Source organism: Lutjanus erythropterus, chromosome 3, assembly GCF_056507025.1.
Source record: "Lutjanus erythropterus isolate fLutEry1 chromosome 3, fLutEry1.hap2, whole genome shotgun sequence".
Taxonomy (NCBI): Eukaryota; Metazoa; Chordata; class Actinopteri; order Lutjaniformes; family Lutjanidae; genus Lutjanus; species Lutjanus erythropterus.
Genome location: NC_139319.1, coordinates 21,761,702 through 21,818,211, shown reverse-complemented (window position 1 = coordinate 21,818,211; position 56,510 = coordinate 21,761,702). Strand labels below are relative to the sequence as shown.

The window sequence follows — 56,510 nt, the reverse complement described above, 5'->3', positions numbered from 1 at the left end:
AGATAGCTTTCGTGTGAGTTGCAGAGTTTTAACGATTCCAGCAGTAGATATGTCTGCTATCTCCAGTATAATGGGACTAAATGGCACTGTACTTGTGGTGGTCAAAGCATGAAAAAAAAAATAATAATAAAATAAAATTCAAAATGAGTGTCTCATTGAAAACAATCATGACATGGAAATAAAGCCAACATTAAGTTAAGCTATGTTAGGCTTGGCTTTAAATCAATTAATGCATTTATTGCAAAGACATAAAGAAGACAATCAGGGGACTGATTCAGGGCCATAGAATGAGATAAATGCAAGCATTTTAATACTATAATTCAACTGGTAAGACAGCTACAACTATGTTTTGTTAAAAGGACAGTTCACCCCAAAATCAGAGCTGAGCTGCTGAGTTTTGAAGATATCAGCTGTAGAGATAGGCACTTGGCTTTTGTGGTGCTCAAAGCACCAAAACATACTTGAAACATAATTCATTTTCACTTGAAAAACTGAACAGCAATGTCTCTTTTCAGCAATCATGACCTGGTTGCTAAAAATAATCCACTGACCTTGTTGTGAGCCCTTTCATGTAGAAACTATTTTCTTTCTGTAGTAGAATATACCACAACTACTTTCTTTCTACTAGAAAAAAAAACAAACAATTTTGTCATTAATTTTCTCTTTATTTATTAATTTTTATCATGACTAATGTTTAAACTATAATAAGAACATATTATTATTATACAAGTTCATGTATATATTATGATAATTACATTGCCTAAACTAGGGAGTGGCGGTGGGTGGTGGGGTCGGGCTGGATTGCATGGGGGTGGGCAGCTGCTCCCTTTTTGGCCCTCTGCGGCACGTTAGGGCTCTTGCAAGGGCAGACGGGGCTGGAATTGACTTATATGTAGACATACCCACATATATACATACAAACAAAAAAAATTAAATTAAAATGCACTTTTAATAAAAGAAAAAAAAAAAGGTACTCCACGGCTGGCAGACTCCCTCCCCAGTGATCTGGGAGTTGTCCAAGACAGGAGCAGACGTGCAACGGGCCAGCGTCCTCTCCTGGGTCTGGGCGTGGCTCAATGCAACCACGATCAAAATTTACTGACCCACCCCTCCTGTCTCCTGTGGGAGCTTGTGTTCGCCTTACTGGGTCCTCAGGTAGGGGAGGTCTACCTCTCCCTCCTGTGGCACTTTCTGGCCCCACCCACATCAGTAATTAGTAATTAATGATTAAGCAATAATAATTTAAATGGTTACTATTATGGGTATTATCATATTATACTGACTTTTTTGTTTGTTTTTTTATTCTCATCATAATGTCTATTCCAGGAATATATTATAAAAAGTTGCAATATTAAGTGGTTAGTAAGTATACCTTACCACTAAAATGTTGACACTATTCCTTTTTACTTATTTATTAATTTTGTTGTATTGTTTATTTATCTTTCTTATTCTCCATAAACATACACTCACTCACACTGTCCTCTACACTACTACTCTTGAACTCTTAGCGCATCAATGTATGTAATGCTTTTGTGTGTAGTGTGTGTCGGCATGTTCTGTTCTGGTTTTCTGTCTTCGGTTTGTTTTCAGCTGCTCTGGACAGCAGTTTTCACTAAATAAACTGACACTACCTACCCAACAACCCAATGATTGACAGTTGTAGCCTGTTTACCACACTATTCTACCATTCGTGGAGCATTTAGCAGCTAAAGACTCAGATATTCTCCTCCGGTGGAGGCAGAAATAGAGCTTAAAAGTGAGTTTACATTCATCATTATATTCATCAGCTGCCCAGAAGCATGAGTCCAAATGAATTCTAACACTGACTCCTGTCTGCTAGATGTGTAAATAGACAACAGTTTACAAACATGTTCCCCACAGGAGCTTGATAAGGTGATAAAAAATTAGTGCTGTGTTTATAGACTCTTCTGCTGCCCCAAAATGGTCCAAAAAAAAAAAAAAATCAATTAATGCAGGTTTAAGTTGCAGCTCTCTCTGCCAGTGTATAAAATGACTTCCTGAACAAGATATTCTGGCACAGTGTCTGACCTCAAACCATCATATTATAAATATTTCACTTTGTTCAGAGAAATCCTCACATGTAGTAGAGAAAAAATCCCAATAAGATCATACAACCCAAACACTGGCGGGCTACAGAACTCTACTGTGTGTCATTAGATTAAAATTCTTTCTTCTTTCTTTCCAGATTTTCTTTAATGGATACCTCAGTTTCTCTGTTCTTGACATTTGACAGTGAATGTTTCAAGGCTTTTAGACCAGTGTAGCTCCTCAAATAATTTATCACAGTATCAAGGGACTCTCGGTACCAACATAGTAGCTTCTCTCTCTCTCTCTCTTTCCGTCTTCCCCCTGCTGCTTTTCTCTCTCTCTCTCATTTCTATGGGAGTGATTGGCTTGTGGCTGCAGGTCAGAGTAAATTATTAAGGCCTGCTCTGTATTTGTCCATAAATGCTCTCTCTCTCTCTCTCTCTCTCTCCCTCTCTCTCTCTCTCTCTCTCTCTCGTGCTTTCTACTTCCTCTCTCCCTCAACACTTAGCCCATTTAGGAGGAGACTGAACAGGATAAGAAGGCACTGCAGGATGAGGGGAAAAAGCAGAAGGGGAAAAATAACACAGAGACAAATCTGGTTTATGGAGATGGACGGAAATGGAGAAAAGATGTCAGTAGGGAAACTGGAAAGAAAAAGAGCTATGGAGCATTAAAGAGAGACAGAACAGGAGGAGTGACTGAGGTATAGTGCTGATGAATTGCACTGCAAGCACTTTGCTATCCTCCACCTGCCACCTGCTACCTGCCCTGCAAGGAGACCTGTGTGCATCATGGAAGAGCAAACACACACACCTGCTTTATACCTAGAGACACTTTATTTTACAATACACTGACATGAAGAAATCTGTACTTTGTCTCAAATTAACATAAACTAGAAATAATATGTTCTTAATTAGACAGCAGTTATACCCTAATTAGCAGGCTACCACATTCACAACATTTCTGCAGATTTTCCACAGATTTAAAATTAATAGAGTTGCTGCTTCTAGCACCTTACCAGTGATTGTTTTAATATATATATATATATGTATATATATATATATATATATATATATATATATATATATATATATATATATATATATATATATATATACATATATATATACATTTATATATATATATATATATATATATATATATATATATATATATATATATATATATATATATATATACATATATATATATATATATATATGTATATATATGTTTTATTTGTTTGTGTGTTGAAGAGGCAATTGTTGGGAGATTAATTATTTATTTTATTTATTTCGCAAAATAATTTTTTGCTCTCTGCTCCACACTGAACCTTGTATTTTAGTAGATATTTTAATGCTGATTTACTTCTAAAAACAATACTATTACAATGTACTAATGAGAAGAGAAGAGGAATATCTTTTAGCACTGCCTGAGGTAATTTGGGGTTATTTAATGTATTGTTTGCTTTTTTTTAAAAAAAACAAAAAAAAACTTTTTTTTATCATAAATTAATATTATCTATCACAGTAAAAGCAGTAAAATGTTCTGCAGAATCTTGCATATTTTAGTTCTGGATCATTGCTGAAAACTGTAATAAATAAATAAATAAATGAAAATCAGCAGCCTGCTAATTAGACGCTATACACCCAACAGTACACTAATAAGACATGGCAACATGGTGCTTTTCTACCATTAAATGAGATCAAGTCTAGACATATTATGTTCCTTTTTGGACAGTGATAGACCTTTTATTGAAGGGACACATTACAACAGAACTGTACTGTAAACTGTATTGTTTCCCACTGGTAAACTCTTATTAGATATATGAATTCACTTTAGTTTACGGTACAGTTCTGCTGTAATGTGTCCCTAATTACCTTCTAATATAGTCCAACAAAGAGTGTAATGCTGTCAAATAAAGAACATATTTTTTGTCTAACTTCACACAAACTACGGCTTGTTATGTGCAACCTTGACTATTTTCTGGTGTGTCTGTGTGTGCTTGTGCGAACACAGTACGTGTATGTGCTAACAAAGTAAACCTAAAAGGGACCATTTGAGTGTTGCTGTCATTAGAGAGCTGTTAAACTGCCAAATGGGTGAGGGCGGAGAGAAAGGAAGAGAGGAAGGAGGAGAGACAGTTACTGACGGAGAAAGAGAGTAAAAGGAAAAATAGAGTTGTTTTCATTTCCATCAATAATTCAGGATGTGTATTATCTCCTGGTGTGTGCAGCTGCAAACTTCATGCCTCAGCGATTTTAACACAGCAAACAACCCGACATGTGCACATGTGCACACATGCAAACTCACACACACACACACACACACACACACACACACACAAATGGGAGGATTAGTGATCGTTTGTGTCATTTTTCACACAGACGAGTAATTTATGTAAAGATGGGATTTGTGCTGTGAGGAATTCTGACTACAGAAAAGAAGTGGGTTGGTTATTAGTGTACTTTTTTATCTGTTTATCTGTTTCTTGAATCTATTAACCAGCGCCTACTTAGCATAACTCTATGCTGCACTTTTCCAAAATAACTGCACAATCTCTTAATCTTCTGACTTTCTCCTTTCCTGTATATGACTTTGGTTCTTAAATCTGCTCTAATTAATATTTTTGTATTAACAGTGGATCAGATGAATATGCAGAATGTGAAAGAGGTTGCTCGTAGTGATGAACCCATAGAGGATTGTCATTGTTTTGATTTAATGGCTCACAATTGTTTTGGTTCTCACCGCCTTCATTAACATCAGTTGCAGCAGCATCAGGCAGCTGTTTTCAGCAAAAAAGCTCTAATGAACCCACTGTACGCTACCTGCTGGGCACCAAATAAACAAGACTAAATTAGTGACTAGCTGGTGGGCAAAGCAGAGCATTTATCAGCTAAAGAGACGCATATTTCTTTCAGGAGTTGATGGAAACCAACCCAGAGCTAGAAAGAGAGTGATATTGGACGATTAATCAGGTGGACATGACTGCAAATAAAACAAAATGTTGCTCCGTGTCTGCTCTGGTTGTGTTAATAAGCTACTCTTAGCTAAAAGTTAGGCTGCATGCTGCCCCCAATTAAGCTGATCTGTTAATGCTGGTGTAGGGGTAGGTATACACAGAAAAACAAATCATGTCCCTTACTTATGGTGGCTTGCAAAACAAAACAAGAAAGGCCAGTGTCTATTTTGTCCATTTTGTCCATTTTCATTTTCATGTGATTATACACTTGTGAAACATACTTGTGAATATTACATTCCATTTTTGCCATATTCAGCCAATTAACCCCATAAATCTGACACACCGCACCATTAATGGCTCACAACTGGTTTCTCTCACTGCCCTCATCAGCATTTCTAGCAGCATCAGGCTGCTGCTTTTAGTAAAAACTCAGTAAACCGATAAACCCATTTAACGCTACCCACCAGACACCAAACAGCAGGCCAGCAGAGAAAATTAGCAACTAGCTGGTGATCATCAGGTAGCCAACAACATGACTCAAAATAATGAAAGTATTGCTCCGAGTAGCCAAAACAATCTGTTGATGCATTTTTAAGTGTGTGTGAGTTTGAAAATTATTGGAAACATTTAGTGTAAGTACACAATTCAACAAAATGTATAACATTAGCATTTAGCAGTCTTGTGAAGTGTGATAAGGTTTTAATGACTTTGCAAGCATTTGTAAAAAGAAAGGTCTTACCATGGGATTTTAGAATTGGCAAAGAGGGAAAGACCTGGCCGTTAAAGGTGAACTGTGTTACAGTCTGTGAACAAGATAAAGGCTTGATCACCTTTAAACTTTGTTTTATTGATCGTTCTAAAGGTGGAGCAGTTGATGAGATCAGAGATATCATTTTCTGATAATCAATGCAAACAAACAAATACAAGAATATTATAATCAAGAGAAGATTTATTGTGACAAGGATGTATATTCCTTTGCAGTATCAATTCATACTTGGTATTTCGGTGATGAATAGGATTAACTGTTTGAACATGGTGTTCCTATTGCATGGCTATTGTTGGATGGACTGCCACCGTTCTATATGCTGCTGCTGCTGCTGGAGGGCGCCATGTGATTTGTCAGGGGTCATATAATCTCATAACATCTGCTCATAAACTTCAGTTTGTCCTGCAGCAGCAGAATTTAATGTCAGAGTTGAGCAGGTACACGCACCAAGGCCAAATGTCAGGCCTCGACAGATCGATGGCAGATCAATTGCTGCCTCTGCTCCAAAAAGATGTACATGTGGGTGTTTGTTTGGGCAGGAGCTGATATAACAAGGAGTTTGATTAGACTGGATGTGAGCCAGGGGCCATTGCTTTTTAGCTGCGGCTCATCATCATCATCATCGTCCTCCTCCTCCTCCTCCTCCTCCTCATGCTCTGGGGGTTGTTAAACAGATGCACAGCTCAACAAATGTGGTTAAGTTTGGCAGTTCGCATTCTCCATTCTTCCTCCTCTCAGGCAATTAGAGGAACCAGAGCTAGCAAGCCAGACCTTAGCCATTATGTTGTGTTTGTGTGTGTGTGTGTGTGTCTAAGTGTGTATTTCAGTGTGGGTGTACCCAGGTGATGTGCTTTAAGGCAAACGGGGAGAAACTATTTCCTCTCCCCACACCAACAGGCATGGATCAAAGTAATTGGACAGTTTGGTTCTCACTCCAAAGCCTTGTGTGTGCATATGAGAGTGTGTGTGTTTGTTATGTGTGTATTCTAAGCCTCCCAGACCTGGTAGAAAAATGCTTCCACACAGCACATATCTTTTTAACTACACATACACACACACACTCAATAACATATTTTTCTCTCTACATTTGTGTTGAATAAAACATGGCAGTAAAAGTGTGTCAAAGTCTTTCTCAGTGCAGAGGGAGCAGGATAGAAGGTTTCTGCTCCAATATATGATCACATAGAAAGTGTGTATGTGCAGACTTGGGAGGGTTACTGTAAAATGTATTCTGATACAGTTACTTACTACTAAATTACCTGTTTAAAATGTTAAACAGTGGTCAGGTCTTTGCAGTTACTGTTAACAGATGGTCTGTGTAGCATAGATGCATCATAATGAACTGGGTAGTGTATGCAAATGCAGTATGCAGTCCAATGTGACTTTCTCACCTGGTGCATAAGCCAAAAAAGTTTTCTAGCTTCTGGGTTTACTTCCTGCTTATATGGCCAACTGAATATGTGCAGTAGTGTTTCCCCCCTTGCTCCCACTCACGAGTTCCCACTCGGCCCATAAACTTTACGATAATGATAATGTCACAATTCACACTTTTAAACTTTATTACAAACTCAAGGTCTACATAAAAAAAACAAGACATTACAGATTTTTAATGTTTTTTTCAGCTCAAGTAAAGTTTTACAAATATGAAAACCCCATGGATCACAAATCCATAATAGAAAGAGTCATAACTGACTTTGTTTGCAGTTTGAGGTGTCCTGTCAGCAGTTCTCCAGACATTTTGTTTATAACAGTGGCCTGTGGGGAAATTGTTTTTTGGGCTGGTGGGGAATTTTTTGCTGTAAGACCACGAGTGGCCACTGACAAAATCTGGCACCAAGGCTGAGTGGCAATGCCCTGTCTAGTTCATACTATACATTTATAATCCAAATGCATGTGAAGATTAATGGCACTAATTATGAGCATTTAAATGTACTTTTTAAGTGTGCTATTTACACTTTACACTCAAACCTTAAGTACACTGGCATGATCTTATACTGAGGCAACCAAATCACTACCACCACCTACAGTCCCAGAATATTTTCAGTAGTAGCTGTAGTAGTAGATTAATAAATCAGATAGCTGAATGGATTTCTGTGTAGCTAACATTACCAGTTGGTCTGTGTGGTTATCATTCGTTCTGTCTTGCTATCGTCAGCATTTTGTCCATATAGCTATCATTAGCAGTTAGTGTTATAATGTGTGACCACTGTGCATGGTAGTATATTGTTCTTTACTTTAAAATGTATTCTAAAATTGAAATCCCGCTAATAATTCCTATTTTTACTAAATGTATCTGTAATCTGATTAAGTCTTCTTGTTCTGTAAATGTAATGGAGTACAGCTACAGTTTTTTGAATACTAATAATATAATCCTATTACATTTCATCTGTACTCTCGAAGCCTGTGCTTGGACCCCCTCTGTCAGTGTAAGGCATGGATGTAATTGTGGGCAGTCTGTGTGTTTTGATCCTTGCCCGCTGTGTTGCTGCCTCTTGGATCACAAAAGCTTTCTGTCTGCTTCTCTCTGCCTCCTTCTGTGTCTGTCTCTTTTGGCTTTTCCTCCCTCTTCTGAATTCAAAACCATCTACTGGTCGCACACACACGACACGCCTAATTAACACTTCCTCATACAGTAGATCCATCTCTCAAAGGAGGGAGGATAGCAAAAGAAATGAGAGAACAAGGGTAATGGATGGGAGAGGAGTGGAGGAAGACATTACTAAATGGACAGGGGAGGTTGTTAAAGGAGGTGATCAAAAGAGGAAAAGAAAAGTAAAGGAGGCATTAAAGAAATGGACGAGCCGCTCCACTGCTCAGTGAGCTGAGGCACCGTGCGAGATTGAATCCCCCTCATGAACTTTACTGCGTGTTTTCTGTCTGATAACACACAAATGTGATTAAAAAAAAAATTGAAAAAGAGAGGGTGGGGGAGGAGTGGAGAAGTGGGGAATCTAAAATTTGCTGATGGACTGATGTGGAGTTTATTTTATTCTTTCATCTCTTCTATTAGTTACTTCTCAGGAAACTGGGACAACATAGTCCGTCTGGAGCTAAAACACACACTCCTGAATGCAGATAGAGCCCAGTGTGCGCACACAGACACTCACATGCACACACACACAGACCACAGAGAATGCCGCCACAGATGTGTGTGTGTGGTTCTCCTATTGACTGATGTCTTGATACAGGATAAGAGGGAAATTACCAGCTGAAGGTGGTCTGCGTTTTATCCAGATTAGACACACACACGTTTGTACTTCTATACTTGTGAGGATCCTCATTTACATAATGCATTCCCCAGCCCTTACCCCGAAGCTAACTCCATGGATTTTACACAGCGAAGTCAGGTCTTGAGGACGACGGCTATAAAGTTGTATAAAGAGTTTTGTGGCTCCAGAGGGAGCTGCACAAAATCTGATAAATTGCCTCCCTTGATGTCACTTAGTTCGGGCTGAAGACGACAAAAGTTTGAAAAACGAAGAAAATCTGATGGTGTGGAGTTAGAAAGATGTCACTTCTCTGCTTGAGTCTAACAGCTGGAAGGCTATATTATCCGCTAGTAGCCTAAGTCGCCAAATCTCCAAACTGTCTGTGGTTGAGTTGAATTATGGGCAATGTAAGTGGCAGGTTTTGATAAGGAGCGGGAATGTGTGAAACGCAAAAGATATATCTGGTTCTGCTGCATCAGTTTTGATCTTTTTTGTTCAACTGTCCATGGCCCCATGAGTCCAGCAGTATTATAGAAGTGTGTGCTGGAGTACTCGGCTAAATGCCTAATCCCATTCCTGACCCAAATCTAATTCTAACTCTAACCTTAAAAATGAATCTTAAAGGTCCAGTGTGTGAGATTAGGGGGATTCATTTGCAGAATATGGCAGAAATGGAATATAACAGTCAGGCATGTTTTCATTAGTCACCTGACAATAAGAGTTGTTGTGTTTATATTACCTTAGAAACAGCAGTTTATCTCTACATAGACCCTGGGTCTTCTTCCGTCATGTTGCACTGCCATGTCTCTACAGTAGCCTAGACAATACAAACACCGGCTCTAGACTCAACCCACCACGTTTTTCACAGTGGTCCTTAAAGTTCTAATACGTAGATTGCAGATTGTAAACACCTTGCCTCACTCTCCCCTTCCAAGTGTGTAGGAGAACCTATGATGGTCATGAAAGACCATATCTGGAGCCACTGCTTGGCTAGTCTTGCATAGCTGGACCTCTCTCCACAGCTCTCAGATCTGGAGCGATGTCTGGCTCCACACATTATCATTCTGCTATGCAGGGAGAAAATGCCCTGGCTTGACAATCACATTTTCTTGGGCGGTGCTAAGCCCAGGATGCAGCAATGGTCACCCGCAAAATAGTGTTGGTGGGAAAGTTGTTTTGGTAGAACATCTGCACGTCAAGCACAGGTATTAAAATGACTAATCACTTCAAAAGAAAAGCTAATAACTGCTAACTTGTTTACAGTCATACCATTAGTTATGGACTAGTTTGCCATTTTCAGCACATAGGTTGCTATCACAGAGGTTTTTCTTGTTTTCTGGGGACTTTGAAAACACAGCTGCAACAACCTACCTTGTCCACTACTGTAGAAACATAACATGGCGCAACATGGCGAACCCCATGGAGTAGAATCTGCCCCCTCTGTAACGAAAACACGATTCTTATTTTCAGGTGATTGTACATGAATGAAAACATACTTATGACTATTATATTCAATTTCTGCCATCTTCTACCAATAAATCCCCCTAACCTTTTATCAAACTGCTCTTTGAAGGTACAGCCCAAAGTGAGGACCGGCCAAAATGTCCTCATGCTGGAAAAAATGTCCTCGCTCCCAAAACTCAAAATGGTCCTCACAGAGATAGACATAAAAATAATCACACAAGCTCAAACTTTTGGTCTCCTCCTACCCTGTAAGCCTTCTTGTTGTGGTGTGAAATAAATTTTCTGCTCAATAACAATGAATGCTGTGCCTCCAGATCAATTTAATTGCACTCACTCACACACGAACACAGAAACACATGCACACTCTTTCTCGTTCATATGTTGGGAGGAGCCGGCGTGTCAGTGTGGAGAGGTAATTATTTGCTTGGCCAGTCTGAGCCTGCTCTGTGTCTCAAGGACGGACTCGCCTGCAGCTACAGTACCAACCAACACTCCGATTACACAACGGAAACAGCCAGTGAGAGTGCGTGCGTATGTGTGTGTGTGTGTGTGTGATGTACGGGGTGTGACTTGAATGAAAGTCTGTCCTTGTGTTTTCTATGTGTATGCATACAGAATATATAGTGGGTTTATGTTTTCTTTCTTTTCTTTCAGTGCTGTGTGTGTGTGCGTGCATGTGTGTACTGTATGTGTGTGGGCATATGCACGCAAGTCATGAAGTGTGTATGCCTGTGAGCCGATACAGAACAATGCTTCTTGCAGCGTCGTCCCTGCAGGTCTACACCTCAGGGAATCACAGCCACAGTCCCACCATTACATACACATACACAAATACACACCAACACAACCACACACATTCCCCTGGTGTCACACTGTAATAGCAGGGATGGGGAGCAGGAAATTGAGGTTGGGAAGGAGACTGGGGAGATGAGGGGATAGTGTGGGAGGGGAGGAACGGAGGGAGGAGGAGGTTTCAAAACTGAGTACAGTGTAGGGAAGAAAAAGACGACAAAAAAGAGGAAGAGAAAGGAAAAATAGAAAGAGAGGGCGGGGAGGTTGGAAGAAGGCCATTGGAGGATGAACATCAGTCATGAGAGATGAGCTGATCATCACAGCCGGGCCAGACAGATAATGTTTCACTTTCTGGCCCCATAAAATCTTTTACGACAGCTCTCCCCAGATGACTGCTACCTGTTTTTATTTGCCTCTGGATTTGTATCTCTGTGTGTGTGTAGTTGAATGCTTACACACTCTTAGAAATAAAGGCATTAACTAGAACCATAATGGGTTCTCTGGGTTGTCCTCCATGTGAGAACCCTGTTGGTCCCTGGTAGAACCTTTTCTAAAGGTTGCACTTAGAACACTTTCAGAAACTTCTACCTAGAACCCAACATGAAGGGTTATACCTAGAACCATCAGTGAAACGGCTGCAACTAGAACCCCCCTTGAGAGGTTCTTCTGTGGTGTAATGGCTGCACATAGAACCGTTCCACCTCCTAAGTTTGCTAAAAAGTACCCATCATGGAGGTTCTATGGAGAACCATTTATATATCAAGGGTTTTATCTGGAGCACACTCAGGTGATTCTGCTGGGAAACCTTTTATATTCCAAGATTTTCACCTAGAACACACTCAGGGGATTCCACTGGGAACATTTTTAGATTCCAAGGGTTTTATCTAGAACACAGCCAGCGGGTTCTGTTGGGGAACCTTTTTATATACCAAGGGTTTTATCTAGAACTTAGTCAGGGGGTTTTACCAAGAACCTTAATAGATTCCAATGGTTTTATCTAGAACACATTCAGGGGGTTCTATTGAGAACATTTTATATTACCAAGGGTTTTATTTAGAACCCATACAGGGGATTCTATCAAGAACCCTTTATGGTACAGATAACCCTTGATGAAAGAGCTCCTCAAGGATTTCAGCAATCCTTGAAGAGCTCTTTTTTCCCACAAAGGGTTCTCTGGATGAAAAGGGTTCTTAATGTAACCCTTAATTTTTCAAAGAACGCCTGATAAACACTTTCTTCAAAAAAGGGTTCTTCAGAAGCAAATGTTCTGAGTAGAACCTCAGCCCTTCAGGAAGAACCTTTTGGAACCATTATTTCTAAGAGTGTTGAATACTTGTGTGTAAATAGAATTGTGTACTGCTGCTTGTGCTTGTGGGCATGCATGCTTGCATGTGTGAATGCACATAAACAGGATGATTATCGGGTGTGAAGGGTGTGTGAATGGGATTTCATGGTGGCATTTTGTTGCGTGTGTGTTTGTGTGTGTGTGTGTCCAGAGTGCCGTGCAGCCGTAAAGCTGTGCCAGAGAGTTTTGAGTGATAGCCTTGGACTACCACAGCCAGGAGACCAATAACATAAGGCGGCTCAAGGAGGCTCCTGCCAAGTGACCAATGATTAGATCCAACTGAAGGAGACCAGAGCTGAATGGCCCGTCATTCCTCAGCTTCATTCGCCCTCAGAGCCCCATTCCCAGACTCCCCCAGTAACAGGACAGCATTTTTATCGTGAGAGTAGCAGAAATGCATTGGTTTACTCTCTCTATAGTTTTGTTGGAGTTGTGTGCAGGGCTCTGCAGGAGAGAGAGTCACTATGGTTAGAAATATAAAAGGCAGCATTATAAAGTTGTCCATATAGCCCTTTAATACTGAGTCTCATTTATGCCCCCTTTACATACGAATATATACTATAGATATGTCCATTTCAAACAATGTAACTGTCATTGCCCTCATACTTCCATGCATCATTTATGCTGGCATGGATGTTAGGAGGTCTGTGTGGCCATTAAATACTTTGCAACGTGTGGATGAAGAATTATTTTCATTAACTGATGACGAACATCATTTCCAGCACGTTTAGATTTTTAAACATTCTTTTTCGTGCCCTGTGGTTGTATCTTGCTATTAGCTACATTGCTACATTGGCCCCACAACGAGTGGTCATTTTGCTCCTTGCGTCCGTATCCGTAAATGTTTAGAAAACGATCAGAAATGTAGACAAAATGATTGCAGAGGCTGAACAGGCTTCATCCATATCTGCATGCATATCTAATGTTGAGTATAAATGAACCTTTAACAGTGCAAGTGGCAATCTGGGAAAGGGTTGATTGCTGACTATCATTCCCAAGTCATCAAATACTTACATTTTGGGAACGAGACTCAAAAATCAACTATCTTGCCGACCCGTGATTGGACAAAGTCTTCCGTCACGGGTAGATTTAGCCTGAAAACAGCCAAGAGGAGGAGCAGAAGTCTAGTTTTCTCACAGACCGTTATGCTGATGGGTTATTATAGAATTTTTGTCTAATGATGCCAAAAATAAACTAACTACCCCAGCTGAAAACTCAAACAGCATGAAATAACACCTGAAATCCATTCTGTTTCCCCAAATCACAGGCAGAATCAAATTACCATTCTTGTTGGGTAGAAACCAACCAGCGGCAGGGAGCGTGGCCAAGTTTGTCTCCTGATGCAGTTAAAGCTTAGGGAGGAATTAAGACAGTCAATCAATATGCAAGACAGGAACACAAATGAATATTTTAGCTGGAGTTGTGACAAAAAATAAGGATTGCTACACACTAGAGTGTGTACAGTCACAAGCTTTTGATCATAGAGCTTGTGCAGGCACTTAAGTAAAGGCTTTGAAGAGATAGGATGTGAATATCACAAGGTCTTTATACTGTGCATGAAAATATCCTTGGATGTGAGAAATAATGAGTTTTTATGGTGTTATATATGGGTAGTGTCCACCTTTTATGGGTGATAACAAAGTCTGGTGGATTCAGGCATTATGTTAACTCTTTGGTCAGCATTTTAATCAAAATATTCAAATCATCCTGAACAACTAGATGTATATCTAGTTTGGTTCACCGTCACAACTTGCTCCCCTTCTCTGACCTTTTGTTATTTCTCTACTTTAATGATACAGCTTCTGCTTGTTTTCATGCCTCCTTGCAGACTCGGCTTGTGTGTGTGTGTGTGTGTGTGTGTGTGTGTGTGTGTGTGTGTGTGTGTGTGTGTGTGTGTGTGTGTGTGTATTGACCTTGTTTGTAGTATTGATCAGATAGAGCAGCAGGGTGGGCCTACACTTAGCTGTCAGTACATCCTGAAACTGAAGAAAAGCCCTGTGCTTCTCAGAATCTGGCAAACAAATGTGGTAAAGTCAAATCAGCTGTATTCATCTGCTCTGTTCAGTCATTTATTTATGGAAAAAATGAGACTGTGCAGGCAGGGCTGCTAGGGTCTGTGGGGCCAATTTATGAGTAACACATCTCCCGTCTGTGTAATTCACAAACTGACCTCGGCTGTTTGACTTATTGATTTTTGCTAGAGTGGGGCTCCTAAAGCATCCCTACTGTCCTGTTGGTGGGACTCCATCCAGAACACACTGTGTTCCGGCTCTGTGGCTCCGGCTCATCCTGTGATCGTCCCAGGGGTTACAGCAGAAGGTGATGAAGGCTCTGGCTGGATGGTCGGCTGCTGGTCTGCTGGGTGCCCCAGGCGCCTTGGATGGGATGGCTCCCACAAGACCTGCTGATCATTATTGTCTATGAATAGCTGCTGCATTGCAGATGGAGGGAAGAGAGGGAGGTGACAGAGAGGTAGATGGGGATGAGTGTTGAAATGGGTGGAGAAGAGCAATGGCTTGTGGAGAAACAGGGGAAGGGGAATAGGGAGGTTTGTGCATGTGTGTGTGTGGGGAGGGACAAGTGAAATTTAATTTTCAAGGACAGTCAGGTCCCCCACTGTGGTGATTCGAAGTCATGCTGGCTTTTTTCTGTTTTCAATATCTACTCAAACAACAAATTGGCACGTCAGGTTATTGCAGCCAGGTCTACAAACAAAAGCGTGATTGTAAGGAGGCAATAAAACAGAGACAGAGTGAAGACAGCCAGACAGGGTGGAAATGAAGATGATAAAGAGGATGTGTCCACTACCTCATTACATTTCAGTCTTTGATTAACATATAATGATTGCTGTTGCCTGTTCACTCACTCTGGCAGATGTATGCACACAGCCTCAGAGATGTGTTTTTTAAAGCATTTATGTATGTTTATTCCATGGAGACTGTATCCTAACCTTAACTAAAACTGCTACATTCCCAATCCAAACCCTAATGCTAACCTTACCAGAAGTCATGACCCTAAAATCTAAAAGTTTACCTCATGATGTACTTTTTGAGGGGAATCTTCATGTGGCTATGTGAACACATATATATTCCTTCTATGTGAGTAATTCAGCAAGGTTAGTGGCAGACTCAGGCTGTCTGAGGAGCAGGGACACAAAAGTTATAAATAAAAAGGGCACTGTAGGTGTATGCAGTGGGCAACTGGCACATAGATAGTTTTAGATTTTTCTTTTTTTTTATTATGTGATTTAAAGTACAACAACTATCACACCTCGGTTATAAAAACACACAGGGACCTATTAACTATTTAACCATTTAGAGGCCTGTAGCAGCCAACAAATTTTCTAGCATGTAGGGAAGCCTATATTGGCACCACATAACATTTTCTGTACTGGAAACACACCCTAGAGTGCACCTCACCATGTTCTCTTCACAAGATGGACACCTTAAAGGGCATTTTATAAGGTTTTCTGTATTGGAAGGGCACTCTTGAGGGCACTTCACCATGTTTTCTCCACTGGGAGGGCACCATATGGACACTTTATCACATTTTCTGCCTTGGAAAGACAACTTAGAGGGAACTTGACCATGTTTGTCCACTGGAACGGCACTGTAGAAGGCACTTAACCACGTTTTATCCACTGCAAGGACATCATAGAGAGCATACACCACATTTTCTCCACCCTAGAGGGCATTTATCACGTTATCTTTGACGCTGGGCCACTGCAGAGGTCACTCTATCATCTACCATAGGGATAGATTGGCAATGAAATGGCATGAAAGAGAAAAAAGCAACAAAACATCACATTGGGGAAGCTGGAAGCAAAGACTTTGCTGTTTGCTTGAAAAATAAAGTAACAAATATTCAGTTCAAAAAATAGAATCATTTGTAATCACTTTTAATAATCAAATTGTTTGTCATTCTTCATGCAAAGATTCATTGGGCCATTCTGACTTGTGAAAATCTGCTCTATTTTATATGATAGTAAACAAAATGTTTTGGATTTTTGAGCTGTTGTCAGACAAAATAAGCAATTTGAAGACAGAAAATTAGAAAATTTGACAGGCATTTTACACTCCAACCAAACATTCCCTCACAAAAACAGATCTCTTCGCTCTTTATGGGCCATACATTGGTGCCATACAGATTCAGTCGTAGTTTATTATTGATTGATTGTCTGACCGGTTGAATAATGATGATGACAACAACGATAATGATCATTCCTCTCTGCTTCAACATGCCTGTGGTCTGCACTGCATTATTTGGCAGAAATGTGACATTAATTTGTCCTTGTGGCAAATGTTTGTGGTTTGGTTTTGAGGATGAAGAGGCTGTTTGGCACTGACGTTAAAACTCTGTGTGTAGACCTCCTCCTCCTCCTCTCTCTCGCTCTCTGTCTCTCTCTGTCTGTCCATACTCTGTTATATTCCGCTCACTGCCTCCACTCGCGGTTAACGGCCGTGCGGTTGCCAGGAGAGACGCGTTCAGTCCAGTGTGTACAGCAGTTTTAACGGTAGAGCGGCTCGGGCTCTCCTCGCCATTTCCTCGTGTCGAGCCCTGGCATGTCGAGCAGCGGCTCGGGCTCTTCCTCCCGGAAGGAGTTCGACGTGAAGCAGATCCTCAGGATCCGATGGAGGTGGTTCGGTCACCCCGCGGTCCCTCCGCCTCACTCCCCGCCGCTCGGAGACTACTTCGCTGGGAGGAGAACGGGCGGCAGCTCCGGGGACGGACCTTCAGTTAGCGGCTGTAGCAACCCGAATTCAGGCGGCGTTAACCCCAGCGCCGTGGGGAGTCACGGCGGTCTGGTGGCCAGCGGCAGCGCCGGGTCTAACCTTTGTAACGGCAGCAACAGAAAGTTTGCTGATCCGGCAGGGAGTCGAGGCGTTCCAGGGGGAGCGACAGCTGGAGCGACGGGGAACTCCTGTCCCCGCTCCTTCAGCCAGCCTGAGTGCAGGAGCTCCGCCGCGGCGCTGGCGTGGGTCTCCCCGCCACCTCATCGTCGCTCCCGGCCGGTGACAAACATGGAGCCCGCCGGCGATCCTCCTGTGCCCCAGCTGGTACCCGCCGAGCTCTCCGCTCAGGTCGGGGTAGAGGAGGAGGCAGCGGTGGCACCACCGGCAGCGTCGGGCACGGAGGACAACAACCACCCGGAGACAGACTCCAGCTCCTGCAGGTGAGGAGGAGGTCCGAGTTTAAATGCCTGTGCTGGGAACGTGTAGCTGAAACTAAACTTGCAGGGCATAAAACACACACACTCCTGAAAAGTTAGAGAAAGTGAAGAGTTTATTCACTGGTTGAGTTAGCGTACAGTTACAATAAATTTTATAATTTGATGAATCAATCTGCTTTATCACATTTAACCACTGTGTTCAAATAAACGATCATTGTGTCACTTTACTGTTATCATACTCATCATTACCGGTACACACTGGGCTAGTGATGAGTATTATTAGAACTTTATTGATACCAATATCGATGCTGCTTAAGGATTTTAGAGCCAGACCAATATTAAATTTTTGATACCGATACAGATACTGATTTTAGTGGGGAAACTACATAGATTACTGACAGCGCAAATATATGGACTTTTTAGACCTTTTCGATGTGGATTATGCACCTATATGACTACATAAAGGTACTAAGAAGGCTGCTTTCTTAAATAAATAACTGCCTTTGAGAATATTTAAGTTAAATATTATGAAGAATATTGAAGAATATTTAAGTCAAATATTCTTCAGCATTTTAAATAAGTCAACATACACATTGTAAACCAATTCTAGAAATGACCACTGAGAAAATAAAGACTAAAAAAATAAATAAAATACTGACCTAAATGAACATCAGCATCACTTAATTGCTGCCTATTTTAATGCCGCCATTTAATTAGGTGCAGGTTGTAAAAGAAGAACCATATACCTTCAATTTCTGTATTGTGTGTTCTGTAAAAACAAAGTTCTCATGTCATTGCATATCATCAAGCATATATGTCAATACTGATATATCTCTCACAGGCCCATACTGACCAATAATAATGGTCAACCAATATTCTGATCAAGATTGAATCGATAGCAATACTTATTGATACTCTAATCAATACTAGTCAGAATTTGGTGCAAAAAATTAATTAATTAATTATTTCATTCATTGTCCGTAACTGCTTATCCTTGAAGGGTGGCAGAGAGGCTGGAGCCTATCCCAGCTGACACTGGGCAAGAGGCAGGGTTCACCCTGGACAAGTCACCAGTTGATCGCAGGGCTGACGCATAGAGACAGACAACCATTCACACTCACTTTGACACCTATGGACAATTTAGAGTCACCAATTAACCTATTTAATGCATGTCTTTGGACTGTGAGAGGAAGCCAGAGTACCCGGAGAGAAGCCATGCAAACATGAGGAGGACATACAAGCTCCACCCAGGAAGGCCCTGGGCAGAGTCAAATATAAAGACATAAAAACATTCAAAAGTTAGTTTTACTTTTTTGCAGAGTTAGCAAATTAAATTGTCTCCTGAGTTATTATACTGTATAACCTTTTGCCTTTTGCCTTGTCAGCTGTTTATGTGATGTTAAGAGTTGCAAAATGTTGTGCATTTTCTTTAACCACTAATTGACAATGACATGAATGACAATTTATGAAGTGCAAACAATTTAAATGAACAGAATAACAGAACAACAATATCCCTCTCTCTTAAACAACAGCCCTGGTCCTCCTGTCCTTATTCAGCAAATGGTACAGCCAAACAAAACAATGTCAAATGGGGCACAAACTGTAAGAGAACCTGTGAGCTCTGGAGAAAGGGTAACCACAAAAACATAAAACATACATTACCACTTGGTAAAATTTTGGCAGTTAATTAATCATTAACATTACATTCCTAGTATCATTACATAAATACAGATTGCAGTAACGGTTGTCAAGAGTGTATCAGGATGTCAGTTCTGACCAGTCAGGAAGCAGTACTGGTATAACTGTTGTCTTTACCCATCCCTACACAGGGCAGGTTGAAACTGTCAATGTGCTCCTACTGAATCTATAGACAAAGTAAATGGGGGGATTCACTGAGTAAGAGGCGGCTCAGACAGTATGCAGCAGTGAAGGGCCACTCATTACATACAGATAGACAGAAAGAGGGAGAGGGAAAATGATGTCTGAGTACCTTTGGGACAGCATGTGGTCCACTGATTGCTCTCCTCAACCTCCTAATGAGGCTTCACCAACCAGACTCTGTTAGAAGACTTATAGACACACACACACATGCATGCACATACATGCACACTCTTGTGAATATGGGATTTTCAGAGTCAAATTAACAATATGACTCCAGGGCAGAGCTCCGCATGCAACTACATACTGCACTTGACATTTATATTGTTTTGTTTTCACTGACTGATTCTCTGTTATTCACAATCCTCAGTGTGTTCGGCATGTTTGTCTGCACATGCATGATGGAGTGTATTGCATCAATGTAAAAAGGCATTTAATTAATAGTTACCATGGAGACAGCAAAACAAAGCAATTAGGGCATCATAACTGCTCTTTAAGCGCATCCGCACAGAATCCAGATTTATGTTTTTATTATGATGCCGCAGTAAATGTGATGAAGTAAAGGGAGAGATACAGACAGCGAGAGAGAGTGTGTGTGTGTGTATGTGACTGTGTATGTGTGTGTTTACTATGCTGGCATAATGATGCATCTGAAAGCCTCCTATCATACTCTGCACTCCCAAGACACACATCAGAAAAGATAAATGATTCATAGGACACACACAGGCATACACATACACACTCACACTTTTAAAACAGCTTTAAAAGTGGGGGCAAATGCAGCCATAATTTTAAAAAATCGATTTATGTCTTATGCTCTTTCATTCTACACCTTGTTTGTTTTCACCGCAAAATTATGTGTGTTTATGTGTTTTGAGTTAAAGAAAGAAAGAAAACGAGAAGTGGTCTTAGAAATATCTATTGTTATGCAAGGTTTGATGTCATTTTTTTCAGTGATGATGGGAGTCTGGCAATGCTTACATAGAAAATTACTTCTGCTTAATAGTAAAGCACAAACGCGCCAGCATCATTATCATAGACACAGCCAAAATGATGATTTGACTCTGAACAGATCTTGAGCCAGATAGGAAATAGATAGATCCATGTCCATGCACATGTTATGGTTGCCATACCAACACAGATTAAGTACATGTGCAGCTCTGTCTTTGTATGTATGTTTTACGATTTATAAATATGTGCGTGTTTTTCTATATGCTCTTTATCTCCTCCCTCTGAGATCTCCTGGGTACAGTATGATACTCCAAGAACACAAGTGGCAGAATCCCAAATGGGATCATGGGAAGGGACGCGTACAGAATCCCAGAGTGGCTGAAGGCTCGCCTCAACTCCACTGATCTCCTCCTCCTCTCCCGTTTTTTTACTTTTTCACCCCACCCTGCTTCCCCCCTTTAATCCTGCTGTGCCTCCCTTTTACTCACTCTCTCTTACCCTCTGTCCCGTGTTCATCTCTGCCCACCCTTGTCCATTCATTTGCCCTCTCTGTTTTTTTCCCCCCTTGCTAATGTGTTGAGGAAACAAAAGCATTTGTATGTGTGTCACGGACGGTGTAACATGTGACCAAGCAGGCAAGCAGGCAGGCAGCGTGGCTGTATGATCACGCCGTATATCAGCTTACAGAAACTAAGTTTCATTTGCATTAGCTGTTAGCCCACAGGCTAATCAGGCTGGATAGTTAATCACATGGGAGTGTGTGTGTGTGTGTGTGTGTGTGTGAAAATGTGTGTGTAAGAGAGAAAGAGAGGCACGCAGGGAGAGAGACACTGGCAGTTGTGTGAGTGTCCTTGCCTGGTGCAGGGGTTTAAAAAATCTGGCTGCATGGTGTTGATTCGCAGACACACTCTCTCTGTTTCTCTCTCTGTCCATGTTGAGTGCCTGCCAGGCTCAATTAAGGGGACTGGAAGGCAGCGTTCCCCCACTTCAAAGCCATCTCCTCTGGCAGTATTTAGCCACACCATTCGTCTACATACACACACAAACACACACATGCACGCACACTCACACAAGAGGACGGGAAAGCTAGCCAAAAAAGACTCCTTGGAGGGTTAGAGTGGGATAGGGAAGAGAAGATACAGAGGCAAAGATGGATGTTGGGATGAAGGGATGAGGTGGAATGAGGTGAGTGATGGATTAGTTGAAGATATAAAAATGAGGATGGAAAGGCAGATACAGAGGTGTAGAGGACAGAAGCAGAGGGAAGATGACACATCAGCAGCAGCACGCATAAATCTGAAAGCGTGCATGAATACACATGATGTGAACACCACTTACATCATTCTTATAACTTTTTTAAACAGCGTCTGAGATGATTTTTAAATTCGGCAAGCGCCAAATTTGACCTCCAATAGCTGATTTTTGTGGCCGCGGAAAGAGGTTGTAAATGCTACACTGGCATTCTATTACCTTTTAAGTTGATGTAGTGAATTCATTAGCAAACAGCAGACAAGGATTGCATTCACATTCTTTTGGAGTTGTGCTTCTGCATGGATACCAAGCGAGCGTTAGTCCAATATTCACTCTCTTTCAGCTCTGTTTTTGGTCATCACCATCTGCTGAGAAAAATATCAGGCTCCTCCTCCTACGTAAACCATATTCGTTTGACTTTGTTTTACTCTGTGTTTCTCTCCTGGTCGTCCACACACACCCCTGCAGTGGCTCTGCGTGCCTCCAGGGCCCGCCTCCCAGTCTGGGAACCACTGCTCTAATGGTTCATGAAGTCATGTGATCCATCATTTATTTAATATTAAATATATGAAACAATTAAAGCCTCTGGAAATTTGTCATGAAATAATAAAAATGCATATCAAATGATCAAATGATATCAAAGTTTAGTGGAATCTTGGTGAAAATTACTACTGTGGACACGGGCAGCAGCAAAACAGCAACCTACCTGTAAAAAAGCCCAACAAAAAAATCAATATCAGTTTAAGTATGCACTATATTTAGAACATTTTTACGTCTTTACTGTCAGAGAGCTTTGTCTTACGGGGAACTGAAGCCACCATCTATGCTGTTTTCAAAGGCACCAGACTTCTTTGACAAAAAATAAACATTAATTTTACCTCACAGAATACGGGAGTTGATGGTCAACTGCTGCTTTAATAGGTTAGTTTGTTTGTGTTATTGTGTGACTTTGGTATTTTAACACTAGTTTGGAACCAAACAAACGTTTGTATTACTGAACAGATCCGAACTAATGGAGCACGGTAAAATTACGTGTCTGAAGCAATATAACAGCTCCAGTTCCCTGTTGGCTCAGACTCAAAAGCTGATTATGCAGGAGCAGAGAGGTTGTATTGCACCTGTTTGATAGGTCCAATATGAGGAAATTTTACAATATTTTAAATCTGGATTAAAACTCATGTCTAATACCTGTTCGATGCTTGCTATTGTTTACATAAGACCCATAGCTAGGAGGCTATTGAGGATTTGGGTCTCCAGTGGCTTTAAGATTGGTTAATCGGATAAGGAAAAACTCCACAGAAACCCTTCAACTAGAAAACACAAAGGTAACAGGGAAGGGATCCTAGAGAAACAGAATGACAATATTAGGTATAAAGTGCAAACATGTATAAAAACTTTGGATCAGAGAAGACAGCAAGCAACTTCCAGGTACTGTTAAGCTCTAATGGGACCTGGACAAGAGAGAGGACACACTACAGATACACAAGAAAATGATTCCAGATTTATAATCCTGTTTTAGATAATTTAGTCCTCACATTTTAAAATCATGTTGTGTAAACAAGCCACATTTTCCAGTGCCTTCCCTGAATTTCTGTCTTGCTTTCTCTCTGTTTATTCCTGAGAGAATATGCGTGTGAAAAATTGCGATTTAGGACAGTTTGCACCAAACCCACACATGCACACACACACACTTCTATATCCCTAAAAGAGTGTAATTTCTCAACACCATAGAGCCGAAATGATTCATCCTTGGAGTATCAGTTCATTTCTTATCTCTTTGTGCTTTAGGGCTAGTCCTGCCACTTCTGCTGTTAAATTAAAAATGGAAGTAGAGCTCTGGCTCTCATAAATTAAATGCTGGTTTGGGAGTCATGATGGCTGATGATTCACAGGGTAGCCATACTTTGGTGCTTATCTTTGATGAACACATGCACACAGCAACTCACACACCTCATCAGCTCAGACTGGAAGAATAAGACATAACAGCCCTTGGCTTCAGCACTTCCACCAGTGGATAGGGATTGTTGAAGCCATCCTGGCCAAAAACCCTGCTTCATGTCCCATTGTTGGTATAGATACCAGGAAACTGGTTTCCATTAGGGAGCAGAGTAAATTACTGCATATCCTATGGGCTCAGCTCCCACAGCTATTTAATTGGCAGCTTCTTTTAAGTGGGCTAAATTTATCTGGCCATTTACTCCTAGTAATTGGACCATTAAAGAGCTTTTGTCTGCTTCTGGCGACATACAGTAACCCTGTTGAAAAGTGAAAGAGAGAGCGAATATGTGTGAGGGAATGGTACAAAGACAAAGATGGCACATGGAAAGACACGGAGCAGCTGGCGTAGCTCCCTGCACACATCTGTCTCTTTGTCTTGAACAAAAGAGAATCAGCATCAACACATGCACTCAAAGCCGCTGTCTCCTTCTCTTTGTGTCTGTTTGTCCGTGTGTGTGTGTGTGTGGATGCCTGTCTCTGTCTGCGTGTCACTGTGTGGTCACAGGACATCCAACAGCAGCGCCACACTGTCCTCATGCGTGTCCATGGAGCCATGCGCATGTCCAGAGGAGTGTATGTTCACCGCTCTGTCCCACGCCGACATCACCTTCCGCAAGATGGAGGGCTACCTGAGGTCCCGACAGCTGTGTGACGTCATACTGGTGGCCGGAGACAGGCGGATACCTGCACACAGGTAGGAGCAAAGAAAACATGCAATGCAAAGGAGATGTTGAAGAGATCTAAGTCACTAGGGCTGTAGCAAATGGTTATCCTCATTATCAATTAATCTCTTGGTTATTTTTTGGATTAATTGGTCAATTGTGACAATCCTCAAATTCTATTTCCCACAGCAAAGGGAGGTTTAAAGCAGAGTTTAAATTGCATATTTTATCTGTCTAACAGTCCAAAACCCAAAGATAAAGACAAACATATATAGTATATGTACTATTTAGTATAATCTTTTCATTTGAAATGGTGCAGCCAGTCAGTCATCACCACTTTTGGTTGCCGAATGACTTAACACCTTTGGTCCGATTTGTCAAGACTGCAAAGACTTAATTTTTCTAATTATGCAACTGCTCATTTTAGCTCTATACCAGTGTTAAAAAAAAATGTTTTGTGCCACCAGAGTTATAGTTACAGAATGAAAGATTACATGATGACTGTAATGATCAAAAATGTTTTTTGCATTATTTTTGGAAATGAAGACAGAGATATAATTAGGAGTTTCAGTTTTTTATATTGTGTTTCTTTAGAACAGATGTTAATTTTGGACACTTGACTGAAACTTGCTGAGCACATTCTGAAGCATTCACACAACACATGTACACTCACCAGAACTGTAGTCAAGGCCACTTAAGCCGAGGGAAGTCATGACCAAGGCCGAGATTTTGAGGGGTTGAGACCAAATCAAAACCGAGACTAAGGCAGGTTGAGGCCAAGTCGAGACCAAGTGCTCTCACATCTCTACCTCTCTCACCCAGGAGAGTCAAGTTACTGGTTTCATTTCAAACATAAAGTTTTTCATCCAATCACAGTAATGATGTTAACACAATAAATTAGACAATGCACAAGTAATTAAGTGATACATGATTAAGTGACCGCAGTTATGGTCTCCACCATTCTTGAAATTAATTTCCTTCAAAAATTGGTCTTGCAACCACAGAGATGGAGACTAATATTTTTAAGCACTGGTCCCACAGACCACCAAGCCCCCATAAATGTAAATTTATGTATAAAAAACACATAAAAGGCAATTGTACACAACTTAACAGAGCCTTCCTTAACTGTAACACTTGTGTTGTCCACTTTTTCCATGAATTAAATTTGAATTTTCCATGTGACCACATGGAATATTTGGTGGTTACAGAGAAACGTTCATGGTCCTGGTTAATATAAAACTCTCCACCAGTCTCAAGACCAAGACCGATTTCAAGTACTACAACAGTAATACTCACTTTGTCTAAGATATCAAAAAAATGCAAACACACACCATGAAACATATCCATCTAGAGCTGAAAGAATTTGTCGATTAGTTGATCAACAGAAAATCAATTCAGCTCAATCAATTTGAAACATTTTTTAAAATCAAATTTCAGTCACTTTTCAAGCCAAAATGCAAAATTTATGCAGGTTACAGCTTCTTCAATATGAGGATTTCCTTTGCTACCTTTCTCTGATTAATGTTGTTGTTGTTTTGAACATCATCTTGGGATACGAGAAATTGTGATAGCCATTTCTCATGATATTTTATCATTATATGTCCTGGACAAAACAATCAATTGATCAATTAGAAAAGTAATTGTCAGATTACTCGATATTGATAATTGTTTGCTGCATCCCCAAATCCAACATGCACATCAAACTTTTAACTATGCACACACATGCAGAAGTATAATGAATAACTCTTGCATGCAGTGATAATAAAGTCATCACAACATCTGAGCACATGCATGCACACATTAGCACCCACTCACATGATACACACACTTGATGACACATACTGCACGCACAGGATACTGTTTGGAAAGAATCTTTTCACATACACAGCAGAGCCTCGGTCATGCTCATAAAAGTCCCTTTTTATTTTTGTAGTCTCTGTGTGCCACACATAGTCAACTGAGCCTCTGAATCATGCATCAGGCACACACAAACACACGTGCCTGTCACCCACCTCCTCGCCCCTGCTACTACACTGCTCTGTTGCTGTTGCTCTTTGGGCATGTGGCCACTGGTGCAGCAGCAGCAGGGTCCATCTGCAAGAGGATGAGACAGAAGAGCGGTCCTCCACCAGCAGAAAGACTCCTTTTCTCTCTCTGCCTTCCTCTTCTGCCTCATTTCATTTGGTCCTCCAGGCACAGATGGTGACAAACAAAAGACCCTGCTGTAGGAGAATCCTAATGGTGTATGCAAAAGAGTGTGTCGGCATCTGAAGTCGTGTTTGTGTGTGTGTGTGTGCCAGTAAGGGGGTGTGAGTAAGACATCTTTGTTTGAAAGTGGTTGTTTTGTTTGCAATTGATTTATTGTATGTGTAGGATAAAAAGCGCTTTTCTGGGAAAAAAACATACACCCTCTCTCTCCTTGTCTCTCTGTCTTACATGCACACACAAACAAATGCTCCACACATGCTGAATAGGCCACTTGCACTGTATATAGCTGCACATTTCTGGTGGAGTTTGTTGCAAGCAGCGCAGTTTGAGCAAAACCTCAAGCTCTATATGCGCTTTAAAAAAGTAGAGCACAATTATACATTTTTTCTCTGGGGCTGTACCCCACACAAAAATACATTACCTTGCAAATCTATTTTTATGCCCCCATATGGACCCCTTTGTAATGCAACTTTAACTGATTTTAGTAAGTATCCCGTTAGTTCAGAAACTTTCATGTGCTGTTATTGTAGATCAATAGGTATGCACCTGGGGCTCATTATATGCATAATATGGTTCTGTTTTTAGTACAAGACTGAAAGTCTACAGGCATGCTAAAATCTCTGCTCAATTCTGTATGCTTTGTATTATGTTTACCATATTCACAATCTATAATAAGCATGTTTGCAGTACTCACAGTGCATCATAAATGCTGTCATCACGAGAGTGTGATGTTGAGATATTTCAGTCTGGACAAAAGTGGTGACAGACAGGCAAGCGGACATATTGCCATTCCTAAAGCCACACCATTAGTGACTGCATGGCTCTAAATGTACTTCTGCTATACCTTTATGGGTGAGTATGTGCAGAGAAAAGTCGTAATAGTTAAGTAAGTTTCTCCTACATCCCTCCTGTTGTTTGCCCCCCTGTTTTTCCATTACTGTATCTCTGCTGCATTGAGCAGCACATCCACACTCAAACACACACAGTGTTCAGTTTCCAGCTCTTGCCCTCCTTTCCTGAATCCAACTCGTCTGTTTCCTGCTCTCTTCACTCTGGCATTTTGTCTACTCGGTGCTCTTTCCATTACTGCCTGCCATGTCTCTGTCTTCAGCAAGCTACATCAGTGTGTAAATAACCCACTGCTGTATATAGCCTGTGTCGCTCACTGCAAGTCAGACAGAGACCCACATGAAAAATTAAGGAGTCAGAATGCTATATGTGTGTGTATATGTGTGTGTGTGTGAGTGTGTGTCAGAGAGAAAGAGATAAGAATAAGGTATCCCACTAAAATACTGGCAGAACCACTTCCTGCTGACTATAGTGTATTTTGACATGTTTGTCATATACACACATACGCACACTGCTCTTCTGCTTCAGGCTATCTGTCAGGGTCCCAGTGTCACACTCTGTAATGAGATTATATGCATGTGCATAACACATACACATGTGCCTCTGCTGACCGTGAAGTTAAAAAAAAATGCACAAGGATACATGAACATGTAACAGTGGAGGCAGAAAATCAGCAGAAAATTGTTGACTCACACAAAGACATTTTAACCTGTGGAGATCTGCTCATATCAGTCAAACAGAGCGCCAATGTTATCTTTACCATGATCTATGAGCCATATTTGAATCAGGACATTAAAAAATACAGAATCCTGCAGCAATCTGGAGACCGCTGTATTTTGAATCCATTGGAAGGTCACCACCTCATTTACAAAGACATCTCCAAGAGCAAAGAAAAAAACTACTGCTCATGAAATATTAATTAACAAGAACTTTTTGATACTTTTTAATATCTTAATACATTTGTGTGTGTAACTTCACAGTGACATGAAAGGGTAATGCATTGTTGCAGTGGGAATTAATTAACCACATTAATTTACCAGTGACCTTAAGATAATTCCTCTCTGTCCTTCATCTGCCTTGCTCTTCACTATGCCATATATCTTCTCCCTCAGACTCTCTCGCTTCTAAATTTTACATTGACCTTATCAAGCATATTCTTCTCTCTTTCGCTCCCTCTCATCTATGAGCTCAGCTGCTGTGATTGACACATGCAAATTGAATAATCTCCTCTCTGACTGCACGGATTGGCATGTCTTTTGTAGAACATGCCAGGACCTGATATGGCTGGGGTTGTGTCTTCTTTTATATTGGTTTGCGTGGACTCATCTGTGTTTTTTGAAATAATAAGCTGTGTGTGAATAAACAATTGAAAAATGTCGAGAATAGAAAAAACGCTTGTTTACATGGGTCAGGAAAAAATGAAACATCTGTGGAGAATTACAGCGTGATATAAGGAAGCAAACACTACAGTGTAAATAGAATTACAGTACAATGCTGACCTCCGAGCAGCAGGGTGATGTCTACTGAATTGCTATGTGACCATGTCCATGGTGAAAATGCAATGGATATGGATATTGCTGTACTTTATTTTGTACTTTTTATGTATGTTTGTGAATAGCTCAAAGTATAACATTAGTCAAATTTAAAATGAGGCTCAAACAATTAAAGCTACTATAAGGAGTTTTTAACTGGTTATGAAAAAGTCCTAATTCATTGCTGATGCCTATATGACATAAGTTAACAAGATCGTACACAAGAAGATCGGCTATTTCTGTATAATTATTCTCATTGCCTGCCTCAGGATTCTTCTTGGATTCTTCTTGAAAGCAGATGAAATGAGTCTATGTTTACATTTTTCCAGACAAAGTCATAGTGAGTAGTACTTTAGCTAATTAAAAAGACATAGGATGTGATTATTCTTGAGATAATTTTATTTTTGATGTTACGTTTGGTGGTTATTATGGTGGAAACTCTACGGTTTTATATACAGCAGCCAGCAAACTCAAAATCAGCAGGGTTATTAGTTCAATAGTGAAATCAGCTGAAACAGTGTGTTCAAACAGCAGCTAAATGTTGGCAGGTAAGACGTACTTCAGACAAGAATAGCCACTGGTACCACAATACTATGACTGTGGGGTTTTTTACAAGGAAAGAAACTACTTAATGTATTGCATGTAATGCCAAATTTACCGGAAGGCACAAATGATCAAGAATTTGCTGCAGCAATGTAGAATTTTCTGCAGCAATTAATTGATTATTAATCGATTATTAAAATAATATCCAACTACTCTGATAATTGATTCATTGGTTTTATTTATTTTATCTTTATTTTATTTTATTTTTTAAAGAAAAAGGTCATAATTCTCAGATTTCAGCTTCTAAAATGTGAACATTGTCTAGTTTTGTTACTCTTGTATGAGAGTAAACTGAATATATTTGGGTTGTTGGCAAAACAAGACATTTGAGGTTGTCCTCTTGAGCTTTTGGAAACACTGATCAACATTTTTCACCATTTTCTGACACTTTATAGACCAAACAACTATTCAGTTAATCAAGAAAATAATTGACAGATTAATTGACAATGAAATCAATCATTAGTTGCAGGGTTATTGCATTTACTAGTTCATTGGTGAAATCTGAAACAGTGTGTTCACAAATATCTATTGTTTATCTTGGCAGGTAAGGGAGCACAAACATGGAATTTGCATGACAGTGAACTAAATGAACATCAGACAGCTGTTTTGTGTGTTCTTACACAGGAAATTAGTTGAGTTGGCCATCCTTTAGTGTGACCCAGGTCACAACGCATACACACTGCTGAAAGAATGTGGTCACATGCAGCTCAGGCCACCTCCGAATGTGGTCTCTCAAATGTGTCCTCATTCACACCAGTGCTTAAAGCTGCAGGTTTGTGATCGGATCACCCAAGACGCTGTTAACACCAGGTGTAAACAACCTCTGTTTTAAAGCCAGGAAATGTGTTACCGCCTTGTTAAAGTGTGTTTATGTGTGTAAAGCTCCAGGGTCCTTATGGGATCTGTGTGAACATTGTGCCACTTCTTCCCACATCTTTTCCAAATATCAGTTTAGATTCACACAATTCAGAGATCTTCTAATGTGGCACTGGTTTAAAAGATAAATAACCCCGAACAAATAAATGAGTTCAGGTCTGTTTCCCTGTTGTCACAGGTTATGAAAATGTATACTAGATATTAAAAACGTGGTTCTGTTGGGGGAAAACTTGCTCCACTGCAGTTTGACTATCAGGCATTTAAATGTCAGAGGACATGAAGCTCTTTATCCTCAATATGCTCACTATGCACAAACATCTGGAGATGCCTCAGGCCCATGCCATACTTTTGTTTGCACAGTTTTCTTCTACCTCTAACAGCATCTCTTCAGAGAGAGGAGTATTCAAGATGAGTCCCATTTGGTTGGGATTTATTTCTTTAGGGGGAATCATGCAATTTAATATTTAATATTACATGCACTGATGAGTGATTTTAATTGTGTCTGGAGTGCATACGTGTAGAATTTTTACCCTCTACCAGAGTTATAATTACAGTCCATTTATTAGCTGTTTTTCAGGACACTTGTTGGTCCTTCTATAACTGTTTGGAGAAATAAAAAGCAATAACATTATAAGACAGGCATGTGTCTCTGCTTCTCTGCATGTTTTACCATGTCCTTCAACAGCCTTTATATTAATCTGACAACATTTAATTCCGACTTGCACTGTGTTCAAAGTGTAGAGGAGATCAGAGAGCTTATTCAGACATGAGACTGACCTGTTAAATTTCCAACAGATGAACATAAAGGGGCTTAAGGCTGAATCTAAATCTATGAAGCAGTGAGAAAGCAATGATATAGAATAGTTGTCAGATAAGAAAAAATAAAACATTCAAGTCTTTGGTGAGTCTTGCATGAGTGAGTGGAAAATGTCAGTGTGTCCCACAGTAAGATGGTGAGAAGCTCTCGGTTTTATGCTCTAAAAACCACAGATCTATGTGATGAGACATTTACTGCTATCTGTTGTGGTTACTTAACCCTCAGTTCATTGTGACGCTTTGACACTATAATTTCCAGCTCACAGCACTCATAATGCTCCACTCCCACCTCATAAGCCTCCTATCTACCTTGTGTTGGTAACTTTCCACTCTTGCAGATAATTGTTGGTAGAAAATGTATATCTGTTGTTATCATCAGTCATGCATCTGTAGACTTTACATACACCAAGAATACATATGTGGCTACTTTGCAGGGCAGGCAGAATGGGTCATAAAATTAATATTCTGATTAATAGCAGATGGATGGCTTTATTTAACTGTAACTTTATTTAAATAGCACTTTTTAAAACAAGACAGTAATGAAATAGAGCACCACCTTCACAAATAATAAATAAAACAGATGAAAATAGCAAAAAAGATAAAGTAATGGATAAGAATACACATAGAAGGACAGATAGAATATTAAACAGATAAAATCATCATGAAAATAAGTAAAAATTAGTCTTTATAAGGTAATATAGCCTACATGTACAGGTAGAGGTTCAGATGCAGGTCTCTAAATTGGAGAAAACAATGTGTTTGGGTGAGTGGATGATTTATGCAGACATGTGGATTCAGATGAACCCAGAGCCCATCTGCACATCACTACATTGCATAATTCAGTAATGCAGCGTGTCTTGGCTTTTTGAAATTGTAATCCCTTACTACTTGTTACAGGGTAAAGTAATATTACAGGATACTGAGTAGTGCATTACTGCCAAACAATGGTCATTAGTAACTATGACATCTTGTCTCATAATGCCATTAGGCAAATGTATTTGTAGCAAGTGGTCATACTCAAAGGCAGCGTGAAAACCTAGCTGTTGGAAGATGTGATTATCATTTAAATATGTCCCACAGATGGTCTTTCTTCAAAGACATTCATAGTGTTACGCTCATTTATTCACACAAAAAGTGACAGAGGTAGTTTTGAAGAAGAGCTTGAGAGAGAAGTTTAAATTCTGCTTACTTTCTTACCTCCACACAGTCATTCATCACTGTGTGAATTTAGTGTGAATGTTGCATCACCGGTCTTGGAAAGAATTTGTCGGACGCGGCCCCCTCCCCCAGTTCCGATGTTGAAGAGGCATCAGGGAATGGGGTATCAGCCACTCTTTGATCATCTGATATGCGCTTCATCTGGCACATACTGATGCCTGTAATTTGTCTACTCCGAGATACTATATTTATAGGATGATAATGTTGTGTCATCATTTCCAGGCTGCATCTTTTCCTTGTCAGTCCAGACTCGTCCTGTCAGCAAGGTCGAAGTATTCTGTTCTTCCATCACAGCCGTCCGTCTTCTCTGACTGATGCCTGACACTCTCTTCCCTCACAGACTCGTCCTCTCATCCGTGTCAGACTACTTTGCGGCCATGTTCACCAGTGATGTCAGGGAGGCCAAGCAGGATGAGGTGAAGATGGAAGGAGTAGATCCTGATGCATTGTGGGTCCTGGTGCAGTATGCATACACAGGTATACAGACACACTGATCACCTTAATTAGAAAAAAGATGAGTTCATACTCGCAGGTGCCCCAATTTTACCTAGAAAACATCATATATCGTGATATACTAGTAGTTATTAGACCCACAGTAAGACCCATAAAGTAAGATTAAAACCTAGGTTTTAAAAGGCACAAAATTTAGGTAGTAAATGAAGATTTTGGATTCTATAAGAACATATATGTTTTTTATATCATCTACACAGGAGGTGTAGTGTGAACAGCACGTTAGCAGAGCAGCAGCTTGTGTGCTCCGTCTTTGTCTGCTACACAGGGTGCATTCAGGCACAGTACACTAGAGGAGAGTAAAACAAACCATTACACGGCCTGTGTAGACAGCAGTATTGATAAAAATAGAAGCATAGTATTGTCTGTGTAGCCAAAGCCTGATATAGAGGAATACCTCTGAGACAAAGAGACTGTCCAAAAAGTATTAAAAATACATCAGTGAGCCACACTGGCTTTGTTCAAACTGCCAGCCCAAATCTGTTTTTTGGGACATCCAAATTGCATTCAGATTAATTGATTTTAGAAAGTCTGGACAAAAAAGCACATGAAATGTGATTTTTGCAAACCGGGTCCAAGCCACATTTTGAGGTGGTTTGAAATATGATTACAATCAGATTTCTACAGATGCCTCTCAGTCCAGACGTCCTGGATGCTCAAATTGGATTTTCTCTCTTGGAAGTGTCTCTTTCACAACAAGGTGTCAAATCCAGAGTGACAGAAGTTCATCGGTGTCTGAATATCGCAGTACATACCAGCCCCCTCTGTTGCTGAGTTTTTGGTGCAACAGAGGAGTTCTGCACTGTGACTTGATAGCACACTTGCTTAGAGGGCAAGATGTTGGACCTCAATTTCTCATGTTTCCTTATTGAAGAGCCATGTCACGTAGTTACCAACGCCTACAACATTACCACAGCAGATAGGCTGATGATGTCTGGGCACACAAATCTAATTGTGTCTGTCTTAAAGACAGTTGAGAAACAATTGTGGTTTGCCTGCAGTCTGAATAAAGCCAGTACTGCACTTGTTGAATGTTCCGTCATTACATGAACATGGGCACTGTAGTTCTGTTGTCAATCCCACACATACTGTCCTGCTGCTGTAAATACTCAGCTAGCATACTAGCTGAGTATAGTAAATTTTGCTAAAAAAAAAACCCAAAAAAAACAGTGTCCAGCTGTTTTAGGTAATTACTTGGGAGGCTTTTTTTAAGTGAAATTATGTATCTGGAATGCATTATTAAAAATTAACATCTTTAGGAGGACGTATGTGCTTGCTGCTGAGTGCCACAGACAGGCTAATACATTATCTTCCCTCATATAACAAAAGGTTCATTATAGTTAAAAGTAAATCAACAATTCAGATTCTTATATGAGGAGTTAGGTCCCTGTGCAGTTGCTAGATGTAACATGTGCCATGCAGATGTTACCCTCCGCTTTGGCTCTGTGTTTACACCAGTTTTAAGTAAAAAAAAAAAAAAAAATCTAAATTCTATTTTGTTTTTCCATGCTAACTAAATTGATTAATTTTGGTCTCAGTCCTTTATAAAAATTGTGACCAGTAATTTACATTTATGGCAGGGTTACTGATCTCAAAGCCTCTTAATTGATAAATCTTTGACACTGTAAAAAAAATGCAGTCCTTCTGAAATATCTTGTCTTTTCTTTCTTGCCATCTGATTGTCTTTCTTCTTCCCCCTCTCCTCTCTCTGTCCTCCAGGCCGTCTCGAGTTGAGGGAGGACACCATTGAGTCTCTGCTGTCCGCCTCCTGCCTACTGCAGTTGTCGTCCGTGGTTCAGGCATGCTGTTCGTTTCTCATGAAGCAACTCCACCCCTCCAACTGTCTGGGTATCCGCTCCTACGCCGACGCTCAGGGCTGCCATGACCTGCAGAGGGCCGCTCACGCCTACACAATGGTGGGTACACCTCCAGCAACTGTAGAACATGAATGAAACAGCTGCTTGGAAAAATATGGATCTGAAAATGATGATGTAGATTCAGGTAGACCACAGGTGGTGTTTAGGTTCATGAATAAACAGGCTGTCTTTCACAGCTATCCCTCTCTTTTCCCTGTCAGACTGGTCATTTTCAAGCCTTGATGTTATTCTTGGTAACAAATTGGTTCCTCAACGCACCACACACCATTATCGCCACAATGGCTGTTTTCAGCACATGGTTGCTATGGTGACTGTGAAATAGCTCCTCTGTCGACTTGATTATTCTTTTTCTTTTCTTCTTCTCTCTTGTCTTTACGTGCTTTTTTTTTTTCCACGCTGCCTCTATGAGTCTGTCTCCATCAGTGTTGATGTTCCTCTCCTTCCTTTCTCTCTCTGTTTCTCTCTAAGTGGATTATTGTTGAACTTTAATCTGGGATAATTATGTCGTAGAGGTGGCTTTATCTGAGTGTGACTGTCTGCCTGTGTCTGTAATTCACTCACATACACACACACTCATTCACACACATGCACAGCTCACAGGATTACCAAAGCCAGTGTGTAGGCGCTATACAATAGAGTGGGCAGAGTGAAGTCTAGATTGTTTGCTTTTCATTCTTTATTTTAAATGTTTTATTTATGTAGGAATAAGGTCACATATATATGTTATGTATTTCTTCTTCCCTTTTTCTAATTCCCACAAATTATATTTTTTTCAAAATGAATAAATAGATCATTAAAAAGCACAACTGAGAAATAAGAAAACTGTATTGTATTAAATATAGCAAGAATCATCATCACTGTTGTCATCATCATCCTTAAGGTCCTTTGCCACCACTACACAGTAGCTACCCTGACAACAATAGAGCATTCCCCTGCTTCCCCTCATTTAAATGACTTATTGTCACAATTTCCAAGCATAATGTGGCTAATACTCTCAGGTGTTGTTTGTATACTGGCCTCTGTGCTTCAGCACTTAGGTTTAATTTCTAGTTCATCTGTATTCACTTACTACTAGAACTAAAACAATTAGTTGAGTAGCTGATTATCTGGATTTTGATAATCAGTTAATCGTCATCTTGTGCTTTAAGACGTTGTGATGGACGTTTGTTACTAATCTTTTTTGTTACCATTTTGAGGACCAAATAATTAGCTGATTCATTTGGAGAACAATCAGCAGATTAATCAAAAATAATGGTCATTTGTTGCAGCCTTACACTCTACTTCTCAAGCAACCTCCCTATCTTATACCTCTAAATCATCCCAACCTTTTCTTATTCACACCCTTTTTTTCTCTCTATCTTCCTCTGACCTTTCTCAAGCCTTCATTTCCTTGCCTTTTCCCTGCTCTTTCCAGCCCTCGACCCTTTCCACTCACCGCTCATGTCTTCCTATTGTTTTTTCATTCCTTTTTCCATCTGCAATTCATTATTCATCCATCCCTACTCTTGTGAGACTAATCTGACTCTTTCCTTCTCGACTCTTATAACATTTCATCTCTCCATTCTCCAGGAGCACTTTTTAGAGGTGGTGGGAGGCCAGGAGTTCCTGTTACTCCCAGTAGAGGAGATGGAGAGGCTGCTCACGTCTGATGACGTCAACGTGCCAGATGAGGAAACCGTGGTAACCTCTTTGCTAACATGGGTCGGTCATGATGCAGCCACAAGGGAGCGTCACCTACCCTTGCTGCTGTCTCACATCCGACTGCCGCTGCTGCAGCCACAGGTGAGTGCCGCAGGACATATCGTCTGTTGTAACTGCCTTATTTAAAGTCATTATAATTTATATTTTTTGTATATCATGAGGTGAAAACAATGTGAAAGGGGTCACTTGTAGCAACTAAAGCAACTTTGTTTAACTGTCTGGCCCACAACTTTACAATTGTCAGATGCTTTCTGTGAAAAAAGCCCAAAAAACTCAATGTACACTACCTGCTCAGCACCAAACAGCATTTGAGTGCTGTGCAGCTTTTTTTTTTTTTGCTTTCTATTCATTCTGTTTAAACATGGTATTTCTGCACAGTTGCAGATAAAGATAAGGCTACTAAATGATATGTCATACTGAAAGTACTGTAACAGACAGAAAAGAAACAAACGAAAAGGGAAAAACAACTATGCTGAGTCAGAGAGGAGTAAAGCTCTGCTATAGCTCCTCTGTTCTCTCCTCTGTGTGTTTGACCAAGGGTGTGGCTCCGCTTACACACACACACACACACACACACAGCAGACAGTAGGGGCAGAGAATTAGAAAAGCAATATATCCACCTGCTTTGTCTGCAGTTGTTATTGTTCTGCACAACCACAGTGAGCTTGTTAATTTAATAGCGAAGTGTTATAAATTGTGATAGTTGTTGCCAGCACTTTTCTGCCAGGGAAATACTCTATATGAACAGAAGCCCTTTACTTATTAAATCCAGTGAATCACTTCATTAAAATTTAGGATTTTGATTGCAGATTTTAAATGTTTTCAGGATGATGTCATAAAATATGATGTCAGACATTCAAAGCTTTGTTCAAAACTCTCAACAGAAGTTTCAAATAATTAAAAAAGACATTCGGTATAGACCTAGATAGTGACTAGCTGGTGGAGTTGGAGGAGACCAAAAACAGGAGGAGGAGACTTTTGTAACAGTCCCACAACAGATGTAGTAGAGTTCCTTGAGCAGCACCACATTTTATACATTTACTGTCATCCCTTATGCCCATTTCATATAGCTTTGATGGTGTGTCATATAATCTATTAAGCAATTTAAATTGCCCAAGTTTTTTTAAATGCACCCTTAAAAACCAATTTTATATGTCTGTCTTGCATTTAGAACTGCAACTGTTAATCAAATAATTGATTAACTGCCAACTTTTAAATAAATTGCAAGCTATTTTGATAATCGATTGGTTCATCGGTTTATCTTCGAGTTGTGGACTAAACAAGACATTTGAAGACGTCATCTTGGGTTTTGGGAAACACTGATAGGCAATTTTCATAATTTCATTTAATGGACAAAAAAACCAACTGATGGATCAAGAAATAACTGACAGATTAATCAACAATGAAAATAAATGTTAGTTGCAGCCATTTTTGCATTGACAACTAGTTTGGCTTAAAAAATCTAATAATACAGACTGAATAATCCATTCAATTTTTTCTCCTCTGTTACTCCAATCCAATACTAGTACTTAAGTTTTCCAATTTTAAATGTCACTACATCAAACTCATTGGAATAATTTCTGAAAGTTAACAAGAGGACAGAATTTGCTGTGGCAAAAACTGAGTCAGCAGTCCGGCATGACTGTATGTAATTGATAGAACAAACACTGAGTTTTAAAATGACTTTGACAAAGATACTGTATCACTGTGGATCAGCCCAGTGATGACCAATACTTGATCAACTCATTAAGTCTAATCTACAGTCATACTGATTTGGTTTCAGTTTGATCCTTCCTGTTATTGATAATGAAATTAGAATAGGGACAGCTTGTAAAACTGTTTTATGACTATCAACGATTTTATCAACTACCATCCTCTTTGTCTCTCCATCTTTTCAGCTTCTACTTTTTTCTCTGTCTCTTTCCTGCTATCTCTTTCCCATCTCACACTCTTAAATCAGTTAAAATTCTCAATAATTAATCTGTATATTGCTGAGAAGCAAAGAGGGAAAAGATTAACTGCAAACACACACAAGAGCACATTAGTTATCTACTGTGTTCATAAGGTTGTTCATAAGGTCATTTTTTCCTTGGTGTGTGGTATCAATCAGTGTTTTGTAACTAAAACTTTACAGTAATATTGCAGGGGATTTGTCAAGGTTGTTTGCGTCTTAATATCTCGCACACAAAAGTGTGCGGCAAGAGTTTATATCAGTCTTCATCCTGATGATCTGCTGGTCATTTTCCACTCACTATCCTCTTTAGGGCAATTAGAGCGACTATAGCCATTACACTAACTGTAGATCACAGCCATTACTCTGTCAGGTGTGTGCTTGTGTTTGCATGTGCATGTATTTGCATGTGTGTGTGCGTGCTCTTTCTCCTCCTCTCTCCTCCTCCCAGCTTGTGCAGTAGAGTATCTTGGCTGGTAATGTGATGCTGAGAAGTTTATATGCTAGGCAGAACCTCAGTTACTGCCTAGGGCGTTGGATGCACTCACACAAACACGCATGCACACACGCACACACACACACACACACACACACACACACACACACACACACACACACATTTTAAACCTTAATTAAGTGAGATATCTCTCTTAACTGCAGCTAAATTATCTGTTCTCCTCATCCCTCTCATCAGTCATTTCCCTCACCATATATAAAGAAACTGTAGAGATAAAACTCCCCCTGTGGCCCTCCCTTCCTCCTCCTCCTCTTTCCATATTCTCTGCCTGCATCTATACATCACTCAGATTTTGCACTTGTGCGGTATACAGTACGAACACCTCAGATATATGACTTTGCCCTGGTCAGCTGAAATCACAAGTAGCTGTAACATGTAATCAGGGTAGAAGATGGATGGCAGAGAGGTAAAGCAGTGGGATAGCAGCAGAGCAGAGAGAGCACCAGCAGAGACAGAGAACGAGCTGAGGGTTGATTCAAGTCTTTAAGAGTATCACCGCCATGCTACACTGTCAAATGAATTAACATTCAGCAGCCTCATGAGCTGTGAAATGCCAATAAAACGAGGTATAAACCTCACACAGACAAGCGATCAATATTCATCAACCAATTAGTCAGCTCTCTATCTAGGCCGCCATGTGATTACTCATCAAGAGGATGTCAATGCACCAAATTAATACCTTTAATCCCTTCTCCCCATCACTACTGTCTCTCTCTCACACACACACACACAAACAGAAACAGACACACACATCCACACTCAGTCTAATCTCCTTAGAGGAGCATCTGTGGGCTGTTAATCGGACAGATTCACAGGGCAGTGAGTGTGTGTGGGTGTCATCATCAACAATCATTGATTAATCTGCTGATTATTTTCTCAATTAAAGTGTAAAATAATACCTATCGCATCTTGTTTTGTTTTGTTTTTTTGTTTTGTTTTTTTTTTTGCTTAAAGGATCAGTGTGTAGGATTTAGCAATGACCCTGCAGATTGCAAACACTGCGTCTCACCCTCCTTTTTTAAGCATGTAGGAGAACCTACAAAAAAAAACTGAACAGTTTGAGATTTCTGTGGCAACTAGATAGGGTGCACTTCTGTTCAGGAAATTGCTCAGAAACCTCTTTATTGTTAATTTGTTAAGGACAGCCATCCATCCTCTGAATGCCCACGGTCGCTAGTTTGTGGTTGTGACGTTTCATGAGGCTGTGATTGTCCTAGAAGTCACTATAGGATATTTTATACAATGATGTCAAGTTTAAAAAATCACTACAATGAAATGGCTGCTATGGGGACTAACATCATCACATATGATACAGTCGAGCTCACTGGATCCACAAGAGTCTCAGCTTTCCAGTCAGACCCAATTTATGATATTCCAATACTGTTAAGAGACTCCAGTAGGCAGAAATATTCAAATAGAGTAGGTGAAAATAACACATTTGTACTGCATGCAAAAAAAAAAAACCTGCATGGTTTTTGCAAGATGAGAGGTCAAGGGACCCCTTACCATGCCAGTTTTATTCTCGCCTCGTGTGCTGAACTGGGGGGGGCACTACTTTCTCTCTGCCTAATGTGAGGTAAAGAGAGGATGGAGAGGAGAAGGTGGAATGCCTGCAGGATTCAGCCTTATCTTGCCCTCCACATTCAGTCCTTCGCAGCATGATGGATAAATAGCACAGGAGAGGACAAACACGGTTCTCTATCTCTGTCCTCCTTTATCACGCATGTACACACACACACACACACACACACACACACACACACACACACACACACACACACACACACACACACACAAACGGATGCCGAAATAGGGTTCACCCTAATTTGTCCCTCTGTGATTGTATGCAATGGAAGCGTGGGTTCACCCTGGTGTGTAAGCTGCTTATCCATTTACCATGCTTGCTTTACGCTCTCCATGTCTGGCTGGGGAAATTGATTTTATATTCAGTGACCAAATTGAATTATTTAGGCCAAATCTTTCTTTTCGTGGTGGTTCAGGGGAATTATGGCAGAGGGCATGGTGGAAGAAAGAGGGTGTAAAAATAATTTAGCATTTTTTTTAATCAAATATTCTCTATTAGACTTGTTACTCTGATTGAATGTCAGCAGCCATTTCTGAATGTCTCCCCGCTGACTTCAGCCAACACACACACGTACGTACAGGTATACACACAGTCTGGAAACTTCAAATGACTTTTATTTAAAAAACAGTCTCCTCTGGAACCTCCACTGCTTTCCATCTATTAACACACAGCCGTACACAAACACACACACAAACACACACCTATCTAAATGTAAATCATGTAATTCATGCCTTCTTGCCCTCGGGGAAAACTTGCTTCTCACCGCCCTGCCTCTCTCACAGGCAGTGATTTCCTGTGGATGTATTTTAAGGAACAGACTGCAAGATTGAAGTGTTTCATGCTGCAGCTCATGGCTCTCTCTCTATGTGTGTGTGTGTGTGTGTGTGTGTGTGTGTGTGTGTGTGTGTGTGTGTGTGTGTGTGTGTGTGTGTGTGTGTGTGTGTGTGTGTGTGAGAGTATGTGAGAGAGATCATAGATGAGGTTAGAGGGTATGGACTAGAGAGCTGATGAGATGTTGAGGACAGATTAGTCCTCTAGTGTGTCAGATGATCAGTGTGTGCGTGTATGTGTGTGTGTGTGTGAGCACTAATGGCTGCTGGTTTCATCTGATCTAATCTCTCAATCAATGAGAGAACAGCTTTCTTTCGACCCTCAGACCTCCACAATCAGTGATAACATCATAACAGACACCCTGCTTTTGTTTCAGCTGCTTGTTGATAGCAGTTGTCACATGTCTCTGCATGTTCATGAGTGCGTTTTGATGCCTCCACGCTGGCAGGCATTATGTTTTCGGGTTGTCCATACATCCATCCCATTCTCGTGAATACCTCAAAAATGTCTTGAGGGAATTTCTGCAAACTTTGCACAAATGTCCTTTTGGGCTCAAAGATGAAATAACTAGAATTTTGTAATCAGAGGTCACTGTGACCACAAAACACCTTTTTCACTGGAATCACATGTCAATATAGTGACAATTTCCATTTTGTCAGCAAATACCCTTAATACCTTAGACTAAGTTCCTTCAAAGTCTTCACTACATACAGTATACAATATGAGTCTGGACAGGCATGGATATAAATTGCAATTTGGCCAGTTGGCTGATGCTTACAACCACAAGATGATAATTCTAGTTTTTGCGTGTAGTTCTTGGCAGACCTGGAGTCCAACCCTCTGCTCCGGGACAGCATGGAGTGCCAGCGGCTGCTGATGGAGGGAATGAAGTATCACCTCTTGCCACAGCGCCGACCTTTGCTTCAGAGTCCTCGCACCCGACCGCGCAAGGCCACCGTTGGGGCCATGTTTGCTGTAGGGGGCATGGATGCTACTAAAGGTAGAACAGTCACTTGGACATAACTACACTCAACAGATTACATATATAAAATGCATATACTGTACTGTATATACAACTACAACTATACAATAGGTCATCATTTTATTTGTAGGATAATTTGTCCATTCATTGGTTATGTCAGTTGTTAAGCACAGAGACACTTACTTATTAAAAAGTTTTCTAATTGTGAAAACTAATAACATGGAAAAAAAAAGGTGCATTGTTTTATACATATTTACATTCCTAACTTCGCAGGTCAAAAAATCAGACAAAGGATCAGTACATTGTATTGATAGGTCCCAGCAATATTAATGTAGCAACGTTTCAGTAATTGAATAGGACTACAACATATTATTGTAGTTTGTGTTGTATATTTTTAGTGTTTTCTAGTCATTTCTGCCTTTATTTTACAGTGCACACTTGAGAGCTGACAAGAAATTAAAGTCGAAGTCAAACTCAAAACAGAGACATTGTGATAATATGGTCAGCATAGCTTAGATAGAGCCGCAATTATCAATCAATTGATCAATTGGGCGATCATTTTTCTTATGTAATACATAGGAAGATAAATGTTAAGAGTTTGCAGATATTTTATTTATATATACATGTTTTTTATGGTGTGGTGCCCCCTACACTCAATTTATTAAATAAAATCAAAACTCATCTACCAGAGGGGATTGTGAAATATCATGAAGAAAAAATACCTTTGGCCAGACAGTTTGTTCCTACAGAACAGCAAATACATGGAAAGCTACATCCATAGTACTAAGGAATATCATATCTCTCAACTCTGTCTTCACTATACTGGCCAACCAGACATGCTGGCATAAACCCAAATGTTAGTCATGTTATTGTTTTACTAATTATCTATGGTCATGTGCTTGTGTATGTTTGCCTTTAATGTATTTATATTCCATTAACCTGCCAGGGACTAAGGATGAAAATTAGCCTGAACAGCTAAATCTTACATGAGGACCCAAGCGCTCATGTTTCTTAATGTGCATTGTTCCTTCTTCAATAAAATAAACATAAACATAGCAATTGATAATGAAAATAATCATTAGTTGCATCCCTAATGGTACCCTGCAGCAGCAGGATGTATAATCAAAGAAAACCAAATTCAAAGTCATTGTCTGTTGATTATAGCTTAATGGAACTATTGCAAGGTTATTAGACATTTATCTTATAATCATGAGAAAACTCAACTTTAGTGGAGATCATCATAAACAGAGCTCACTGATCCATCGGGCTCTGCAGTTATAGTGATCTTGAGCTGACATCTTGAGAGTGGGTATCCTGGTTGGGGTTGTCAGTATTCTACGCTTTGTGTTAGGAATGGGAAGCAAAAAACAAAACAAAAAGAAAAAAGTGTTACTGAGATGGAATGAATATACTGAAGCAGGATGTAGCCGCAGGCCACAGTTCAAATCTGAGGAAGTGCAAAATTAGTGCACAGCAAGGGGCCACAGTTTTATTTGATATCAGGGTTCCTACACAGTATGGAAAAGTAAGGAATTTCATTTCTGCTTTTCCAGATCTGAATAAGTATGGGAAAATAGGAAAAGAGGGTATAGAAAAATATTGTCACTATTATGTTTTCATAATATAAAATTTAGAGCTTCTGAAAATAAATTGATCATACACACATAGTGTTTTTCACTAAGTAATGATCTAAGAACCTTTGAAGGTGGAAAATGTGTCGGAACCTTGTGACATGTCTTCCTGTTGTTTTCTCCAGGTGCGACCAGCATTGAGCAGTACTGTCTACGTCGGGACACATGGAGACAGGTGGCCACCATGAGTGGACGGAGACTGCAGTTTGGTGTAGCTGTCCTTGATGGCCGTCTCTATGTGGTGGGCGGCCGCGATGGGCTCAAGACCCTCAACACTGTGGAGTGTTACAACCCGCACAGCAAGTCCTGGAGCGTCATGCCTCCCATGTCCACACACAGGCATGGCTTAGGTGAGCCCCTTGTTTGAAGAGAAATGTGATATACATACTGTACAAACTGAAAATGACTTGTAAAGGATTTTTGGGGCCAGTCACGATCGCTGGAAGCAGTATTGGGAGATACCAGTTTTTAATACTTACTAATTATTGCTAATTCTATTACAGTGTAGAATTATTTATTTATAACTATTCTTAGCACTATATTGGATGTAAGTATAAAACAACTTGAAAATGATCACAGAGCTATTTGGGGACCTGTTGTACAAGAATAATGTTGAGTTTGTTGTTAAAAAATAATAATTAGATAAGAATTAGATAACATGTCCTAACCCTAAGATAATTAGATAAGATTTTTGTATTTAAGTTTTGAAATTGCCTATGTGTAAATGAATGGGATGTTGTTGTGATTTTAGCATATAATTATTGCAAAATGCTCAAAATACATGAAGTAATGAAAGATGTAGGCCTATGTATTTCATCCATCCATCCATTTTCTGTAACCGCTTATTCGTGATGGGTAATGGGGGGCTGGAGCCTATCCCTGCTGACATTGGGTGAGAGGCGGGGTTCACCCTGGACAAGTCGCCAGTTCATCGCAGGGCTGACACACAGAGACAGACAACCACTCACACTCACATTCACACCTACGGGCAATTTAGAGTCACCAATTAACCTAGCATGCATGTCTTTGGACTGTGGGAGGAAGCCGGAGAACCCGGAGAGAACCCATACAGACACAGGGAGAACATGCAAACTCCGTACAGAAAGGCCCCGCCCCAGCCAGCTGGGGGATTCAAACTCAGGACCTTCTTGCCGTGAGGCGGCAGTGCTAACCACTGCACCACCGTGCCGCCCCCTATGTATTTCAACAAAGGAAAATGAGAAAAAATACAAACTTTTCTGTTTTAAACAACCTTTATGGCCCTTCGGGTATAGAGCTTACAAAGTGCATTTGAATGCACCACAAAGTCTCCGTGTGCGCCCTTTCAGACCCAACCACTTCGTCATCTAATTAGCCTTTATAGAGACCACTGATGACACTATTTAAAACCAAAGGTTGCTGATCAATCGGAGCACCATTGCCAAGGTTGATTATGTCTTAATCTTGAGGAGTATGGATGATGTTTTTGTTATTCATATTGTCAACAATTCAAAATTCTAGAATATTTTAATTAATTTATTTGTTTTTTGTTTAATTTAATTTTCACTACTTGTTTAAAAATGTATTTTCACTCCTAACACAGCGAGGTCAAAGGTCAGTTTCACCTACAGAACAGCTCTACAGTAAGTGATTCAGCTACAAGAGTGCTTCAACAGATTGGACTGAACCTGTGTTATTTTTGTTTGCAGGACACTCACTGTGCAAGCCCACTATTACAGTGACAAAATTTTGATAAGGCGCGCTGTGCTGGTGTTTCATTGTTTTTATAAATGTGTGCATGTGTGTGTGAACGAAGGTGAGGATTGAAACACACATCTGGCACCACAGATGTTCTGGCAGATAAATCTCTTGTGTATGGAGGTGTCAACATGCTGCTAACTCTGCACGCCTAATGCCCTTGGTGTGGTTGCACACACACACACACACACACACACACACACACACACACACACACACTCACACAGACCTGTTGTGCTAGACGTGTTTGGTTTTATGAGCTTGTCTGAGCTGATAGTGTTTTGGTTGGTTGCCATGATTTAATAATGCGTGTGTGTGTGGTGATTGTGGTGATTGTGTATTGCAGGTGTAGCCGTCCTAGAGGGGCCCATGTATGCAGTAGGAGGACATGATGGCTGGAGCTACCTCAGCACAGTGGAAAGGTAAGAGGATACTTCACATAGCTGTTTTATTCTGTACTACTTACTCTGCTCAGTTTACCCATATTACAGAAAAATATATACTGTGTATTTTCTCACCTCCATCTTTGGCATGTAGCCTTGCAGATTTAGTCTCATTTGCCAAAGTTTTGAGGTATTTGCCTCTGGCACCACATTTACACCATGTTAAAATGGGATCTGTATCTGGATCCATTATCCGGATAATAAATGATCCCGTTTGCCTTTGCATTTACACCAGGTATTTTTAATGCATTCTCCTTATTCTCACGTAGAAAGAATCACGGGTAATTTGAGGTGGCGACAAATCAGCCCCAAACTACCTACAGAGATTTGTGAGTTGTTGAGTTTGGGGAAACTTTATGAACTTTGTGAAAGATTGTCTACAGCAAATTCTTAATTATTTGAAACCATCTCAGATACCTCTATATGACCTACATAAACAAATGCAAACATCACTGAGAAGATTTGTTATTTCTATTATGCATTTCATTAGTAACCTTAATGGCTGCCACCGGGTCAGACTCTCCTTGAAATCAGATAGAAAACATAGAAAAAAGAGCAAAACTTTTGCACCCATGTAAATCAACAAGTGTGTAGAGAATACCATGAGTCAACAATACAAAACAAAAAAGACTCCAGTACACTGTCTTCTGCACTTGCTATCAAATTATTAATAACAATGTTTCAGTACAACAACCTTCGTTAGGTTAACAAGTTATTTAAATAGCCTGAGGAAGTTTGTTGTACTGAAAGGTTGTTATTAAATCTTCAATTGCAAGTGCAGAAGACGGTGTGTGTGTGTGTCTTTTTTGTTTGGTATATTAGCTAAAAACAAATATTTATCAATGATATGTTGTGTACAGACTGCATTTACACCTACCTGAGAACTACAATGAAGTGACAGTTCATAGGGACTATTATACAGTTGAGGGTAGTTAATAAAATTAATAAAATAAAAGTTAATAAAAGTTGTAAAGAGCAGTTTCTGTGCATTATCTAGAGCAACAACACTGTATTTGGAAAGAGATGTTGCTGCTGAAAGATGCAGTGATGTGAAATTTCACTCTCTGAAGTGCACTGTTTAGAATGGTTCAGATTAGCCATGTTTTATCACATGCAAGACTGAGAAGTTGTTTACATCATTTTTTACTAGGTGGGACCCCCAAGCTCGCCAGTGGAGTTTTGTGGCAAGTATGGCGACACCCAGAAGTACAGTAGGAGTAGCTGTACTCAACGGCAAGTAAGTGAGCTCACGTATTACTTCACATGTCTACACTTTGTTGTTTGTTGAAGTTAAAAATTCAGTATTGACACATGCACTGTAGCACTGGACATGCTTTTAGTTGTTTGTTTGTTGACATCTTGCTCTTGTTCCTGTGGTATGGTTTCTATGTTATAGGCACTTATTGCAGGTCAGAAGCATCAGTCAAATGAATGTGATTTAATACTTTGTAACATTTTTACCAGAAATTACACACAAATGTACCTCACTGTCAAAAGACATTGTGTCATTTATATGTTGCTTAGTACAGTCCACAGCCTCTGTATAGCATAAAAATAGTCAATTAATAAGCTAAATCCAGTGCTCATGGTTTGGAGAGCAGAGACCAATGGAGAATGTTTTTCAGTGGCTTGAAACCAAACAGTTTTGGTCCTTAAGGAAACACCTGAGCTTTTTATCCAGAGGAAGAAAAACCTGAACTTGTCATGTCTCTGTTTGTTTGGAAGATGAAAGTAACAGAAGTGAGGTTCTGTTATTGTAACTGCTCTGCGAAATGCCTACTCTCCTGCACAGACAAACTGCAATATCAAACAGGAATGGAAACAGTGACAATACTCACAGTCACGCAGTGAACACACACACACACACATGCACGCAGTTACTCCTGCACAGATGCACATATTAGTAGTGAGATTTCATAAGTTTAGAACTTGATTCTCCTCACTTGCCCCAGAATTCTCCACCAGCCGACAGTAGCATTTATTAGAATAGCAATATTTCACCGTTGTTGTTATTATTCAGTGCCTCAGAGAGACGCTACAGAGAACGGCTTTATACATGCTAATTAATACAGAAACAAGTGATTTGGCTAAGCATGCCCAACAGTAGTATGTATGTGTGCGTGTGTGTGTGTGTGTGAGTGAGTGTATTTGTGAGTGTGCATGTATGTGTTGTGTATTCTCTGGGCTCTTTCTCTGATGGAGCTCATTACTTGCTTGACTGGTTCAGATGCACTTCTTTCTTCACCCTCCCAACTCCTGACACATACACATAGACTCACACACACACACACACTGAGTGACTGCTCTGGGTTGTGATGCCCCGAGAGTGTTGGCTGATTGATTTTGTTCACCTCGCTTTGTCCCCAAATCCAGCCCAACACATACACACAAATGCACCCTTACACCATCTGTTTCACTGTCACTAAATTGAAAAGGGACTTTCAGAGTCCAAAAATGTGCGCAGTGTGAGTGTGTGCATGTGTCCAGAGGGATAACACCATCTTCTGTCTGTCTTCCTCAGGTTGTATGCAGTAGGAGGTCGTGACGGCTCATCCTGCCTGCGCTCAGTCGAGTGTTTCGACCCCCACACCAACAGGTCAGGGACAAGGGACTTCATTTGACCAGAATTAATTGCCGTCTCCGGCTTTATTTCCTGTCTGCTGTTCCTGCAAGTGAAGCACATCTGTGCTTTTAAGGTTATTTACCCACAGATCAAAGGAGACAGCTAACCCTCTCAGGACTTTAGAAAAGACCACATTTAAACAGCTTCTGTTTACCAAGTACATTCATTATGGTGTTTGCTGGGGGAGCTGAGACAAGACTGATTGGTCCCAGACAAATAATCGGCTCTTTAAAAAACAACTGAGCGCATTGTGGAAGATTTTGAGTTCCTCATTGTTGGAGACAGTGTGAAAGGTTGTTTTTCTCTGATGTTTCTAACCTCCATGTGCAGGTGGAGCGGTTGTGCTCCTATGGCTAAAAGGCGAGGAGGTGTGGGTGTGGCCACATGGCATGGCTTCCTGTACGCCATTGGAGGTCATGATGCTCCAGCCTCATCTCTTGCGTCTCGGCTAAGTGACTGTGTAGAGAGGTGGGTGCTGTTTGTGTACTGTGTGTGTGTGTACTGTGTGTGTGTGTACTGTGTGTGTGTGTGTGTGTGTGTGTGTGTGTGTGTGTGTGTTGCCATTTGAGTCATTTATTTGATCTAACAGATGTTTCATAAATATTGCTGTTTGAAATGTAAAATTCCTGTCTTTTTTATGTGATTTGTTTTGTATTTGACATGTTTGATGATTTAAAGTCACTGAATATAAAATTTGTATTGCAATTAAAAATGAACTAAATTATAATTACAGTGTTTGTTTATAGAAAAAGAGAGAGACCTGGTGAAAGTTAGCACAATCTCTGTGATCCTTTTAGATCTGTAGGTAAGCAGGTAGCTGTGAATTTTGCTGATGGCCACAATGGCGTTTTTGATGTTACTTTGATATTACTGTACCAAAGTCTTAAATTTTTAATTTCTATACATGGGGTTTTGAAGAAGAGTTCTGCATTTTTAGAAGTGTGCCTATTTGCTTTCTTGCCAACTTAGAAGAGAAGACTGGTACACTCTGATTTATTGGCAGAATATGGCAGAAATGTGATGTAATATCCATAAGTATGTTTTCATTTCCAATCAGCTAAAAATGAGAATCATGTTGTCATTACCTTAGAATGAGACATTTATATCTACAGAGGGGGCGGGTCCTCCTCCACAGAGGCCACCATGTTGCACTGCCATGTTTTACAGTAGCCCAAAAGTAGGGATGCACTGATTGACCAGTCAGAGATCAGAATGGACAATTTTTAGCATGACCGGCCCTTGACCAGCTGGTCAGCATCACATATCTGATTCTGTACTGGTTGAATTCGCACATGATGGTCCCATGATATGCGTAGCGACACAGGCTGGTCACAGCCAAACACACTCAGACACATGCTTGCATTAAATTGTTGTTAGTGCTAGATTCCAAGAACAGGATAAAGAGAAGACAGACAGAGTACAAGGAGACGGAGCCGCTGAGCATCCGATGTTGTCGCCAAACAGTAAACTTTCTAACTCTTCAGGCCAGTGGCATTCTACTGTTCACAGACTGACAGTTCAAATCTTACCTCCAGTCCTGGCTGAAGAATAAACAACCCGTGTTAATGCGTCTCCCCAAACATTTTCTCATTTGACTAATTAAACTTCTCCTTCTCTTTTTCTCCCTTCAAAGTTTTACCACAGCAACTCGTTGCAATGTTGTACAGCAAACTGCATCTGTCTCTGGTTTGTTTACCTTTGCTTCCACATGAGAACACATGAAATCATGTTCCCTGTGAGATCTTGCGAGATCTTCCAAGATCGTGCTCCCTGTGGTACATAATCTGGCTCTAACCTGAAGAATTTTTGTGGAAAAAGTACAAATTATTTATTAATCAGTGTTTTATTATAAACATCCAAATTAATATGATTTTAAGACAAGTTACAAAAATGTTGGTGTGTGTTCTGTCAATTATAGTTCTCAGAAAGACTAAAAATCGAAATCAGACAAATTTGGAATCAGTAGGTCAGACCCTTAAAAAGTCAAAAAAATTGCAACCGGTCCATTTCTTCTCAACAAACTAAACACTGGCTCTACATCCAGCCTTTTGCATTTGTGCAAGTTTCATGGCTACCGTAATTTCTCCCACACCATCACCATACTTGACTTGTGGCGTGTGGGCCAAATCTGGCCCTGATATGATACCAGGTGGTCCTCCAACCATTTTCTAATTCACAGTCAAAATAAAGTTATTTTCACAGATATGGTCATTTTATATGAAGGAATAAATGAGGCTGTTACTAATAAACTGATCTTTGTGTGATGGCCTTTCAGGCTGTGCAAACTACTCTGTGGAGGAAGACAACTATTAGCTGAAGAGAAGCAAAAGTTACACAGAAATGAGGATAATTCTGATCCTCTAAATGTGTGTTTCATACTAAAAGAGCTTAAATATGCTCTTCATTCTGTTGCTGGTAGAGGCAGTTTGTGTTAATGGTTTATTATGAATCATTCCAACATGTCAGTGATTGCATGGTCAAGTGGTTCCAGCTATGTTTAATGCTGTGAAAATTATTTAAAATGTTACCAAAGTATTTACAACTAAAATGACATTAATGTAGTAAAATATGTGATTTATCAAGATACACCAAGTTAATTTAGTAACAATTTACAGACAAAAACAGTGAATCCATCTGTCCGACATTGGTACCTAGCATACACATAATGATGACAAGACTCCAGGAAGTTACTGTGCCAAGAAATAGTTACAGCTTAGAACTCCTACCAACTCCTACTACATGTTGTACACACATGTTTGTGTATGGATTAAACAAATTGGATACGACATGTTACTGAATGAACTTTAGGAGTCATGTTTGTGCCCACCTGCTGTTTGGTGCTGAGCAGGTAGTGTGCAGTGAGTTTTTTGAGTTTTTTCACTGAATACAGCTGCCAGCTGAGGCCCAAATTTTACCTAAAATTTGCAACTAAAATACGATTAATGTAGTAAAATATCTGATTTATCTGTCAGTCCTTACACCTAGTTAATTAAGTAACGATTTCCTGACAAACAGTGAATCCATCTGTCCAACACTTGTACCTAGCAACCTCATGATGATGACAAGACTCCAAGAAGTAGATACAGCTTTGAAGTCTTAACAAATCCACAATTTGTTGTACATTAAGTTGTGCGTACATGTTTGTGTATGGATTAAACAAAGTGGATACAACATGTTACTGAATGAGCTGTAGAGATATTGGTAGTGTGTTTTTGGGGAGCAAGGCAAGCTGTTTCCCTTTGCTCTCAATCTTTGTGCTAAGCTAAGCTTATCGCCTCCTTGCTCCAGTTCAATACTAAATGCACAGACATGACATTGATATCAGTCTTCTCATCTAACTCTCTGAAGGACATGAACTGTATTGTATATTGTTTGAAATCAAATAAACCTATTTCAATTTGATCACTCACTTTGTGTGAACCTGTTTGTCTTGTGTGTGTGTGTGTGTGTGTGTGTGTGTGTTGTACAGGTATGACCCTCAGACAGATGTGTGGACGGCAGTAGCTCCCATGAGCATCAGCAGAGATGCCGTTGGTGTTTGTCTCCTTGGCGACCGTCTCTATGCTGTGGGCGGTTATGACGGGCAGGTGTATCTCAATACTGTAGAAGCTTACGACCCTCAGACGAATGAGTGGACACAGGTACACACCCAAACACACAAACACATGAAAAAACAGAATTTAATAAGCTCTACTCTCTTATAGCACATACATACACAGATTTATAGGTGCACACATGCTCTTATGTGCATACACTCATTCACTAGTTCAATAAAAAACAAGTAATAAATCATGATGTGCACCAATAAAGTTGTTATATAAACACAGAATCTCAGTTTGACCTTCCTCCGCCTCCTTTGCCATGCATCTTGGCATGTTTTCATTGTTATGTAAATGTGTGTTTTCCCTCATGCTAATATTGTCCTTGCTGCCACGGCAGCAGTAGCAGAAAGAGGGGACCGTCTCAAAGTTGAACGATCTCATTCAAACATATCATCCTGCACTTCAGTTTAAACCTCATCTCCTGCATAGCCCTGGAGGATTTCCAACCAAAGTCGCTGGAAATCTGCTATTTTGGAGGCGCGCACCATGCTGAGAACAAGAGGGGGTGTAGGTGGGCGGGTGCAGAGACACGCTCAGACTGACACGGGAGGGATGAGGACTGACTGAGATGTAAGAGGACATGTTGAGACCATTAAATGTGTCCTCTGTTCATTGTCAGAAAGTGAAACAAACAAACCAGAGGATGGGCTGTCTGTCCCATCCTAGTAGCAACACTTTCTCTGCCTGCTTTAGCACAAATCTGTCAATCTTTTCATTTCACAGGCAGATAACGCGGGTGGTAAGTTCATGTTTAAAATTAGGTGACTGACAGACAGCTTTGACTATCTTTGTCTACAAAAACTAACAGGAGTAGACAACCAAAAAAGACACAAAGCTTTCCTCAGAGTCAGAGGATTATCGTCACTCCCCACTCCCTGCTGAGATGGAGTCAGTGTTTCCTTGTGGGGAGGTCAGAGCCGAGCCTTGTACATATCCTTCATTCTCATAATAATCCATTCTCCTCTGTTTGCTAACTGAGATTCATTCTTGACTTTGGAAACAACAACTGGAAAAGCAAACTCTTCTCAAAATCCATTTAGTAGTTGTCCTTCAGTTTTTCATTATATCAAATTGTCTTTATCAGTAGATAAAGTGGGCAAATGGTCACAGAAACGTGGGTGTTCAAATTTCCAGTATCTGAGCACTCTGCACCTGCAGTGACTAGTTTTTTGGGCCCTTATGAACAGATGAAACAAGCTCTGAGATAAGATAATAGATAAGATATATCTGTCCCAGTTGGGGCTCCATCCTGTTCCAGAGTCAGACATACTGGATAGTAAAAGAAAAGACATCAACATCTCAACAACACACAGCTTCTATGATAGTTTGCGTACACATATTCACACCCTCACAGTGGTGACACGATGCACAATCCCCACACCCTACACCCTACCTTACCTGTTTGTGTTAAGAATCTTAATGGGCTGGGCAAGAATGAATGTTTATAACAAGCTGTTGTATGTGATGACTTTTTAAGTCGTTATGGTGAACTAGTTAGCAAACAGTTACTAGTTTGCACATCATGCAGACATGAGTCATGTTTGTGTTCAGCTGATGAATATAAATCCAATATTCTTTCTCTTTTGGTCCTCCTGAGGGAAATATCTGGCTCTATAGCTGCTAAATGCTCCATTACTGCTTGTTCACCAGCTAGTCACGAACTGTGTCTGTGTAGAGTGAGTTTTCAGAGCTTTTTCCCTGCTTGATGTGGACAAAAACAATGCTTTTTTTTATAGTTGCATTTATGGACTTCTCATCCATGGTTGCTTAAAAGATAGTTTTCAAGGTTGTTGACTGTGTGGTATCGACTGTATCCAACAGGTTAAAAAAAAAAGTCACCATAGTCCCAAACTGAAATAGACTATTCTCAGCTCCAACCAGGAGCATGTAATCTTTTAACTCCAACCTGGGGGTCCAAACCTACAAGGGGGTGCCAGAGCTTCACAGGGGGTCGCAGATTGATTTAAAGGGTGTGAGAAAACTTATTTTAAAAAATATACAGTAGATCCATATCTCAGAATTTCATTCATTTCTGTGAAGAAACTCTCACAGGATAAGGGCACAGTGAAGACCTGAGCAAAAGCTAAATTCACAGAGCCTTCAGTCTCTGCTAAAAAACACAGTGAAAACAACCAACAAGCCAATCATACAATGGCCAAGTGTCAGGGAGAAGAATTCTGAATTTGTCAGAAAAGAAGCCTATTTAGTATATATGATTGTTAAATTTTAAAAAATATGTATACATAATACAGTCAGAAAATCGTATAAAACGTTCCTGAAAAAATCAGGAAAACTCATCTGTGATGCAATAATTAAAGGAAATGATTTGCTCAATGTGGTTCCATGGACAATCCGTTGCTGCAGCTTTTAGTATTCAGCTGTGGTTGTGATTCTTGTGTTTGTTTATTTTTTTGTCTTTCCAGGTAGCTCCTCTGTGTGTGGGCAGAGCAGGAGCCTGTGTGGTGGCCGTCAGACTGTGAAAACACAAACGCCAACATTCATCAGAGGACTGTGCATTAATGTGGCTCAGAGATGCTCCTCTTTGTGACCGCTAGCATGGTCACCGTAAGGACACCAAGCAACTCGTCTGCCTGCCAGCATGTGACCAACAGGGGGAAGAAAGACTGATTACTGAGCACACATCAGGTTTTACACTTCGGCAGAGTCACATTTTCTGACTACGTGCCATTCATTTTCATGTTTGGGGTTAGGTGGCAGCTTTCTGATAAAGTTTTCATATTTGAAAATAACTTCTGCCACAGACATGAACCACCACCGACTCCACTGATGAGAAGGAATCTGCGGTGTTTATTTGAGCATGACAGAACAGCTGTCTTACAGCTTTTTTTCTCTTGCCTATTATTTTGTTCCCGTAGAAAGGTGGGACACACACACACACACACACACACACACACACACACACACACACACACACACTCACACACACACACACCCCTACATGTCTGCTTTCAGCTTCTATTTCTGCTGACAGAAAGGTGAGAGAGACAGGGAGAGATTGTCAAGCCAGTTGAGATGCCTCATCAGTTTACGCTGCGCTCAGTTTTTCTAACAATATCTGATGGTGTGTATTGATGCTATTTTAATATATTCCCTATTATTTTATGCTGCAGTTGGCATTCGCTCTCCTCTTCTTCCTCTCTTTCCCTTTCTTGCCCGCTGACGGATGAAAGAAAGACTTTTGACATAATCAGCACAACCTTATGAACAGCCATACTGTAAGAAACTGTGACGCTCTTTATTCTATTCTGTCAAAAACATATCATCACGCTTTTATCTAATATTTCTGTGTGTATGTCTTCCATGTTGCATCAGCTCACATCTGAACCATACAGTCTACTGTGATATGCAAGTTATTTTAGCTTTTTTACAAGCTTCACAGGCAAATTATCCAACTTTTTTTTGCCTTTTCTTTTCTTTTTTGACTTTCTAATCCTGCCATTGTTCAGATAATTGAGGTCCATGAAGTACTGTTATTGGGTTAATAGCCTGAGGAAATAATAAGACTAACTGTCTGTGGCTCTTTGTTGATCTCTTTAGGGACATTTTTATTTTCAATTTCCCACAGAGCACAGGGCCAGCTATTTACAGGCTTGGTTTTATACAGGGTCAGTTGAGCCTTTCTGTCCGTTTCTCCCCTTTAGATGTGTGTGAGTGTGTGCGCGCGCATCTGTTCGGGTTTTCAGAGATTGTGAGGAGTATATTTTTATCTCAAATGAGAATCTTCCCGCTTCTCCTCTCCACATCTTCAATTCCCTGCTGCTTTCTCTTCATCCCCATTTTCCCATTTCATCACCACACGCACACACACACACTTACACTCTCTCACACACACACACACACACACACACACACACATCACTACGTTTTAGAGCAGAATTGGATACCCAGACAAAATGAACA

At 40.3% G+C, this 56,510-nt stretch overlaps 1 protein-coding gene across 1 annotated transcript; it reads left to right on the top strand.

The window, feature by feature from the left end:
- Nucleotides 1-16,354: 16,354 nt before the first annotated feature.
- klhl5 (kelch-like family member 5) lies at nt 16,355-55,515 on the top strand. The gene is made up of 13 exons (XM_084715396.1): nt 16,355-17,760; nt 24,341-24,529; nt 32,940-33,076; nt 34,829-35,025; nt 36,556-36,768; nt 42,385-42,571; nt 44,310-44,534; nt 46,268-46,343; nt 47,515-47,601; nt 48,886-48,960; nt 49,318-49,455; nt 52,457-52,628; nt 55,013-55,515. Exons 1-13 carry the CDS (start codon nt 17,150-17,152, stop codon nt 55,067-55,069), a joined length of 2,364 nt encoding a protein of 787 aa, XP_084571522.1. The 5' UTR covers nt 16,355-17,149; the 3' UTR covers nt 55,070-55,515.
- The last annotated feature ends 995 nt before the right edge of the window (nt 55,516-56,510 follow it).

Coding starts and splice junctions, on each gene's coding strand:
- klhl5 (XM_084715396.1), top strand. CDS start 17,150: ATGTCGAGCAGCGGCTCGGGCTCTTCCTCCCGGAAGGAGTTCGACGTG. Junction 49,456..52,456: donor CTAAGTGACTGTGTAGAGAG/GTGGGTGCTGTT, acceptor TGTGTTGTACAG/GTATGACCCTCAGACAGATG. Junction 52,629..55,012: donor AGACGAATGAGTGGACACAG/GTACACACCCAA, acceptor TTGTCTTTCCAG/GTAGCTCCTCTGTGTGTGGG.